The 71,196-nt window shown below is 38.8% G+C and overlaps 5 protein-coding genes, 2 long non-coding RNA genes, 2 other non-coding genes and 2 pseudogenes across 10 annotated transcripts; 7 read left to right on the forward strand and 4 right to left on the reverse strand.

The window, feature by feature from the left end:
• Positions 1-2,226: 2,226 nt before the first annotated feature.
• LOC144649455 (gamma-interferon-inducible lysosomal thiol reductase pseudogene) lies at positions 2,227-3,149 on the forward strand (annotated as a pseudogene).
• Positions 3,150-13,462: 10,313 nt separating this feature from the next.
• On the forward strand, positions 13,463-14,323 carry LOC144649458 (gamma-interferon-inducible lysosomal thiol reductase-like). The gene has a single exon (XM_078508947.1). It carries the CDS (start codon positions 13,592-13,594, stop codon positions 14,222-14,224), a length of 633 nt encoding a protein of 210 aa, XP_078365073.1. The 5' UTR covers positions 13,463-13,591; the 3' UTR covers positions 14,225-14,323.
• A 1,375-nt stretch (positions 14,324-15,698) lies between these two features.
• Trnae-cuc (transfer RNA glutamic acid (anticodon CUC)) lies at positions 15,699-15,770 on the forward strand. Its single transcript has one exon. It is a non-coding gene; the product is annotated as a tRNA-Glu (tRNA).
• Positions 15,771-16,874: 1,104 nt separating this feature from the next.
• LOC144649428 (transmembrane prolyl 4-hydroxylase-like) lies at positions 16,875-31,334 on the forward strand. Its single transcript, XM_078508917.1, has 11 exons — positions 16,875-17,101; positions 18,743-18,821; positions 19,115-19,246; positions 19,824-19,900; positions 20,022-20,083; positions 20,189-20,223; positions 20,810-20,975; positions 28,391-28,448; positions 29,356-29,492; positions 29,983-30,073; positions 30,940-31,334. Exons 1-11 carry the CDS (start codon positions 16,886-16,888, stop codon positions 31,213-31,215), a joined length of 1,329 nt encoding a protein of 442 aa, XP_078365043.1. The 5' UTR covers positions 16,875-16,885; the 3' UTR covers positions 31,216-31,334.
• Positions 22,636-27,141, reverse strand: LOC144649465 (uncharacterized). The gene is made up of 3 exons (XR_013569902.1): positions 27,005-27,141; positions 25,712-25,804; positions 22,636-23,023 (listed from the first exon to the last, which is right to left on the reverse strand). It is a non-coding gene; the product is annotated as an uncharacterized LOC144649465 (long non-coding RNA).
• A 1,803-nt stretch (positions 31,335-33,137) lies between the features above and the next one.
• Positions 33,138-45,827, forward strand: LOC144649427 (transmembrane prolyl 4-hydroxylase-like; annotated as a pseudogene). Its single transcript, XR_013569896.1, has 11 exons — positions 33,138-33,462; positions 34,011-34,089; positions 34,562-34,693; positions 34,969-35,039; positions 35,618-35,679; positions 36,176-36,210; positions 36,589-36,754; positions 37,041-37,098; positions 42,108-42,247; positions 42,973-43,065; positions 44,940-45,827. The product of XR_013569896.1 is annotated as a transmembrane prolyl 4-hydroxylase-like (transcript).
• On the forward strand, positions 39,773-40,376 carry LOC144649464 (uncharacterized). The gene is made up of 2 exons (XR_013569901.1): positions 39,773-39,925; positions 40,022-40,376. It is a non-coding gene; the product is annotated as an uncharacterized LOC144649464 (long non-coding RNA).
• Positions 45,828-45,928: 101 nt separating the features above from the next.
• On the reverse strand, positions 45,929-55,631 carry LOC144649430 (transmembrane prolyl 4-hydroxylase-like). Its single transcript, XM_078508919.1, has 11 exons — positions 55,386-55,631; positions 54,216-54,294; positions 53,334-53,462; positions 52,716-52,795; positions 52,505-52,566; positions 50,582-50,616; positions 49,831-49,993; positions 49,191-49,248; positions 47,801-47,934; positions 47,271-47,361; positions 45,929-46,764 (listed from the first exon to the last, which is right to left on the reverse strand). The coding sequence occupies exons 1-11, from the start codon at positions 55,569-55,571 to the stop codon at positions 46,468-46,470; spliced, it is 1,314 nt and encodes a 437-aa protein (XP_078365045.1). The 5' UTR covers positions 55,572-55,631; the 3' UTR covers positions 45,929-46,467.
• Positions 55,632-57,907: 2,276 nt separating this feature from the next.
• LOC144649442 (RYamide receptor-like) lies at positions 57,908-59,761 on the reverse strand. Its single transcript, XM_078508932.1, has one exon. It carries the CDS (start codon positions 59,650-59,652, stop codon positions 58,621-58,623), a length of 1,032 nt encoding a protein of 343 aa, XP_078365058.1. The 5' UTR covers positions 59,653-59,761; the 3' UTR covers positions 57,908-58,620.
• Positions 58,200-58,272, reverse strand: Trnak-uuu (transfer RNA lysine (anticodon UUU)). Its single transcript has one exon. It is a non-coding gene; the product is annotated as a tRNA-Lys (tRNA).
• A 3,048-nt stretch (positions 59,762-62,809) lies between the features above and the next one.
• On the forward strand, positions 62,810-63,918 carry LOC144649437 (uncharacterized). Its single transcript, XM_078508926.1, has one exon. It carries the CDS (start codon positions 62,839-62,841, stop codon positions 63,916-63,918), a length of 1,080 nt encoding a protein of 359 aa, XP_078365052.1. The 5' UTR covers positions 62,810-62,838.
• The last annotated feature ends 7,278 nt before the right edge of the window (positions 63,919-71,196 follow it).

Here is a 71,196-nt window from a genome sequence, read left to right on the forward strand (position 1 = left end):
CAGTAGCCCTTATAGATTTCAAAATTTCTTTTGTTCGTCTCATGTCAACAACAATAATTAACCACGAACACATAGGGTGGTCTGCCTGTGCTCCGTTAAACCTTACTAAAATACGTGAACGTTTCATACATTACTGACATTACTCCTTCAAACCTGACTCAAAATTAAAATGCTTATTCCAGACTTCACAATTGAACACTTGTCTGATACATGATCTCACAGATGGTATAGGGTTTTTTATGGTTAAAACAAAACAAAATATTTCCCAATGTTTATAAGCCGTTTATAATTTTGGAGACAATTAAGAGTCCCCGTCGAGTTCGGATTATTGTGGATTTTGAGTCACAGCGAAATATTTGCTGAATAATTACAGCGTTCGCTCAGGAAACGAGCAGTATAGAAAAATTTCTTTAACAAGAAAACTCTGAGTAGTCGTTAGAAATTTCCATACACAGAAGTGCTCAGTCCCGGGGGGGGGACTCCCATATTAAAGGGACGGGGATGCTCGTCGGAAATTTTGAAAAGAACCCCTAAAAGAAACCAATCTGGGCGTGGCTCAAGCTATTTTAGACCCCTAAAAGAAACCAAAATTCTGAGAAAGAAACTTATATTGGTATATTTCTTCGTGTGTAACCCTAAAAGAGACCCTGACGGCTAAAAATAATGTCATTTTCTTGCATTTTCCCCAGAACACCCTAAGCGAGACCCAAAGTCCGAAATTTATACCCCTAAGCGAGACGACGAGCATCCCCGTCACTCTCATATTAAAGTCCCCCCCCCCCCCCGGGTGCTCAGTGTTGTTTGCAAAAAACTGATGGGAAACACATGACGGCTTGAAGCCAGCCCCGTGACAGCCCGTCACAAGTCACCAGTCACCCGTGACAGCCAGTCACCAGTCAGGCGTTTGACTGTCACATGTTTTCTTTTTACATGTCGCCAAAGGGGGTTAGGGTGGAGAAGGGGGGGAGGGTAACTGTGGACCCTTATAGACGTAGACATGGTAGTGGTGGGCTCCTCGGTCTAAGAGGGTATTCGCAAACAACCTTCGTACACATGTAGATACGTGCATGATGCGCAGATTTCCCGTTTTGCTTCATAACAGCTGATATCTTCGCTCTACATAAAACAAGGTAGACAGAATTTTGGGTAGACCCCGACGCATCTGATAACCCTTTTTCCTCTTCCACACCATCTGGAAAACTTACTTCTCCTTAATCCGGGCTCCTTAATAATTCCGGACAGGATACATGTAGTTATTTTCAAATATGTACTTAAAAAACTCAAACTAAACAATCATGATCGTCATAGTTCTAGAAGACACAGCATATGATTGGGAACAAGGCTGAGGAAAGCGCGAGGATTTTTTCTTTGGGTGAGAGGGACAAACATGTTTATGCCTACAGCCCCCTGCCCAAAATTACAAGCCGTACGACAGACGCCAACCACCCCCCCCCCTCCTCCCCTCATACATCGATCGGCGGACCGGGGGGTGCACTCCCTATAATGACCTATACGGGGAGGCTCCGCCCAAAAGGGGTACCTTTTTCACGCTTTAGGTATATAAAAGGGTAGGAATTTTACAAGTTTAGGTATGTGAAAGGGTAGGGAAATCTTTCCTTTAGATATTTAAAGGGGCCTTTTTAAAAATATTTCGAACAGACGCACTTTGTGGCTGTATCATTTTAATTTAGTAAACGCTACATAAAAATGAGAATAAGACTTTCTGTTTTAGGTATATGTCATGTCATGTAGGTATGTAAAAGGGTACCTTTTTTCAATAAAAGGTATACGAAAGGGGTGCCTTTTCTGTCAAAATGGTATTTAAAAGGGTAAGGGGTTGGACCGAGGGGCGGAGCCTCCCCGTATCAATCCTTTTCAAGTAGCCCCCCGGGCCGGCGGATAAATACCCCGGGATAAATACTTTCCCGAATTAAACAAATGTTCATTTCAAAGGTTTCATGTTAAAACACTTAGTTTAATAAGTAGCAAAGTGAGTTTAAATTTAGAGAAACTAACTTTGTTTACCAACGCAAGATTACCTGTTCCGCCGACATTACCTCGGGGCCATTACATGTAGATTTGTACTGCTTCCCCCGGAAACAAAGTTCTTGTACGGAAGAAATGTCAGCCATTTTAGGCATGTACGGTGACGTAATATGACCGCGTGAATGTCATGAGATAGTCACGCGCTCTCGCGCTCAGACAGCTTGCTTGCAACAGTATAAAGGTTGAACATTCTCTCAAGGTATAATATCAGTGATCTCTGTCGCCGCTGAAAAATGTATCAGCTTCGTTTGTTCGCCGTCCTGTTGGTCGCTCTTCCTGTGTTTACTGTCGCTGCACCGACAGCAGCGCCAAAAGTTGGCATAGCACTCTACTATGAGAGCCTGTGCGGAGGATGCAGGGATTTCATCAAGTCCCAGTTCTATCCGACATTCCAGAAGGTTGGCGAGATCATGAATGTGACTCTGGTACCGTATGGAAATGCAATAGAATCCCACAACGGAGACGAATGGCGCTTCACATGCCAGCACGGTCCCGCAGAATGTGTTGGAAATCTCATTGAAACATGCGCCATCTCGATCCTTCAGAATGTGTCCGTATACTTTCCTTTTATCCACTGCCTTGAGACATACATTGCCTCGAGCAATCCGCTCTCTGTAGCAGAACATTGCGCCAGTCAACAAGGAATTGATTTTGCCGCAATTGACAAGTGCCAGAAAGGTCCACAAGGAAATGCACTCGAGCATCAAATGGCTCTGATGACCGACGCGCTGGTTCCTCATCATAATTACGTTCCATGGATTACGCTGAATGGAAAACACACCGAAGAAATACAAGAAGACGCCACATTTAACTTGTTAGGATTGGTATGCGACACTTACCAAGGCACTAAACCTGCTGCTTGTCATGAAAACGAACCGGTGTATTCTCGCTGCTACAGGCATGCGTGACAGAAAAATGCGTTACAAAAGAACACGATTCCGCTACGATAAGCAAGTCACTGATCTTATTTTCCCCCGTTTTCATGTTATATCATAGTTGTTGTCACTATTGTTGTAATTTTAGGTCCGTCTATTTTTTGTGTGTATGATATGTTGTAATTTTAAAGGATGGCAGAAGTCGCGATTAAAATTTGGAAAAGTAAAGTTACGTAATCGTGATATTTTTTTTTTATTTCTCGGTACACTATAGATTATGTAGCCTGCGCCGCAGATAAAACTAAAACTTTACAACTATGGCGCACTGTTTGTTTTGTTTTGTACCATTGTGGCAATTTTTGCTAAAAAGTTACTATATTCGGGCCCCCACCTACCGTGACATTTCTATCATATACGTACACCATATGAAATATTCGACATTTCCTTGCCTTCCTTGATATCGTTTTACTGCCGTTGTAAAATACCTAGTTCCTTGATTATCAACTTACTGCCGTGATAAAAAAGCTATACTTCCTTAATATTGATTTATTTCCGTGTGTAATATTCTCTATTTCCTTGATATCAATTAACTGCCGTGACTAAGTTTACTGTTGTAGTGTAACGCTGGCAGGATATGCAATTCAGTGTTCGGCGCCTCTAAACTTTAAAACTGTTCACAGCCCTCTATTTTCTCGTAGTTTTCTTCGATCGTTATCTATTTCTCCTTTTGCTCACTTCGGTCGACCCCCACACCCACCCCCTTGTGCTTCGCTCGCTCTTTCGGCTTTGGCGTTCTTTTGCGTTAAAAAGTTAAGAGGCCTAACCAGTCTAAACTGGCTGAAATTCTCCAAAGCACCAAATAGCTTTTCTTTTGCATGAAGTTACGTTTGTAAATGAAATTGATATAAAAATGAGACCCCTGCCTGGATCACGGAGCCTTTACGAAAAATGAACCCCCAAAAAGTTACGACAATTTTTTCACACCCGAAATGTCCTCTGGTTATTTGTAAAATTAAAAAACGCCTTCGCATTTTCTCGTCATTGTTATACGTGCCAGGAGTCTTTTTATCTTACATTCATTTTCCCACGGTGGGCAAGCGCCCGGACGCACTGGACTGACAAAATTTGTTTGGCTCTACCAAAAATCTCGACAAATTTTGTTTCTACCAAATTTTGAATTTGGCAATCATGGACGCACTTGAAAACACCAAATTATTTGATAACCACAAAGTGTCAATCATGTTAAAACTGTACACCTTCGATAACTTTCCGTTCGCTAAAAAGAGTCTTACTTTCCGGCTGATAAGTAGGCCCAGACAGATTGTGCTCGGCAACTTTTGAGCAACTTTTGGCGTTTGGAGCAACTCTTTCCAAATTTAGCAACCTTGAGCAATTAATGCAACTTTTGGCTTTCTGAGCAACTTTTGAGCAACTTTGTATTGATATACCTAATAAGAATCACGAAAATTAACATGTGGTTGAAATTTTGAAAAGGAAACATCTATTTCTGTAAAAACATTAATACTTTGCATACTAGCAGGGAACGGGTGTTGAGGAGGTGTTGAGAGGACATCATAAGCCCACCTCGTCCCCAGTTATTTTTGGTTCACTACCACTGCCTGGTCACCCAGGCCTTCTTGGCCTGGTTGCCCAGCGTCGACGTTGACATTGCTCAAAAAGATGCAAGAGCATTTAATATATTAAGTTTTGTTCTGCAACTGTGCAAACCTTTTATAATATACATGTGCCCAAGATATACACTCCAGATTAATATATTGAACTTTCTTAAGTTCCGATTATCCAAAAGGAACAATGATTGATGATATTTAATAATATTTGTATGAAATATTGATATATTAAAGTAGCAACTTTTGAAGTTTAAGTAGCAACTTGTTTTTGGGCAACATTTTAGCAACTTTTTGGCTTTAAAAAGAGCAACTTTTCATGATTTTGCGAGCACAATCTGTCTAGGCCTACTGATAAGAGCCTTTTTCTTCGCTTTTAGTACAATTCAATAGTCTTGACTCGCCGCGCTTTCATTTTGATCAGCAGCGGTACTTGTACTCGGGCGGTTTGAAAATTGTGCCAAGCCAGGAGTACTTGCATACCGGAGGACCCCGGAGGTGTAATGAAAAGACGATTTGCGAGCCATATATATATTATAGTTGTTGTATGAAGTCGATGGTCATTATAATCTTTGCCGTCCTCCATGTTCACAGCTCAACTGTCGAGAAAAAATAAAATATTTTGGCGGAAATCTGCCTTGAAAAGCGAGATCAAATATACTTATTTGACGTTTTCTTTTAGATTAAGGCGTGTTAATTGAAAAATCTGTCAGTTTTGACGCTTGACAAAAATTTGTCCTGCTCCGAGGCAGGACGACGGCGCCTTTGAAGTTTGGTAAGGCTTGCTAAAAATCACCGGGCGCACTTGTCTCACGGAACTGATGCAGATCAAACATTTCATTACGAACGGCTTACACACATTTCTTATTTGTTAGTGAATCGAACAGTTCTTCAAGTCCACAAAAAGGGCTTACTGAGAATTGACTGCTTTCTCGTTCGATGCTATCTCTTTTTTAGGTTTACTTTCTTTGAAGAAGCCACGTGGTTCCAACGGTAGCACTTCCAACGTCCACCACTCTATGCCGTTCCAAAAAATGAAGCCGCCCTTTTGTTTTTGCAGAGGCTACACTTTGGAAGCGGGCCCTTTCTGCGCAAAACTCTCCTTGTCTAAATCTATTTGCCACGGCGAAGCAAAGTACTAAGCAGAGCGTTCGTTTTGATCAAACAAACAACGAAGTGGGAGATATACAATCAATAATTATTACAGAAAGTTGCGAAAATCTAACAAGTGGGTGCCTAGCCTTGACATAGCCAACAATTGGATAATCTAGCAAGTATGTGACATGATCGAGTTCCATTGTAAAAATATAACAAACGAAAACAAACCTGTCCGAATAGGCACTGCTAATTACATAGAAAAATTATCTAATTTTCTTTGTTGGAAAAGTAATTTCAAAAACTCGTGCTTAGGGTTTCACCAGGTTTCGAAATGCTCGAAAACAATAAAACCACTCGGCCTGCGGCCTCGTGGTTTCAAAAGTTTTCTCGCGTTTGGAAACCTAATGAAACACTCGCACTCATTTTTGAAATAGTACGTGAAAAATGGAAATGATTTATCACGGTAATACAGTTGAAGGTCGTTGAATCCCGATAACTCGAACCAACTCGAACTCCCGCTAACTCAAACCTTCAGTTTCGACTCCCTTCCAGGTCATTTTCTTACTAATTTTACCCTCGATAACTCGAACTCCCGATATCTCGAACCTTTTTCGATTTCCCTTGAAGGTTCGAGTTATCGGGATTCGACTGTAGTTCAGACGTGCCGAACGTAATTCAGGAATTAAAGTGCTACTCAGTAATCAAATTATCACCTCTTGAAATTTCATCTCTCTTGAATGTGCACGTGTTAAAGGGACTATATCACGGCCGAGTGAAGTTTATTTAATTTAGTTTTGCCAAACACTCGCTATGAATCTTAATGTTTGCAAAGGAATTACTTCTATGGATCTAAATGACAAAATCATAGCCTCCGATGAAACCAAATTTGTCTCCCGGGCGTTAAAATTGAAAGTTACAAGCAACGAGGAGATAATCTAATTGGCGCGTGTCGCGTGTCGCGGGTAAAATGTCGCGGGTACAAAAAATTGTCGCGGGTAAAATGTCGCGGGTACAAAAAATTGTCGCGGGTCCGAAAAAAGCACAGGTAGCCCAAGCTCCTAAAGGAGCCGTCAACATATAGACCACATACGACATTGCGTAATAACGTTATTATAAGGGTTTGTATGAGAATATAACGATCGTAAAAAATAATTCAAAATAGAGGAAAAGTATCCAATAAAATTCACTTAACTATCCTCTTCTGTCTATATCTTGTGTTTCTATGCCGTTTGGAGGCGATTTGAAGCCATTTCAGTGGGTTTTAGGTTCGCTGGTTTCCTATCATTTAAGGGTTTGTATGGGAACAACGATCGTAAAAAAATAATTCAAAATAAAGGGAAAATATCCGACAAAATCGACTTACCTATCCTCTTCTATGTCAATCTTGTGTTTCTATGCCGTTTGGGGGCGTTTTGAAGCGATTCCAGTGGGTTTTAGGTTCGCTGGTTTCCTCTCTATATATAATTCCTCAAGGTAGGGCACTCGAGTGCCGAAGGCCAGCAGATCGACTGAAGGAATTCAGCCATAAATTCGCCCCAAAGGCTCCGATTGCCCCACATTTTCGCCCAGAGCACCGCCGATAGTTGCTTTAACCATTTCTGTGCTTTATCTGATAAATACGCCCGCCAAGGAGCAAATTTAGCTTGCAAATGTCACAAGGCTTTTCCATCGAGAGCCGTTGAAACATGCGTTGACTGTGTGATCCGTGCACGAAGGGTTTGAAAATAGCTTAGCGACCCGCCCTTTTGGTTCAAATTACCTGCGGACCCCACGGTAGAAGGGATAATGTTCACCGCACGGTAATAACATTACATTATCCCTTCTCCTGTGGGGTCCGCAGGTAATTTGAACCAAAAGGCCGGGTCGCTAAGCTATTTTCAAACCCTTCGTGCACGGATCACACAGTCAACGCATGTTTCAACGGCTCTCGATGGAAAAGCCTTGTGACATTTGCAAGCTAAATTTGCTCCTTGGCGGGCGTATTTATCAGATGAAGCACAGAAATGGTTAAAGCAACTATCGGCGGTGCTCTGGGCGAAAATGTGGGGCAATCGGAGCCTTTGGGGCGAATTTATGGCTGAATTCCTTCAGTCGATCTGCTGGCCTTCGGCACTCGAGTGCCCTACCTTGAGGAATTATATATAGAGTGGAAACCAGCGAATCTAAAACCCACTGGAATCGCTTCAAAACGCCCCCAAACGGCATAGAAACACAAGATTTGCATAGAAGAGGATAGGTAAGTCGATTTTATCGGATATTTTTCCCTTTATTTTGAATTATTTTTTACGATCGTTATATTCCCATACAAACCCTTAAATGATAGGAAACCAGCGAACCTAAAACCCACTGAAATGGCTTCAAATCGCCTCCAAACGGCATAGAAACACAAGATATAGACAGAAGAGGATAGTTAAGTGAATTTTATTGGATATTTTTCCTCTATTTTGAATTATTTTTTTACGATCGTTATATTCCCATACAAACCCTTATAATAACGTTATTACGCAATGTCGTATGTGGTCTATATGTTGACGGCTCCTTTAGGAGCTTGGGCTACCTGTGAAAAAAGTTATATTTTTTTGTTTTACAGTTTTTCTTAAGTTCAATACCTCATTAAAGATAAAAGAATAGCGATAACAAGTGCTTGAAAGTAGGTGGACAAAAAATTGAACTTTACTTTAAATTGCTTTCTAGTTTTTGAACAGCATATACTACACCAATGTTCAAGATAATAAAATAATAATACAATAAAAATAACTTGTTGACATTGTGTATGTATCGTAATTTGGTTTCCCATCGCCACTTTTATAACTCTTTTTTGATTGTTAATTACAAATATAACGAAAATTCAACCATTCTAACCTCGTTTACGCGATTTTTCTAGTTTATTAAGCTTACCTTTGACACGGCTGTACGCAGCGCGTCGAAAAAACAAAGCTGCAAAGACACATATACATACATGCTACCGACAACCTCTAATAGACAAAAAAAGTATGGAATAAATACCCTGTGTTACATACATACATACATACATACTTTATTTAACGTGGAAAAGAAGTACACACTTAGCTGTTAGCTAGTTTACAGGTGCTCCACGATTAAAAGTTTAGTATTTACAAAAGTATTTACATCAAAACAAAGGGTATAAAGTATTACATCAGACTATTTTAAAATGGTTAAAAAAAAAAAAAAAAAAAAAAAAAAAAAGGAAAGAAACAAACAAACAAACAAACAACAACACCATCTAGCTAAATTAAGATTCCTAAAAAATATATATATATAAATATAAAAATCCTATCTAAAAGCGATAAAATATAATTATTAAACATTGAAATCAGTTTGTCTAATCTTTTTCAAAAAGTCCTTTGAGCCTGCCATGGAACGAATATCACGAGGTAGCATGTTCCAGTGCTTTGCTGCAGCATAACGCCACGACTTAAGACCATATCTGGTAGTGTTCACTTTAGGTATGGAAAGATTAAAATTACCGCGAAGATTGTACGCTGTTCTCTTTTCAGTTATAAGATTTTTGAAGCTGGATGGTGCCCTGCCTTGAATAATATTGTTCACAGTCAATAACATATCTTGAGTGCGACGATTTTCTAAGGTTGATTTTGATCCGATACGCCGCAAGAGCGCTTTGTACGACGAGGTCTTGTCGCTGTACACAAATCTCAAGGCCCTCGCATTTGTTCTTTCCAGTTTTTCTATGTTTCTTCTTCCACAGTGATACCAAACTTGACTACAATAAGAAAAATAAGGTAAAATAAAAGCTCTATACAAGGATTCCTTCGTATTACAAGGTAGAATGTTCTTTAACCTGCTTAGAGCGTTTATTTGGCTCCCCACCTTGCGACAAATGTCCGCAATGTGTGAATCAAATTTTAGTTTATCGTCTAAAGTTATGCCCAGTAATTTTATCTCCTTGGATACTGGAATTTCTTTACCCTCACATTCGATCTTGATGTCACACTGACTAGCGTTTCCTAACACCATGGCGTTATATTTTGTCGGGTTGGCGATCATACCGTTTTGTTTGAACCAAGAGCTGGCATTGAACAGATCTTGATTAATCATGTTTTCAACTGCGCGGGGACATTCGTTTGAGGCATGTAGATTGGTGTCGTCTGCAAAGCTTAGTAAGCTGCTCTCGTTTATAGCATAGGCCATATCGTTCATAAAAATATTAAAAAGAAGCGGTCCTAATATTGACCCCTGGGGTACACCACTACGAACGACATTCCACGATGAAAAACTGTTTCCCAGTTTGACTCGTTGGTAGCGATGTGAGAGATAGCTCTGAAGAAGGGACCACGATCTTTCATCCAGTCCATAAAATCTAAGCTTTTCCAACAGAAGATCGTGAGGGATACAGTCAAATGCCTTGCTAAGGTCCAGTGTAGCAGCACCAATAAAGTGGCTTTGATCAAGTTTTTCTTTCCACTCTTCGGTAAGTGTTAATAGCGCCGCAGAGCAGCCATGAAATTTCCGATACGCGAACGTATAGTCGTGGAAAATGGTATCAAAATACGTACTCATCTGTGTATGGATAATGCGTTCAAACACTTTGTCGAATGCGGGCAGCACGGTGACAGGTCTAAAGTTTGCTTTGTCCAACACGCTGTCCTTTTTGTGTAAAGGTGTAATCTGACCATTCTTCCACCCTTCGGGGACTTCTGCCTTTGCAATAATAGTATTTATAAGATCGCTTAGCGGTTCAGACACTGATGGTGCCGCTGCCTTGACTGCTCGTGGCGGAATCAAATCGTATCCCTGGGCTTTGTTTGTCTTGATGTTGTTGAGTATTTGCTTTACTTCGTGGTGATTTGTAAAACGAAAAGCAAAGTTCTTACTGGCTGTACTGTTCTTAGGTAAGCGAGAGGCATGTGACTGATGTTGGAATGGAGTGTATGAATCGATTATTAACTTATCGGTGATATTTGTAAAATAGTCGTTGAAAATCTCTGCTACTTGAGCTTGATCGATAATCGTTCTGTTGTTTTCCTTTAGAATGATCAAATCGCTTTGCGCACGTTTCTTTGTGTGTAAAAGAGGACGTAGTGACCGCCAAAAAGCCCTGTAATTTCCAGCACGTGAGCAGCACAGATGATCAAAGTGTTTAATAACAGACTTTCGCCTCATGGAGACCACGCGATTTCTTAACACTCGGTATGCTTCCCAGTCATCTGTTTTCCTTGTTTTGTTAAATTTTCTTTTTAGACTGTTTCGCTTTCGAATGGCCTTTCTTATCTCCGGTGTAATAAATTTGGATTGGCCGGAAGCCGCCTTACGCTTTCTTATTCTGATGGGTGCATGTTTGTCAAGCACATCAGTATACATCTTTTGCCAGGCCCAGCAGATGTCATTGATGTCTTCGAACACATACGCTACATTAAACGGCACACATGCAAGGTCCTTATTGAAAGCATTCGCGTCGAAGCTTTTAAAACACCTGCCTTTCGTAAAAGTGGTCTCTGGTTTGGATAATTTCTTGTTGAGAATAGTATAGACCAGTTTGTGATCACTTAGGCCTGTCTCCATTGTTCCTGATTTTAATGCAAATTTCGGAGAGTTTGTTGCTATTATGTCCAAGCAAGACTCTCTAGAAGCTGAAATTCTTGTTGGCTCCTTTATGAGATTGTCCAAGCCGTAAATGTCGCAGATATCTAAGAAGGTTCGACCTTGTTTCCCACTGTCTTGTGGTTTTAGAATATCGCAGTTTAGATCGCCCAAACATAACACATTAGCTCGGTTTGAAATCGCTGCGTCTAAAATTTCGCACATGTCGCTCGTAAACGTCTGGTTGTTTACTGACGGTGGTTTGTAAACATTAAGTAAAGACATAAGTCGCTGTCCAAGTTGAATGTCGACGAGTATTGCCTCCACTGCTTTGCTTCTGATTCTCACTTGGCATGAAGGAATGGATTTACGAACATACAATAAAATACCTCCACCGCCTTTCTTGCGATCTTTGCGATAACATTCATATCCTTTGACCGCAAACTGGGAATCTGGAAATGATGCATCTATCTTCGTTTCTTGCAGACACAAAATGTCGAACGTTTCGATCCAGTCCTGAAGTTCACAGAATTTTCCAGCGAGAGCGTTTATGTTGAAACTTCCGATAATGAAGTTCTTATTTGCATATCCGTGCAAAGTGTCGAAGAGATCGCTATTTGCATCGTTTAAATGCCCGTGATCTGAAAGTTCGCTTGAGTTAGACAAATCGAAGAATGAATCGCTAAGCTGTGGTAGAGAACAAGTCAAACATTTCCAGTCTGCTTGAAAGCTGTGAAGATTTTTAGTGTCGTCCCTTCGTAGCCCTACACACTTGCCGTGATAGCTTCTTTTGCAGCCATTACACAATATGGCCGCCTGATTCTTCCTGACAGTCTTCTCGCAAGACGAACACTTAGGCTTTTCGGTCGGGCCCGGGTTTAGCTCAATATCGTGATGAAGAGCAACATCTGAAATCCATAAGCACAAGTATCCATGTTTGGTAAAATAAATGTTACTTTTTAAAAGCATCACGTATTGGTATAGCACCGAGAAAAAATGGCTTCAATCGAATCAACTAAATTCGCTGGTGAATTCGAGAAAACAGGTTTGATGATACCGGTTCCCACTAGCGACGTATATGTAACTTTTTGCAAGGGTTTATTCCATTTCAGAAAGCAGATACATTTTAAAATCTATTACATGTTATACATGATTGGCTAACTTTTGAGATATTGTTGTTGGTGCTATAGTTAACGTCAATTTATCTTTTATAACGTTCAACTATTTTTGAAAAAAAAGAAAAGAAAAGAACGTACCCATGGAAAACTGGAAAACTAAAGTAAAGTTTAATTTACATTGAAGTACTTGTTATTGTTATTCTATTATCTTTAATGAGGTATTGAACTTAAGAAAAACTATAAAACAAAAAATATACCATTTTTCGGACCCGCGACAATTTTTTGTACCCGCGACATTTTACCCGCGACAATTTTGTCTACCCGCGACAGTTTACCCGCGACCCGCGACATTTTACCCGCGACTCGCGACACGCGCCAATTAGATTATCTCAGCAACGAGACATCCTTTGAAAACTGTTCGGCCCAAAAATATTTCAAAAACTCATATCGCAATCCCTGCGCAATCCGTTTCAATCTTCTTCACTTTTGGCCATCCCTATACCTTCTTTTGTATTTGCTGTGTTATCGAAATAATCCTTCACTGATTTAAGTGGTTACAGTCGAATCCCGATAACTGGAACCTTCAAGGGAAATCGAAAAAGGTTCGAATCATCGGGTGATCGAGTTATCGTGGGTAAAATTAGTAAGAAAATGACCTGGAGGGGAATCGAAAAAGGTTTGAGTTAGCGGGAGTTCGAGTTACTGAGGGTTCGAGTTATCGGGATTCAACTGTATTTTTATATTTCACTAAACTTTATAGTCATTTTCCCATGCCTAAATTTGGCAAAAATTCATGACACAGCCCCTTTAAGCTTAAAGTTAGTTCTGAGAATTTGGTTTTAGATCAAGACAATATTGTCTTGTAGATGAGTTTCTTTATTCTTGTCAACGGCCTGCTTGGTGGTGTATTGATAATGTAGAGAGAAATGAAATTGTTGATCGACATATAGATTCTTCATCATCTACTGTTTCTGCTGATTGATGTTATTCTTCTGTGCAACCAAAAATTAAAGCAAATAGCTTTTTTAATACTCTGGGCGGTAAGTAAATAGCTACATGTTGTTCATTGCTTTACGAAAGCCATAACGGAAGGACAGGTGGTAGAGAGTAACTTGTTAAAGGATGTGTTATCTGGAGATATTTTACACCTATTCTGTTTTGTCATGAGATAGTCGCGCGGTCTCCATCTCGCGCTAGCAGCGCGGGTGCAAGAGTATAAAGCTTGAAAATTCTCAAAAGGTCACACCAGTGATCTCTGTCGCCGCTGAAAATGGGATTTGTCCAGCTCGGTTCGCTCGCCGTCTTGTTGGTCGCTCTACCTGTGTTTACTGTCGCAGCACCTAAAGTTGGCATGGCACTCTACTATGAGAGCCTATGTGGAGGATGCAGAGATTTCATCAAGTCCCAGCTCTATCCCACGTTCCAAAAGGTTAGCGAGATCATGAATGTAACGCTGGTACCGTATGGAAATGCACACGAAACACGCCACGGAGACGAATGGCGCTTCGCATGCCCGCACGGTGCCACAGAATGCGTCGGAAATCTCATTCAAACATGCGCCATCTCGATCCTTCAGGATGTGTCCGTATACTTACCTTTTATCCACTGCTTTGAGACGTACATTGCCTCGAGCGATCCGCTCCATGAAGCAAAATATTGCGCCGGTCTGCAGGGAATTGATTTTGCCGCTATTGACAAATGCCAGAAAGGTCCACAAGGACATGCACTCCAGCATCAAATGGCTTTGAAGACCAACGCGCTAGTCCCTAGACATAGTTACGTTCCATGGATTACGCTGAATGGTCAGCACACCGAAGATATTCAGAAAAAGGCCACGTTGAACTTGTTAGGATTGGTTTGTGACACTTACCAAGGCACTAAACCTGCCGGCTGCTTGGTGTGAAAACGAACGGGTGTATTCTCGCTGCTACAAGCTAAGCCTGAGACGGAAGAATGCGTTACCAAGAACATGATTTCGCGCCAATGATCAAGTCAATGATCTTATTTTCCATGTTTTCTTGTTATATCATAGTTGTTATCAAATTATTGTTGTAATATTAAGTCCGTCTTTTTTCGCTTTATTTGTATGGCATGTTGTTATATATCAAAGGGTGTTATATGTCGCGATTAAAATTTGGAAAAGTAATGTTACGTAATCTTGGTATTGATTTATTTCTAGGTACACTACTGTCGCCTATGGCGCGCAGATTGTTTAATATGCTTCCCTTGGACATTTTCTTCCCTGAAAAAATACCGCCTCTCCGTTATTTTCATAACATTTTCTGCTTTTAATAAAAAATGTAACTATATCAGGAGCCCACCTATCGCGATGTAATATTTAGCATTTACCGTTATGAAAGTTCGACAGTAAGTTCCTTGATATCGTTTACTGCTGTTGTGAAATATTCTCTATTTCCTTGATAACGATTAACTACCGTGATGAAAATTCTCTACTTCCTTGATATCAATTGACTACCGTTATGAAATTTTCTGGCCCAAGTTCCTTGAAATTTATTTACTTCTGTGATAAAAAAAATCTACTAGTTTCTTGATATCGAATTACTACAGTGACAAAAATATTCTCTAGTTCCTTAATAATGATTTACTTCCGTGTGAAATATCCTCTATTTCCTTTATATATCAACTTTCGTGAGTAATTTACTTTACCTTCGCTCTTTTACTCGACCCCCACCCCCTCGTTTCTTTCATGTTCTTTTGCGCTGAAAAGTTGAGAGGGCTGAACTGGTGGCACCAAAAGTGAAATATTAGGGACGGTCATGGGACGGACCATTACTTTTTTGGGAGTGGGGGGGGGGGGGTGAAAAATATTGAAAACATTGTTTGCAGGGCCTGGAAAACAAAATAAATTGTTGCAAACACGATATGTATAACAAAAAATAGTAAGAATTTCGAAAAAAATGTTTGCAGAGGTGCATAAACTGAAAAAAAAGTTTGCAGAGGAAAATTTTTCACCCCGCTCCCCCCCCCCCCCCTCCAAGAAAATATATAATGGTCCGTCCCTTAGCTTGTCTTTTGAATGTAGTCACGTTTGAAAATAAAATTGTAACATTTTTTTTGACAGCACCGAGACAATGAAGAAACGCGATAGCCATTGTGTAACGATCGATCGAAGCGGCGTCGCATGGTGAATTTATTTCAACGAAAAATACATCGCACGATCGCGGCGCAAAATGCATCACAACATGAAATCTATCATCCCATTTGGCTTCACAACTGATTCATGGAGGCAACAGCCAGGTTTTATATACCTTTTTATTTTTCGTTGGTAGATTACCGGTCATAGCAGCACACAAATAAGCATGCATATGTGGGCTCCCTATCATTAGTTTAAAAACTCGGTGGACAAATATGCGACATCCCACGTGGTCTAGTGGTTAGGATTCGGCGCTCTCACCGCCGCGGCCCGGGTTCGATTCCCAACGTGGGAAAAAGAATTTGTTTTTGTTTTTATTCTTTTGCTATTTTGTTTGTTTAAAAGTTTAGTTCACTCCCGATTGAATCAAAGTTTTCCCATGTGACGGATACCACCACAACTTTCTGAAAAGCGATAAGACCCCATAATCTAACCGAATATTTAGCCAGCCAAGTAGCCTGGCCTGCTTTCCAAGGAAATGATTTATCACGGCTGAATACAGTAGAGGAATTCAGGTGCGGGGGCATTGGGACGAACTGAACAAGCAAAAGACTGCATTTCATTTCTTTCGTCTTTTAATTAGTCCCAGGCTTCCTTTTCTTCGTGCAACGAATCCTGTCTTGGCGTAGTCCGGTTACAAAGTCCAGGCTTTGAGGAAATTATCAAATGTATGTAATTGTTCGCTCATTCATTTTATCGGGTTGCTTGAACGGCCGATTCATCATCTTTTTTACAAGAAAAATTATTGTTAATTGTTCTTTTGAGCGATTGTTCTTTCAAAAATCAATAAATTGTTCAACGATCATCAGTAGAATTGCTCTTAATTTTATTCGTAAATACCATTAGAACTTTTAATTACTGTTTGCTGGTTCAGTCTTTGTTTTTAAACTGTCTGACAGGTTCCAAATACGGACGAGCTATGTAAAAGAATAAAGATACTGTGTTGGGTAGTACTTAGTGTGCTGAAACCGATCGACTCGGTATTTTAAGTAGTTTATTGTATCCTTTTTCCTTCCTAAAACAGCGGTTAGCGCTGATATCAGCCTCAGATAGAGTAAGCAAAAACATGACCTTGCTCGCCATGTGGAAAAAACGTCGAGTGTTTATTATATTGATCTGTTGTAACCTGTCGATTTAGGCAGCTTTAAGAAAAACAAAACTAACAATTCCACCTTAGCTTGTTACAATTCTGGAAACACCGAGCTACTAAATGCAAAGGAATAGATTTTGCATCGTGTCTTGACAGAGATTTTTTTTATTCTTTAAAATTTCGAAAAAAAATTTGTAATGCTCGTGGACTAAAAACCAAACTCATGAGGATTTTTAATCATTTATTAAAGTGACTTGGTGGGCTAGCCTGGTACCATACGTAGATCATTTAAAACTTTATCGACCTCGGTGTAAACAGCGATGGCTCCCATAGATTTTGTAAAGTTTTTGTATTTCTTATCCTTAGTTAGCTTTAAATTTGTATGTTGTAATTTATATTCCGATCCACTGCCGTCTGATAAAGAAAGTTGTGCGGCCAACGACAGAACTTGTAAATCAGAAAACTTTCATAATACGATCGACGACGGACCGACGTTTGTCGGTAGAGACGGACTAACACGGTTGGATGGGATTAAGGTAAGAAACTCCACTTTAAAGCACTGTTAACAGACAAATATTGTTCTCTAGGTAAAAATAACGATGTGAAGACTATATTTTTATTGTAAGAAATTATAGTTAAACAAACTTTTGCGACGGTAACATAGTTCAACGCGGACATAACTATTTTAAGGCGTCTTTGTCGTCAGTCCTCAGTATGAAATCATTTATTCTCCTAACGATTGCAATACTTTTAGTATAAAATTACTTATGAGAATTTGGCGGCACATCAATACAATATTGTCTTGTAGATGAGTTTCTTTATTCTTGTCACCTGCCTGCTTGGTGGTGTATTGATACTGTATGGAGACATGAAATGTTGATCGACATCTTATAGTTTCTACCTCCTGGCTCTCTTGTTTCTGCGAAATTAATAAAATGTTTTACTTTTGTGTGACCAAAAATCAACGTGAAAAGCTTTTAGTACTTTAGGCGGTATTTATCAGCTCAGCGTTGCCCATATGCTTGACGAAGGCCAAAACGGAAGGACAGGTGGTGAAGAATAAACTGTTAAAGGATGTGTTGGAGATAATTTTAAAAATATCCTGTTCTAGCTTCTCAGATTACGGGGAACAGACGTAAAAACACGTGAATAACCAAGAATAACAAAAAGAAGCCACATATATGATTTATTTCGTTTAATAATCATCTCATAAAAATGAACACACCTTTGCTTTATGACTGCACTTCCGGTGTAGAAGATAAATTACCAGAAGTCTATCAAGGAAGTCAAGTGAAGGGACTGGACTAAGGAAACGGAAAAGTGGACAATAGGCAGAAAATTGTTCGTTGATTATAACGCGACTGTTTCTTTATTTGTCACATGTTTCACCATAATAATGATACTTAGCCTTGTAAATAATATAGTTACATCACAGAAATTTCATGAAAATCATTTTAGAAAACCTTTACATAAATTCCCTTTAAGATCATCTACACAGCACCTTCTGGCGACCCCCAAAGCAACATTAAAAACATATGGAGAGAGAGCGTTTGCCGTGGCAGCCCCAAGGCTGTGGAACACAATCCCACTTGAACTTAGATTAAGTCCTTCTATTGACATTTTTAAGAGACATTTAAAAACGTACCTTTTTAAACAGGCTTTTTAATTATTATTATTTTTTAGGTACATTTGAACTTATATTTGTAAATATCCGTTTTTAAAATTTTTAGAGCTTTTAACTTTTTAACATCATTTTATTAATATTTTTTATTGTAAAGCGCCATGAGCAATTAGTGGATTTTGGCGCTATAAAAATACTTTTTATTATTATTTATTATTGTAGCTAATATTTGTAAGTTCAAACTGTTTTCGTAGGCTCTTTCGAAAAAATTTTATTTGCAGCCTACATTTATCAAAAGACGTTAAAATAACTTGATCAGTGGTGGATATGACAAATGTTCGATCCATACTGACGTTTACCAATATGATTATACTGCTCAGGAAATGAAAATGAACCAGCCTATTAGTTTCGTTTTCGATATTCGTGGTAAATAATATAATAATCTGACTATAAAGAATAAATATAGAAATAGTCAATAATGAAAAAACAATCGCGTTATAATCCGTGGTTCTTTTTTACATGTAAATTATTGTTTAATTTTCTGTCGCCTTTGCAGGTTGGCCATGTCGAAGAAATAGATTTAGGTGACTGTTGGAGAGAACGAATCACAAGAGCAATGAAACCTCTTTTATTTGGTAAGAATAGATCCAGCTCAGGAATCACTTTTTCATGTATACTGTATTGACTTCTCTTTCAACCTCGTCCCCAGGGCGCTTTTCCAATCATGCAGGGATCGGAACAAGTAATATAACTCACAACGGAACACGTCTGAGACAAGACTAGCCTTATCGACATCAGGGATACGGATCTCTTTCCCTGTATGCAAAAACAATCTCCACGTATAAAGAAACCTCTCTTCATGCAAACGACTTTCCTTTTGTCAACCTCAACGAACTAACAAACGGCGCTACTGGTTTTTCTCTTACAGAAATACCTCACTTTTTGACGAATGAAGAATGTGACTACATAATAAAAGTAGCTGAAAACCATGGCCTTGTATCAAGTATCGCTCGTGGAGGACTAACAACGGAAAAAGACTTAGAAATACCAAAAGTTGAAAGTAGGTGGCTAACGAAAGTTTAATCTATGCCAGTTATAATTTCATAGAGCAGCTTTCCAATCAATACTTGCAGTGTAAATATGTAACTGTTGTTAAGCATAACTTGATAGGAAACATGTATGCAGTTATGACTAGTACATTCTTATCAGTCTGATACTTATTTGGCAGATAAATAACATCTTCTTTAACTTTGGTTAACAATTATCCGACTGTGGGCTTAGATATTATTGTGGAAGTCCATTTTTAAAGGTTTTTGCGACATGCTGCTGGTCAATTGAAAACCATGTTAGTCCAGTTGCTGGAAGAGACGATGGACTAAAAAGTTTGAAAAACTAACATACTATCTCAAAAGCCCATCAAAACTTATAAGGTTTTCACTGCATTTACATAATTTCTCTTGCATTTCAATTTGTTCTTCTTAATCAGTTCAAATATTTGTTTCCCGGCTCTGTGAAGTGAATGAATGACTTGCAACATTTCCCTTAATGCTCATACCAAATTTCAGTGCTTGTTTGAAACGCCATTAGAAACATTCGCATTGTTCCTGAACAGTATTTATTTCTGGTGATTATTTCAGGCGGGAAAGGTGAGGGTGCCGGAGGAATCTTTGAAGCCTGGGATATGAACATGGATCAAAAGATCACAGTAGACGAGGTAAGATTTAAAATATCTAACTATTAGATTTAGCCGTTGAAGTTCTGTAATAGATTAAAATAACAATTTTCTTGTTCCTGTACTGATCAGTACAACTATTCTTTATCTTATTCCTGGACAGGTAATCGAGTTCGCCAAGAGATATATTTACGCCGTATTCAGTGAAGAGGATTTATTGGAAATGTGAGCCATGCCTTTTTAGTAATGAGTACAAAAAACTGGAGTTCAAGAGTTGATCTTTTTTATCAGTAGACTTGTTTAAATTTCTTATTTATATATTTTCAACAGACTCCACATGGTAAATGTCACTGAGTTAGACGATGGTAAGTCAGTGAGTAAGTTATTCATTAAAAACTCAGTATTGGCACTCAGATAAGCGCTTATAACAGGTTGTCGGTATAACCTTTACTTATTTTAGAAATGAACGGGACAGCCGAACTGTATCAATGATCAGCAAGCCAAAACTGAATACTCTACATGTGACCGTAATGACAATAAAGCATCGTCCACACGAGTAATTTTTATGTCACAATTTTCATATGTCAAATATATTTGATCGTGTAGATGACACAACAATTAATTATTTGACAACAGTTTAAAGTACATTTTCAACTTTTATTTGTCAATACAATACAATATAATACAATACAATTTTAATGTCCATACGTGGGACGAGGTCTCCCTCAATGTCCGAGCCAGAGGCTCGAAGCCAACACGCCAGCTTCTTAGCACAAATATTTGTCGCATCAAAATTGGCCAATTTTCCCCGTCTACAAGAACAAATGAAAATTGTCACATTTAAATTGGTCGTGTAGACGATTGTTAACGAACAAAAATAGTTACCTTTTTCCCTCTGCCTGTGAATTCCGAACTGGCCAAAGACCCTGAAGTGTCCGAAACTTTTTTCAGGTTTTATCACGCGTGACGAGTTTGAGCAAATGAATACCCGTGGTGCTGATACCATGATGTTTCATGCGAGTAAGACTCATCCAAAGTACAGGCCTCGCTACAGTTATCAGACCTTTGTGAACCAGAGATACCTCAAGGATCCTATCTTGGACAGAATTTTAGAAAGGTAAAGTATATTGAATATTGATTGTTTGTTTGCTTGTTTGGCAAGTTGTCTGTTTTTTAATTGTTGTTGTTGTTTGTGTTTTGTTTGCTCTTCTCACCTGAATTAAGGAATGAGGCAGAGTAAAAAATGCCAAAAAATAAAGAAAAAAATTGACAAAATGGCAGAGTATGTATTTCTTTAGATATTTTTGAATAAGTTTGCGTAACACCGGCTGCTGGAAATTTCAGAGTGGGTCACGTGATCAAACCGTTATTAACATTGGAATTTTGGCGCCATTTTGGTTCTCCCTCTTTGGCTCGAGTTTACGAGAATTTATGTGGCATAGAATAACACGAAAAACATAAAGATAAGTCCTTTAATAATCAATGGGTTTCAAATTAATCGGGTAATTGAGGAAAACACCGTCCAAACCAGATAATTTTATCGATCTATTTTGATGTGAAGAATTTAAGTCGATTAAGATTGATTTCTAGCCTCATTGTGAAAGAAAGTTTAAATCCCCGTTTAGATTCTAGTTACTGTTCCTAAGATCTTGTTTACATGGTAAAAAATAGCTCCCGAAAGCAACGGAAAGATCCCGTATTCCTTCGACTTAATATTCAACTAGCTGGTCTGAGTTGTCCGCCATGTTTGAAACGCGCGGCTCGGTTTTGAGGGACTAAAATCTAGTCATTTCACTCGCTGCCATAGCAACATACTCTTTTCCAAAATGGCGGACGAACTTGTTGTGGAGTGTACTGCATAAAAGATGTAAGTTTTTTGTTTGTGTAGCCTGTATGTAACGCAAAAGACCTTTGCAGTTTTTCTATATTAAAGCATATTTTCTGAAATTCATGTGCTTTTGTCTCTCTGCACTATTATTTGTCTCAGAAGTGAACGAGATGAAAGGTTTCGAGTCACCGCGCATTATCAGTCATATTTTATATGTTAACTGTTTTAGGAAGACTGCGCGCCTTCTTTTTTGAGGGTTTTTGACATTAGAACAATAATTTTGTGTAAACGAGATATCAGATTTCTGTTCTAAATTATTCTCGCAGTTTTGGCGCAATTAGATTAGCGGCCGGTTAGTTGTGGGGCAAGTATAAATTTGTTGAGTTCAAGAAATCTCAGCCCTTATAGTCTGTCAAACATTATCTTCGTTTGTTCGAATATTGAGGAATCCCTGAATCAGGTATTTTGGGTAAAGCATCGCTGCTTTTATGGCGGGATTTTTCAACTGTAGCTTTGCACGCGTAGCAGCAAGGAACAGTGTGTACGATGAGAATGGTAAAGTCTTGAGGGACAAAAGCACTCGCCTACAGAAGTTTTTGAGTACATTTGCGGACAACAAAGACGCATTTGCTGTAAATCAAAACGTATTCAACAAGAGACTACCGGTGCTTCTTCAAAACTTTGACAAATGGCGGGGTGAAGACAAGTCAAAATATTTGGAGCACTTCAGTTCTAATGCATGGAAGTCCCTTTCAGCCGCCAAGAAAGGAATGCATTCTATCTCTAATTGCAAAGCATGCCCAATGAATCATCTGCTTTTTCATTCACTATTTCCCCTGAGATCAAACCGACTTAAAGGGGATAACCCAGTGTCTGCATGTCAAAAGGAATCATCAAATTTGAGAAAGGCTAAAAAGGTGGCAAAAGCATCAAAAACTACAGTCCTGGATACTGCTAAGAACATTTATTTCAACATCAATGGGCCATTCAAGAACCTGTACAACATTGACCTTGCTGAAGCCTTGACAAAAGTTCCTGAAATTGGGATTACACAGTCAAAATCCAAGGTTCAAAAACAAAAAGAAAGGAGAGAAACTGCAAGGCGTATTAAAAATAAGACTGAGGAACAGTGGTCCAAGGTTGACTGTGACACAATGTTGGGCACAAGGCAATCTTTTAAGCAGAGGGACTTGCAAAGAAAATCTCTCTTCTTTGAGTCCACTGAAGAGGCCAGGATCCGCACCAAGAAGAGAAAGGCACTTGAGCAGGCTGGTCTACGGAAGAAGAAACGTCACTCCCCAGATCCAACTTCAGTCAGCTTTGACAAAGCAGGCCTTCTGCAAGAAGTAAATTCAATGAAAGAAGGTGAAAAGGTGAGGACAAACAATGTTTTCTCTCAGGCATTACTGTAAACATCACTAAGTTTTAATTGATGATTATATTATTTATAAATAGTTATGCTATAATGAAATGTTATGGTCCTCATTACAAGTTGGCCTTGAAGTTCTGAGATACTATTTACACATGTAAGTTTAAAAAATCATTTTATTTTTATTTCTTTTCTTTCTTTCAGATTAATTTTACAGAACTGTCCAAAAAATATGGTGCAGCAGAGAAAACTAAGGTGGGAAACATGGTGGTCAAAGAATTTCTTCTTCAAAAAGGGGTGGATCTGACAAAGTTTACAACAGCAAGAAAAACCACAGAGTCAAATACAAGGAGACGCCTTAATAAAATGCTTGGTGGACAGATCACAACACCTCTCCCTCGCACCAATGCTGCCATACGGGAAACCCTCCGTGCAAAAATTGCCAATGGCGAGTATCGTTTGGGGGAGATAATCACTCCACGACGCTACAAAAAGTTGATGCTGCATCCTGATGGCACATTAAAAGAGGAGTATTTTACAGTGAGTGGAAGGAAAATACCCTTGCTGGAAATACGTAAAGTGCTTTTGGAAGAGCATGAGAAGGAAGGTCTTGTCAGAGACCATTCAGACTCCCACTACAGTGGAATGACAATGGAGCAAATAAAAGATCGCCTAAGAGAGCTTGGAGAGGACACAACAAATGCATCAACAAGAGAAGAAGTGCTGGAGCTGCTTAAATCTAAAGAAAGAACGAGGCATCTCATGATATGGTCTGACCATTCCAGCATTATGAACCATGGCCACATCCTGCTTACAGCAAATGTCATTTATGACCCTGCCTTCTACTTTACATCAGCAGAGCTCAATGGAAAAGATGTACAGGAAATGGTGGAGAAACCTCACATCTACATTCTGGCTAGATGCAGGGATACAATTGAGGATCAACTGGCATACAGTGAAACACGAATGGAGGATATAAGGCAGCTTGATATCCAGCTTCTGTCCAAACAAAATGCCCATATACAAGATATATGCCGATTCTTCCATGGTGACCACCCCTCACAAGAGGTCGAGACTGGTGAGCAGAACGGAGGCCATTATGGTTGTTGTGGGTGCATTGGGTCATCTCTAAGCTACACTGACCATGTGGCATCCCTCAGAGCACCAAATGTAACACTGGAAGAAAGAAGACAGAAAGTTTTGGCAGGCCCAGCTGGACGAGACAGGAGGAATGGTGGTGTGCATCCCTATAAGAATATGACCAAGGATGACATGATTAGGGAGTGCAGAGGACGCCAACTACCATCAGAAGGATTGCTGAAGCCTGCCTTGGAAGCACATTTGAAAGAAGAACTCAAGGGCATTCAACGAGTTCCTGCTCTCAGTTTCCCTGATCAGGGTTCCTCCATGAAACACCTTAACCTGGGCAAGTATGAAGTGGTGCCAGTAGAACCACTTCATGATCTCAAGGAACATATAAACAATGTACTAAAAGAGTTGCCAAAGCATCTAACTGATGAAGAGAACAAACTGTTTGATGAGGCAGTAGAAGCAGTTCTTTCTACAAAAGAAAAACTTCGAGGTTCAGATTACCGCCTTTGTTGTGTTGTTTTAGCACTGCACCTTGGAAACAATTGCCGTTTGACAATCAGAAGACTATTATACACTCTTGCAGAACTCTGTGAACTGTTGTATGCTCCTGCAGAGAAGCGCACACCAAGATTTATTTTACGTTTACACAACATAACATTTAGTCACGTGATTGCAATCCGCAAAGTCTTTCAAATCCCTCAAGTTTTGACCTACAGGAAACTGTTTGGAATATACTACCACAGTATCACATGTCATGCTCCTCTCACATCCCGTATAATTTCACTTAGCTCTGTAGACACAGAAGAAGAGGAAAGAGAATTCAGTACCATTAATTCCATCAGTAAATCAACGTCTAATGGACATCCTGAGCACATAATTCCGAACAGCATAATTAGAGTTCAAGCAGAAAGAAAATTCAGGTCCAAAAAAAGTCCCCTTGTTGACCAACTGTCCAAGATTGGAAAGTTTGCTAAGAACCTCCCAGACTTCCCTGACACCTCCATTCCTGATGAGCTTCTGGAATCTGAAATCTACCAGGCCCATCTTGAGCAGATAAGTGATTTTCTTCTGTGTGGAAGGGGGGTTTGGTGGCATGCAGATGAAGACAGCAAGGAGATTATTTTTCATGACAGCAAAGGCCAGCCTGAATTTCGTGACCAAGGGCCTCCAACTCATCACTTTCGTTCATCATCTCTCCAAAGTGAAAGGGTTTATCTTAAAGAGAAATGGAATGAGTGTCTTGCACGAGGAGATCTCAGTTTGCCGATCAGGAAAGTCAAAGTTTACAACTCTGCTGGCAATGTTGAATACACAGAACGCCACAGAGTATTCCTTCAAAATCAGCCATTGCCAGTGCTAGAAGGTAATCAAAATTCTGATGACCAGCTTTATACAGCCAACAGGGAAAATGGAAACAGTCTGCCTTTGCAGTTGGAGCATGATGAAACTGATGACCCAGAAGACTTCATATGTACTGATATGATCAATACTTCGAATGCAGATGGGTCAGAGTTAAGCGATGAAGAGAGTGAAGAATGTGTTGAACAACTAACTGTGGACTCACCAAATGATGAACAGCGCACCACTCATCTCAATGCCACTAACTGTTCAGATGATACTGCCAACAACATCCAACTGACAACAATTCAAAAGCATCCTGAAATCCAAAATTTGACAAGAAAACAAAATGAAAATGGCCCTGAAATTTTACAAACTAAACTTGCCCTTGCTGTATCAAAAATATTAGGAGTTACCTTGTTAGTCAAAACCCTAGATAAAGACAGAAAAACCCTGCAACAACACCCAAACAGCACATACTACAATGACAAGTACCAAGATACTTTGGCCTCTATCCAGACACAAGTGTTAGGAGCTCACCAGAATGCATCAAAAGAGTTGGAAAAGTGGGAGAGAGAATTTGCTGTGAAGCATGGCTTTCCACCAACTTTTGAACATTACCAATCTGAGCCCACTGTGAAATCAACATACAAGAAGAGGAAATCGAGCAGGGACCTCTTGAGGCATTGGAAAATAACTGTCCACCTACAATGAACTTTAACTTTTAACTATATTCATTATATCTATATGCAACTGTTATTTTTTGTAAAAAATCTTAATATTTTAGATTTTCATTTGTTCAGGTTAGAATGAGCAAACAGCAAGTATATATTGTACAAAGATGGCCTTTTCCTATTGTATTTTTTGAAACAATTTGTAATGTTTTCTTGCACTCGTAAATTTAAATTTTTTTGTAAGCTTTATGTATATAACACTTCTGCAAAATTCAAGTTCACTGAATTCATACATTGTACATATATATTTAAACATATTTAGTCCCTCATTGAAGGGTACGAACCTTATTATATTCCCTTTATAAGCTTATTAAATTTCATTATGATCAACATGTAAACTCTCCTCATTAAGGTCAATATATTTCTTATGCTGTTGGTTCGGAGAATGAACCAAGATGTTGGTTTAAACCTTGTTGAATAGCGCATGAAAAGCGCAACTCTCAGCCTTGAAATTTTACGTAAGCAAACAGGAGCGTTTAGAAAAAACTAAATTATAAAGGTTGATTTCGGATAATTCGGTACTATTTCGCTGCTACAATGGGAACCCCAATTTCACAAATCAGAACAATTCCGCATTCGAGGACACGCAAACCGCCTATTGATCAGGATTTTGGCATATGGGCCGTAACAGTGAAGTGATAACCAAAAGGAAGGAACGGTATTTGGCTCGAAAATATTGGGCAATATTTAAAAAAATCAGGAATCCATTTAAAATTATTTAAAATTTCGAGACGCCAAGCCTCGAGGGTCGATTTGTTTCTACAGCTACTATTAAAACAACTTACCTGGATTTATTCGGCAAATATATGAAGTTATCCTTGTTTCCTCTTAGTTAGAAGTGCGAAATGTTCTTTCCAAGCGATATTTCCCCCGACAGATGGTAAAATACACGACTTGCGACGCGACGCGACTCAACCTTGTTTACAAGATTGAAACGTGAGAACCGAAAGTTAATAAAGTTTTTTATTAGTTAATGGCTAACGTGCTAACGATGCTGGGGGCCTGAATCTCTCTTTGGAATCATTCCTTAAGTCACGCGAGTTTGACAAGATTTACTTTTTTGTACTTCTTTATGTTAGATATTCACAATACGTCCGGACAGTATCTTAAGGGGAAACCCTTAACCACATAATGATTGCTATGAATGACTTCTAATCGTCGTATCTTGGCCTCCCTTCACATCCTCGTTTGATTTTCTTCTCAATGCACTCTTCCCGTGATGTTAATTTAAACCAAGCAAAAAGTAAACTGTGTGAGTTTTTAGGATTTTTGTGTTTTTGTGTTCTGGTCACATGATTTACCAAATATGGTCATGACTACCGAAAATGAAGCAACCTCCAATAGAACAAACATGGCCAAAAACATAACCCAGGATACTAATGGATCCCAAGATATGATTGTTAGAAGTCATCCATAACAGCCAGGGTCTACACCGTTAAGTTTTTTTTTCTAAAATGGGAGTTGACCTGATTTCACAGTCTTGCCCACGACAATTCTGATGCACTTATCATCGAAAGTGCAAATGATGTGCACGAGTCTTCGCGATTCACCCCTTTAATTCTCGCGTACTCTCTCGTTTGATTCGTTCTTAGGTCAGAACTTTATCACAATAACGAAAACAAATCTACTCAGTTTTACTCTAAATGCTTGATTTTAGTTTGCACATGATTGGCATAAAGACGGCAGGTACTTCTGCTTTGATCATTGGTCCTCAGTGAACAACCAATCAAAGCAAACACAATTCACAGTTAGAGCAGTTTTCAATTGAGTGTCGTAAAACCAAAACCAAAGTAATCACTCTGGCCAATCACAAAGGACACAGACAATCCAGTGAACCAATCAAACCTCAAAGCAAATACATGTAACTGGCACGAAGCGCGGGAAAACGTGCGCGAGCGAGTCACGATTGGTTTTGGTTTTACTTCTGATTGGCTGAGATAGTCCCGCGAGATTTTTAAGCCAATCACTAAGCGTAGTAATGCAAAACCAAAGCAAACGCAATTTACTTTCAACACTCAAGTGAAAACCGCTCTACAAATTAAACTATTCGATTCCCTCGTTGTCTCAGATCAGATCTGTAACGTGCATACCTTATCATAGTGTAAGTGCAGTTAAAAACAAGCAAGAACATATTTTGATTTACTTTATCTACATTTAATTTATATGTTTAGAGTAATTAAATTAACAAAGCTACCAAGAGAAATCATATATGGAAGTGAGAGACTTCAGGTGAGAATAAAAAAGTGTAATGCAAGTGTAATAGCTCTAGCTAGTGTCACTGCTGTATTGCCTTTGATATCAGACCGGATAGATTTTTTTTTCTGAGAGGAGACATCAACTTATATAATTCCTCTCAGAGTCGTCGCCCATTTTAATTTCATTTTATAGCCTGTGCATGTAGCTTAGACAGCAAATTACCATATTATGTGCAAGGTTTTTTCTTTCTATACACGGCATTATAAATGGCGAAATTAAAACCAATCTGGAAACATGACTAGCTTGTTTAAAATGTAGAATTTGCATTTGATAACGTACTCTATATCAACTTACCCAAACGTGATTCACTATACCCACGCCTCCTTACGAGTATTGTGAATTTTATAGGCTAACTAACATATTGCTGTGAGAGGAAACCTGTAGCATAACTTTTAAAAAGACTGTTCACAGTCTCTTATTTTTTCCGTTAAGTCGTAGAGATTGATCGTTGAGTTCGATGGGCCGCCATCTTGGTTCCTGAACGCTATGGAAAACTGGGGAGAGTCCAAAAAGCCCGTGGGTAGGGGCACGGGATGTTTATAGCGTGGGGTTACAGACTCCTTATTTTTTTCTGCCCCCCACCCCTACCCTCGGGCTTTTTGGATTATCCCTAGTTTTCGCTGGGGAGAGTCCAAAAAGCCCGTGGGTATGGGCACGGGGTGTTTATAGCGTGGGGTTACAGACTCCCTATTTTTTCCGCCCCCGCACCCCTACCCACGGGCTTTTTGGACTCTCCCAAGTTTTCGCTCGCGTTCAGGGACCAAGATGGTGGCCCGTCGAACTGAACGATCTATCTCTACGACTTTACGGAAAAATTGGGGACTGTGACAATGGTTCATTATTATCCATATCTTATTTGTTAATTCATGTATTTCTTTAGGTTGTTTATTATGACCAAAACGGTCATTATCACGCTCACTTCGATTCTGAGACTCACGAGAAAACCGAAGTCGCTTGCTGTCATCAACAAACGGAAGAGCTGATGATGAGCTTTCAGCATCCGTGTAGGCTTTGCAGGTTAGGCAATAAGATGGTAGCACTTTTTGTCCACAAGTTAACTATTAAACGGCTTAGTTCACTAAGTGCCTCTCCGTAGCTCAGTAACGGCTTAAGTGCCCAACCAGTATCTGGAAGGTGATGGGTTCGAATTCTGTCGGGCACTGAGATTTTTTCTTTGACCCACGCCCGTGACAAATGACAATTTAATTTTTTACTTCCTCGAATTTCGTCAAAAATACTCCGCTGTGCATTGTATTTTTAACTCTCCTTCTCGTTGTTTGGATATCCCGATGAAACACTGTCACTCGTGTTTAATATATTACTTCAATTATGTCGGACATTTTATGTACTTTATTGTCAAATAAAGAAACTTATGAAACACAATTTTGGAAACCAGGGCATAACGCGTCTTTACGTCTATTACTATAGCTACTCACGGCTTTTTATAATTGAATGTCCATGTCCACGCTGCATATGTACAAACACGTGTGTGTGTCTCGATCCTTAGATACGTCACCATATTGTATTATCTTAATGATGTGGAGGCTGGAGGTGAAACAGCTTTTCCTGTTGCAGACAACGAAACATTGGACATGGAGGTAAGTAAGGCAGTTCATTCTGTAGACAGCATATTGAATATAAGGTCCTGATGAAAAGAATGTGAACTGGATAAGTGAAAAATAGTAAAACATTCTCACCGCATACAATTGCCCTGACACGGGAAGCTAAGTTATGGGAGGAGACCCGCGACTGCCAGAGCAATTGGCGTGTCAGATGTAGAATAAAGCAGTGAACGACCACCACCAGGGGAGGTGGGAGGGGCGAAACTTTTATGGTGACTCATCACAACCGAACTCCGTTAAACTGACCACGAGGTGACTGAAACTGTGATATTTTAAGCAGAAGGCCGCAAAGCATCATGCTAATAGCGCGCAGGCACAGAACGCTGAAATCTAAAAATGTTAAACCTTCCCGCGTGACGGGCTAATTATGTATGCAGTGAGAATAGTTGCTTAATTCACTCTCCATTTATGCACGTTTGCTTGACTTATTTTTGAAAGAGGGTGTGGTTGTATGACGGTTAGTGCGCTTGACTCCGTATCAAGCTGTCCGGGCTAGAGCGCAGGCCGGGGTCACTTTTTTGCGTTTTTGGGAAAGGCTCAATAATCTTCATTCTTTTATTGCCTCTCTTCAATGGGTACAGGGGAATTAAATCCTGTGGGTAGACACTGACCTGGACTGTTTGCCATCCCGGGGATGTAGTTGAAATTATTCCTAGTCGCTTGTTTTGCTGCAGAAATTTTAACCGGCCTGATGGGCCACTAGGCTCGAATCCATACTTAACCTTTTTTACCAGACTATTTCTAAAAGACGTCAAGTTAACAGTGACACTAGTTCATGCAGCTTTTACGTCGAGTTAACATATATTTTTAACACTTTTTTTATATATTTATATTTTTAACAGTATTTGAAAGACAGTCGCGGAGATTTGGACTATTTCAACCTCAGCCACAATTGCCATGCAGGTAATTTAGTGATCAAGCCTCGCAAGGGAACTGCTGTCATGTGGTATAATCATTTCATGGACGAAGAGAGCAGCTGGCTTGGAAAAATGGATGAGTACAGTTTACACGGAGGATGTGACATACTGAAAGGAGAAAAATGGATTGCGAATAACTGGATTACGGCGCCATATAGGGATGGAGCGCATATTCCAAGCTTTTGGCTCGGTTTTAAGTAAGACTTTTAATGCCGTTTTAAGGACTAAATTGAGAAGTCACGGGCAAAACTTAAAAAATATGAATGACTGATTAGATGTATCCACAGTCGTCCACTTTTTTACTTCTGAACCTTCAAAAATAAAAGTTTGTCTCTGGGCGTCTCATTGGACCCCAGCTTCCTTTTTTTCCCTTTATTTTCTTTTTTAGTGGCTTAAAAATAGCTGTTATGAAAATTTAGATAACTTGAATGTAACTTCTACAACCTTGACAACATGAAATGTATACGACTTGATCACATGAAACGCATTGTTACCTAGAGTGGCATTGTTTTGTGCCAAGATTGTCATGGTTATTTATAATTACCTGCTTAGAAAGAACCTTAACCTGCCGACCGGATTTCTCAGAGTAGCACACTTTACAAATTAAAAATAAAAATAAAGAAAAAAACAGCTTAGCTTATGTACTTTTGCAATTCCTAATGGCTTGTGGGTTACGATCAAAGCCATGCTGCAAGGTCACTATGATTAAATGGTCCAAAAACCTCTCGGCTAATATATCATATCATAGAGAGAGACCATGATACAAGAGACTGATTCGAGATTTGCTTCCAATGATAACGAAACCCTTCCATTTATTACGACAATTTTTCCATAAAGCGCATCCTAAATGATCGTCAGCTCGTTACAGTGTAGCCCACGTAAGGTTGAAGATGGCCAGCCTTGTTCCAAGGGCTTTTCTGGGAACGACGTTGGAAGATGGCGGTCCACCTTCATGCGTAAAGGTACTCGTACTGTCTTCTTCCCCTTTCAGTCAGAAAGTGCCAGTTATGGCAAATCTTTGATAGAGCACTCGAAGAATTTTCGAATTACTTCAACCAATCAAAAACTAGTGCGAGTGTTCACGAGTACTCCGAAAGCAATCGCGTGTACAAATACGTCATATTGCTTAGCAACTTCTGGGACAAAAACCGCGGGCTCAGTCACTTCTCGGAGAAGTGATGTTGCCATCAACTGACACTTGTTCGCCCGACTGCTTTGGCTTTGGTTGAATTCGCGCGCGTAGGGAGACTCGGGAAAGAGAAATATAAGGCGCATGGTTGACGACGGTAAATGGAAGAAGCGAAGCCTGACTCCAGATTTGTCCTCCTTCCCACCGCTCCTCGCGCCCCTCCATTCTTCAATACCCTGAGGAGCCTCTGTTGTCGTAGGCTAACTATTCAACTATTAACATCCACATTTAATTACTTTAATGGTGTGTTCGCATCTTTTATACCTAAACAACATGTATTTAGTGTTAATGGGTCAGTTTCTTTATTCCCCGTTTCCCCGATAGGGAAGCCGTTTTAGAACATAATAGCAAGTTTCGAAATATTAACATTTAACTTGACCCCGAGGCTTTGGGGAGAAACGGAGCCTCGGAACCAAGTTCGAAACCTTCCTATTATGACAAAACGGGTACCAGCGGATGTTCTTTGAGATCATGGAGAGCAGACTGAACCTGCAGTTCTCTTCTTGAAGTTGCTAAGCAACGAAACACAACATGACGTTACAAATTTGATTGGCCTTGCATTGATGTCAACGGAGATTTGACAAAAAACGTCACTCCCCCCCCCCAACAACTCCCACCCCTTAATATCCCCGTATCCTGTTAATCAAATGTAAAACGTTTTACCACGAGGTCGAACTACTTTTCTGGTGCCTTTGAACTATTTTCTGGTGCCATTCGCTCCTTCTTTTGTTCCAATAATTTATTGCACTATCAGGTGTGATTTCCACCTGTTTTCTTTGCTCAGTTGAATTTATAACCGACGTCAGTTTAGTTCAACATTCCCTCAATCTTGTAGAAGCACAGCGTTTTGTACAGAAAACATCCAATCTTTTCATAGGGATGCTGGTTTTTATAAAAAGAAAAACATTTCTTTGGGTAAAGATAAAACACCGAGAACTCGATTAATTAATATTTATTACATAAGTGCAATTCACTGGTACTATGAAAGCACAGGAGGCAAAATAAAAATGATTATTTTGTCTTGAAAGCTATGAACAATGACTGTATTTAGTCTCCTAGTGACTTTCTATTTTCCAAGCCTTATTTTTGTTTTGTATGCCAATTGCGAAAAACAAGTTGAACTCAAGAAACAGGGCTACAATGTGTGTAGGTTTGTACGGGACGGTGAAAGTTGCGACTACCAAAAGTTCGATTCTCACGGAGATGAACCTTGTGTTATCGGCAGAAAGGCTGGATTGACGAGAATAAATGGCGTTAAGGTAGGACAATGAAAATAGTTAAATATTTTGAACTCGTAAATACATAACGAGAGGCTTTCAATTTGTATGATGTATTGCCGTTTGATAATCTACGAACCCTTTGGATTTCTCATACTAAATCATAGTCAAGGAGAAATCTGTACGTTTGGCTATTAAAGTACCAAAATTATTATATTTCCCAAGACACCTTCTAAATTTATAGGGGCATGAAGGTTTTTTGTATAAAAGTTTTAAAGGATGGTAAACACTTAGTTTATTTGCTTGAGCGAAGATCAGGAGGTCTCAAACTCGTTCCAGGCCTTCGGAGGATGGGGACTTGCTGCTTGCAAGCTTAGCTTGTCTTACAGGAACAGGGATCGCGGGACAATCGACAAGTGGTCATTGAGGTTATTAACGGGATTAGAGCCCACGACTCTTGTAAGATGCTTTACCCGAACTGAGCTATGAAGACTGAGGCAAATCAATAGGGTACAATCTACGACTGCTTCATCTACTAACCTTTATGTCTTCACGTTTCTTTAATTTAAAATGGCGTTCTACATTTTTAGGTTGGACATGTGGAAGAAATAGATCTTGGAGATGGAATTAAAAAACGTATAACAAGAGCCATGAAGCCTCTTTTGTTTGGTAAGCTTACTAAAATATTCGAGTATTAATATTGTTTAGCCTTTCAGTTGCCCAGTGTCTTTACGGTATATTTTTTACAGTTCTGCAAAGAAGCTACAGCAACCAGTTTTCACTTGTACTAAACTTTCTCTCGTGTCACGCTTTCGTTTGTGACACGCTTTTGCGGGTTCATCCCTTCTCGCGAACAAAAACTTGAACCTTTGGCACCCTGAGTAATTACGCTTCTGAAACCATGGTATTATTTCGTGCCATCTAAAAGAACCTGCAATAAACGTAATATCCGTGACATAGATATCAATTACAGGAATGACGTTTCTATTGTCGCAGGGCTGGGCCCATCGGTACTCTTTGTGGCCCTAGTATCCACCAGAGTATCTCCATTTTGGCGGTCTCATTCCCCTCCTTGCTGCCATCTAAGATTTGAACGTGAAGGTCAAACTTAGGTAACAGTTTTTTTTTATTTTTGGATTAGAAATCCCAAATTTTCTTTCTGACGAGGAATGTGATCACCTTATTCGGCTGGCGGAAAGCAAACAATTCATCGCCAGTGTGGCTCGTGGAGGACTTCAGTCTATGAGTGAATTTGAGGTTCCTGACATCAGAAGTAAGAACAAATTGCTTGCCTTTTTTGTTGGTTTAATGATGATGATGATGATGATGATGATGACGACGACGACGACGACGACGACGACGACGACGACGACGACGACGACGCCGACGCCGACGATGATGATGATGACGATGATGATGATGATGATGGCGATGATGATGATGATGATGATGATGATGATGATGATGATGATGAAGATGATGATGATGACTTTAGTAATACTGTAAAAGGGTTGGTTATAAATAATCAATGTTGCCTCTTTTTTTCAGGTGGACCTATGCAGGATGATTATTTTCATTATTGGGATGTCGACAAGAATGGAAAATTGACTTTGGAAGAGGTATGATCACATTCTTTTCTACTAAAAGCTTCATTTAGACAGAATATATTCCTACTAGTCTTTTTACCTTATGGTTCGAAATACTGTATCGAGAAGATGAAGTCTCATAACCTGCTGAAGTGTTAGATTTCACTCACTCGCTCACTCAAGCCCTTAGCCCCAAGTGGAGCATAGGCCACTGACGATTTCAGTTCTTCATCGGCTTTTGACCTGGGCTAGCCTTCCCAGTGTCGTCCAAGTGTGGCCCCAATTCCTCATTCCTCTGTTAGATTTCACTCCGGTAAAATGTCACCCCTCGCATTCCTTAGACTATGATTGGTCAAAAAAAAAATCTGCAATTTTTTAAAAAAAAGTCGAAAAGAGCTCAAAAATAAAAAGAAAATAATATTATAATAGCGAAAAACTTAAAGGCAAACAACGCAAAAATTGCAATAGCTAGTTTTAAACTTTTGGTCTTTAAAATGTACTGTGGACAAAATGCAAGTGGCTGTGTTTCCAGCTGTCTGGTGGTCATGTTGTAGTGTTTTTAATTGTACAAAATAAATTTCAATTATACTTAGATCTTTATATTTTGACAGGTGATGGGTTATGCTAAGAAGTACCAATACCTGATTCTAACAAAGAAAGACACATTGGAAATGTAAGATTGCAAGTGTATGTAACTGATTTAGTCCAAAGGTTTAAAAATACAGAACAAAAAAAATAATAGAATGAAAGTGAAAAAGCTTATTCGAGGTTAAGTCTGCGTTCAAACCTAGTGGTCGATACGGCCGGTGCTTATCTCCCATTCAGTCTGTAGCGTGAAACGATAAGGAGTACTTCTACTCCAAACTGGAGCCATGGCACAGTTACCCATATATCATCAACCCCCAGCATTTATTTTGCCGGTATCTATTTATTTACTAGAATGGAGAGAGGCACCGTGAGAACAAAATATTGAGTAAAGTTCTTCACTCAGTCGCTCGTCTATACCGTAACAACAATAAATTTAGACATCCTTTTTCCGCATTTCCGAAGACATACATTACGTTTTCGTTTACTTCAAATGATTACACTAATTCGTTATTCGTTCCCCTTGCTATTTCCCGCTCATGCAATGTTAATCAATCTTTGCATACTTTTCTTTATTTTTTCAGGCTTCACAGTGTGAATGTGACGGAATTAGACGATGGTATATGACATTCTTGCAAATATATAGATCATTTTAACTGTAAATTGAATCATTTTTGTTTCTATTGCACTGGGAAAGGATTGGTATACAAGCAAACTAAGATACGATCGGTAGCCGGAAAGATCAGTAACGTATGCGTAATTAACAGTGCTTAGAAAGTGGGGAGGTTTGGAGCAGTGTTAGTTGCTATTTTTCCCCTCAAATGTTCCAGAAAGTGAAACGGAAAACTATTTATTTTTAGTGCAACCTCAGCAATGAATGCCGTGTTGCTATGACAACTATAATATATGTGAACACCTTCCCCAACACTGATAAATTTGTTAACATTTTCGTAATAAGACTTAGCAGCTAAAACCCATAACTATTTTTTTTTCCAAGGATATGCCACCCTTGATGAGTTCAAAACAATGAATTCCTTAGGATTAATGGACTTGCTGACAGCAACCGCTTTGTCACACCCGCTACACAGATCCCGATTCAGTGATCAGACCTGGATTAACCAGAGAGCCTTGGAAGATCCAGTTTTAGACCAAGTAACAGAAAGGTATAGTTTACAGGTTAATTCCGGTTAGGCAAAACGCAGTCCATGTTAGTACTGTTTCTCGTAGATCATTGAATGACAAGCAAAAATCCGGGGAGGGGGAAGATGGTCGCGCGAAAATTGGGACGAGGTGTCAGTTTTGGGGTGGCCATTTTGTTCCGCTGTCAGGTCTTCGTTTCTTGCAGGACGCTCTTGTTTTTAGGCTGAAAATCAATCTTATTAGTTAAGTCGAAGAGTTATAAACTTACGCGTGCTTTAACTGACCATTTTATTCTTTTTAATTTTTCAGAGTTGTTGAACTTACCAGGCTTCCTCGGGAAATCATCTACGGAAGTGAAAGAATTCAGGTAATTGACCATTCCACGGCCCAGTCGAAACTTTGCCTGCAAAATGGGTAGAAATACTTCGGGAGAACTTATATTGTGTACATATAGACGAAACTGGCATAGGATGTCTTGGATGACTAGCAAACTGTGTCGAATAAAAATACTTTGTTTTGATTTATCGGGTTTGATTTACCGTGAAAATTTCAGCTATTGTAGGCTGTGTTCACACTTAGTGCCCAAGCACTGGTACCTTAGCACTTCACCGCGCGCGGTCAAACGTTTCAGGCAGCTTTTCTTTCTATTTCAGGGAGTTTCGTTCATTATGAAGTGTTAGTATGAGCAAGGGTAGATAAAATAGCACCTGAGTGTTAACATATTCCCATTTCCTCGGGTAAACGAGTGTTTTTACTTTTTAAATTTTCCGCATTCGAACCAAAGTGCTTTGACAAAATGGCGCCGACAAGTCCAGGTATCGCTATTTTCAAACAAGTAGAACTTTTTTAGTAAAGCTCCAAAAAACTTAGTAAATCGTCAGGATACCGGTAATGTATTGAAATTTGAACTGTGAAAATTAAAACCTTATCTTTGAAGTACTTTTCTTGTTTTTTGCATATTTCTGACGTTTGACCGCGGTCGACCTTAGCACCGGCAAATAAAAGCGCCGTATTCAGACACAGAAAACCAAAGTATCCGAGTACCGCTAGGTAGTACAAGGTCTCGACCTTGTCGGCTCGTGCCCGAATTTCTAGCGTGGGTACTTGAAAAAATGGCTTGTTCACATTTGTGCCCAGCGAGAATCGTACTCGGGCACCGTGCCCAGGCACCAAGAGTGAACACAGCCTTAGGCAACGTAAACACTACGGTTAGGGACTGGTCAAAAAGTACAGGGGGGGGGGGGGGGGTGGGCCGGAGCAGAAAGGGGGTGGGTCATTAGTTTATGAGCCCTCGAAAAGGGGTGGGTTATGTGATTTTGATCTACACGTAAGGGGTGGGTCATCTTATTTATTCACTAACTTTAAAAGTTAGTATTCATCAGTATATAAAATTGATAAATTTCTCCATGTGAGCAGTTTTAAATGAATTTCTAGCGATTTCAAAAGGCCCGAATATAAAAATTTCTTGGGGGAGCATGCCCCCTGACCCCCCTAGATGGCTTGTGATCATAACATCAGTTTTGCCTGTCTCTCTTCAACGTGCATACATTCATGCTGGGCTTTAGGCCTAACAGTAAAACCTTTAGCCAAACACTTCAGATATGAATGATGGACAGTGGTTGTAGTTTCTGTACGTTATTAATTTATGTATAAAAATATAAACTCTTCAATAATTGATTATGAATTAAGGAGGCTCGATGTAGTTTTTTTAGCGCTATAGGGTGGTCGTTTTTGAAATTGAAAATTATGTAGGAAGCCAATGTTCGGTTTTTCCCAAAATACACCATAATGATCAAATATGACCAAAGTTTTATTTTTTACTGGTCATTAAGTCACAAAGGTTACCATAGCAACGATTGACGTTTTCTTTTGTTTTCAAACTAGCTTGATTTTCTCGAAATCTAGATTGACTCTTGGTAGTAATTTTTTGATATGTTGAAGTTTATTAAGAGGCTGTGTCTGTAATACTGGTCTGCCCGATCTGGCTTGTTAAATAGATTTCGCTCTTTTCTAGTGTGTTGCAAGACTTTCATGTACTTATACTAAAAACACAATTCACTTGACCGGATCACTAATTTTTTTCGAGTTTTTAGGATTTTCGGTTCACCCGAACGAGCACTTGTAACGACCACAGTCAAGGCTTAAATTTACCACAACTTTGAAAATTAATTAAAAAAGAACTAACAACTTCTGTGCCAAACAAACACCACAGCCTGTTAAATTATGTCTTTTTAATTTATCACACCAACTTACACGAACATTGAGCTCGAATCAAGCTAGCAGCAAAACATTAACGACACCCCTATCACACACCTTGATGAAACACTTGAAAACGGCTCAGATTCAAACTTTATTTCTGAAAAAGTGAGGCGGTCTACTTCAATCAAACCAACGCAGCCGAAAAGTAGATGTAATAGAAAATGTTCCTATCGAAAAAAACCTTCTGGTATCGTCTTAATGAAATATTTACAGCTGTGTAAACTTGCCCAATTTCGAAGATCTTCATGTTTGCAGCCATTTTGAGGGACTCGTCAGGACGAGGAGTTTCATCAACTGGCCTCGCAGACATACCTCACACCATCAGAAATAAACAAAGATTAGATATAAATGCATTGCAGTTCAACTGACGAGAATAAATCGTGTTTAAAAATGGAAGCTCGACTTACATTTTGACTGTTACGGACGTACGGTTGTTACTATTGGAATTTCGCTCGATGATTCCACTAGAAATAACAATATTTGACATACAAACTTCGACTTGATGTAGCCTATGAATCAGCTCAAGGCAGTAACTTCGTGCTTTTCCTTCCTTACTGGCGTACAGCAAAGATTTTCCATCGCAAAACGTTGAACGCCGAAGAAACTGCCGAAGAAACGGCCTGTCGGTCACTACTTCATGTATGAGGCACTATAGGGTACACATACGGTACACAACGGTACTCCATACATGAAGTATATACCGACCAATCGATAAACATGTCAGTTTGGTGTTCTTTACCTGATGCTTGCTGTTTTGTCGTGAAAACAACTTCGCTGTACGCCGGTAAAGAAGGGAAAGCACGAGGTTACTACATTTAACTGATTCAAACGCTACATTCAGTCAAAGTCTGCGTGTCAAATATTGTTATTTGTTGTGGAATCATCAAGCGAAATTCGAACAAGAATGACCTTACGCCCGTAGAAATCGTTGAAATGTAAGTCGAGCTTCCATTTTTAAACACGATTTATTCTCTTTCAGTTGAACTGCAATGTATTTATATCTAATCTTTGTTTATTTCTGATGGTGTTAGGTATGTCTGCGAGGCCAGTTGATGAAACTCCTCGTCCTGACGAGTCCCTCAAAATGGCTGCAAACATGAAGATCTTCGAAATTGGGCAAGTTTACACAGCTGTAAATATTTCATTAAGACGATACCAGAAGGTTTTTTTCGATAGGAACATTTTCTATTACATCTACTTTTCGGCTGCGTTGGTTTGATTGAAGTAGACCGCCTCACTTTTTCAAAAATAAAGTTTGAATCTGAGCCGTTTTCAAGTGTTTCATCAAGGTGTGTGATAGGGGTGTCGTTAATGTTTTGCTGCTAGCTTGATTCGAGCTCAATGTTCGTGAAAGTTGGTGTGATAAATTAAACAGACATAATTTAACAGGCTGTGGTGTTTGTTTGGTACAGAAGTTGTTAGTTCTTTTTTAATTAATTTTCAAAGTTGTGGTAAATTTAAACCTTGACTGTGGTCGTTTTAAGTGTTCGTTCGGGTGAACCGAAAATCCTTAAAAACTCGAAAAAAATTAATGATCCGGTCAAGTGAATTGTGTTTTTAGTGTAAGTACATGAAAGTCTTGCAACACACTAGAAAAGAGCGAAATCTATTTAACAAGCCAGATCGGGCAGACCAGTATTACAGACACAGCCTCTTAAATTGACTAACTGTTGACGAAATTTTAGAAAAACCTGTAAGAGCGTTTAAGAGTAAATCAAGAATGGAGTTTTTTGTAACTTCTCGTAGTTTCCTACAATTGGCAGTCGATATATTTTAAAAAACCAAAGCAAAAACTCTCTCGCTTTTAGTTAATGGTCTTTGATGGTGTAAGTATTTATATTTCATTTTGAATGAATGCGTTTAAATATTACGAAACAATTAAAAAGCGCCTATTTCACATTAACACGGGATTTTTCTGAAAACTTCATTCTTGATTTACTTAAAAAAGCTCTTACAGATTTTTCTAACATTTCGTCAACAGTAAGTCAATCTACTAAACTTTAACATAGCAAAAAATTAATACCAAGAGTCAATCTAGATTTCGAGAAAATTAGGCGTGTTTGAAAACAAAAGAAAACGTCAGTGATTGCTATGGTAACCTTTGTGACTAAGTGACAATTAAAAAAATAAACTTTGGTCATACTTGATCATTATGGTGTATTTTGGCAAAAATCGAGGATTGGCTTCCATGTTAATTTTCATTTTAAAAACAACCACAACTAAAAAAACTACATCGAGCCCCCTTAATATTACATACTGTTTCAGTTTTTGCATATGTTTGTGTCTAAATTTCCCCATGGATTTTACACACAAATAAAAAAGGCTGAATAAGAAAATTCATCTTTCTTTGGTGTGTTAAAGGGGCTGTGTCACGGCTGATTTAAGTTTATTTTGTTAAGTTTTGTCAAATACTCGCTATGAAACTTAATGTTTGCAAAGAAATTACTTCTATGATTCTAAATAACAAAACCATAGCTTCGTTGCAGCCACATATGTCTCCTGAGTGTTATAATTTAAAGTTACAAGCAGACGAGATTAACTTTGAAAACTGATCCGCCGGACCATATTTCAAAAACCCATATCGCAATCCGTTTCAATCTTCGCCACTTTAGGCCATCCGTTCCTTCTTTTGTATTTGCTGTGTTATTGAAATGTTCCTTCACTGTTTTAAGAGATTATTTTTTATATTTCTTCGAATTTGATGGTCATTTCTCATGCCTAAATTTAGCTAAAATCCGTGACACAGTCCCTTTAAGAAATGGAAAAATACGTACATGGAACAGCAGTGTCCATCAGGGAAAATGTCTCTGTAGGGAATTTCACTCTTAAAGCTGAAGTCAAATAAAAAACCTCCAACCCCTAACAGATAATAAAGAAATGATTGGTCCCTTGATTTTTTAGCAAAGGGGGTGGGTCATGTAATTTTCAGCCCCCCTATCAGGGGTGGGTCAGACAGTTTTGAGCCAGAAGGAAGGGTTGGGTCACAAATTTTCGAGCCACTACTTTTCCAATTGCTCCCCCCCCCCCCCCCCCTGGTACTTGACCAGTCCCTTACTTTAATTTTTTGGCGATGGATTATCTTGTAGTGAAAAAAAAACCATGTTTGTCTATCACCAGGTTGTCCGTTATGGAAAACATGGTCACTACCACGCCCACTTTGATTCTGAAACTGAGACGAGAACGGACAAAAAGTGCTGCCACCTTTATGAAGATGTGGTAGGAGCTTTTCTAGAAGGCGAGGGCTGTAGACTTTGTAGGTAAGAGTCTTTTCAAGCTGACTCAGTGATATATGTAGACGCTGCATGCGCTATCAACACTTGAGGGTCTAAATGCGGTAGTGGCTATTACAGTTAACGGTTAATATTTTGGCTTTTTTTACAAGTAACGGTTTATTTCTTTCCGTAACAGTTAACCGAAGTATTAATCGTGTGTGTAGAATTTTCGAAAATTTAAGGTGGCTCTGAACCCCATGTACAGATTTTTTTACACTTTGCCAAAAGTTTTATCTTAACATGCTGATCATTATTCCATCATCAAAAAATGGGGTCACCGTGCCCGTTTTGGAGTTCAATAAGGGTGTTTTTTTTAACAGATTCTACTCACGGTTGCTGTGGTTACTAGTGACGTAACTAAAATGACCACAACTTGTTCAACAATGATTGGACATTTGTTTGATATTATCTGAATTGGTAAATATTTGTACTATTGAAAAAAACCTCTCCAACACTGCACTTCACTGCACCGAATTATTTAATCTGTTTTGTTTAATTTAATTTCTGTTTTTTAATTCGTAGTTATTCTTAATTATAGCTTAATTCATTTTTATACACTTCCAAGAAGTTTCTATTTTCTATTTTTGTATTTTTATTTCGTGGCGCACCTGAAAACTAGCTTTTTAGCTAAGTGTTGCTGACCACGTTAAATAAAGATTGTATTTGTATTGTATTGTTGTATTGTATTTGTTGTCTTTGCATTTAATTAGATATGTTACAGTCCTTTATTATACCTGAATGATGTCGAGGAAGGAGGAGAGACTGCATTCCCAATGGCAGACAACACCTCTCGTAACCTGGAGGTAAGATGCTTTATATCCAAGTGTAGGGGAATAGGAAAGAGAGAATCCCCGGGGGGTACCCAAAAAAGTTTAACACGGGGAGGTTACGCCCCGAGGTCTAGCCCCTTACCCTTTTATATACCATTTTGACAGAAATTGTACCAAAATGTATCCCTTTTATATACCTAAAAAACATAGCATAGACTTAGTACGGGATGTTTTCTTGTCATTTTCATGTAGCACTTAATAAATTAAAATAATACAGCCATAAATTGCGTCTGTTCGAAATGTTTTAATAAAAGGCTCTTTTAGAAACCTAAATAACAGATTTCCATAACCTTTCGTATACCTAAACTTGTGAAATCCCTACCCTTTTATATACCTGAAGCCTGAAAAATGGTACCCCTTTCGGGCGGAGCCTCCCCGTATAGGCCATTATAGGGAGTACCCCCCCCCCCCCCGGGGGGAACGAATGTGAACAAAATCATTATATACTGTATACCATTTGTGGTCTGTGGGATCCCATGGTCATATCTGAGCCTTGGACTAACAGCTGTGGTTATCGGCATGCAGCGATGTTGCCTGACCATGATAATGACACGCTCTGTAACTGTCATAAGCGAATCCTTTCGCAGCCAGAAACAGCAGTCAATAATAAACACTAAGTAAACCATTTACTTCACTCAGACTTGAAATACATGTACGACGAATGGAAATTGACATGATGAATAGATGAGTAGAAAAGTAATCGATGAGATGAGTTGAGAAAGAATTGAGTTGAGGTTTAAACTGAAAAATAAACAAAACCTGTGAAATATACAAATTGACAAGCAGCGATGAAAACAAGCGAAACCCACAAACTTACATTGTTCTGGCGCTGTGGCCGCCAAAGAGTTACTCTGATAAACAGTCTGGACTGCAGAAATCTCAGGCTCGTTAGAAAAATTAACGGTGAACAGTAAGCTAGCTACGAACGACGTTGAAAATTTAAATATAAACTATACAAAAATGCTAATGATGAATAACATCCAAAACTCCTATGGGAGATTCTTATGGGAATTAATAGCCAAAAAACAAAGTGCACCGGGTGTTAAATCCAACACGCCTTGCTAAGGCTTCAGTTTTTTTATCGGACAATCGAACGATCCGGGAGACTAGTGATTGGTAGTGTCGACAAGGATTTGCAAAAGGATCACTTAATCTTTTCGTTTTCACGTCTTTCGTTTTACTTTTTTTTTTACTGGTGGTTTAATTTCTTCTGAAATCAGAATTAATGTTTGATTTAATTTGAAAATTCTTTTTTTAACACTTTTTGTGTGAATTTACCGTTACCTACTTACGGTGCTCGGTTAGACTGTAAATCTATACCGATACAGATCACGTTATAAGGAAATATCCTTCATTTTTGCCCATTATATGAAAGTATAATCGGCTAAAATGAACGATTGTCATTTCTGTCGCCCTAATGGACAGACCATCTATTTTTGGAGGGGTTGGATCAAATTGTTTTCATGACAAACAATTTTCTTTTTTTTTTTTTTTTGGGGGGGGGGGGTCCGTGTCAGTTCAAACAATTTTTTCCAGCTGCATCTTCCTACAGACAATGTTTTTCGATGTCTGCAAACAAATTATTCGAGCTCTTTTGCTTTTGAGAACAATTTTTTCAGGACTTTTGATCCCCCTCCTCCAAAAAATTGTGGTCCCGTTCATCGGTATGTTTCCTGTGTCTCTTCCAAGAACTGTGAACCTAGACAAATAAACTCTGACAGTATGCGATTGTAGTGCCAAATAGTTGTTAGCCTGCAAAAACAGCCGCCTCGCCAAACCGGCCGGGAGCGAAGAGAGGCGGCTGTATTCGCAGGCTAAATAGTTATCCCCTTTTTTCTTTTCATTAGTTCCTGACTTCAAGCCGCGGGGATCTGGACTATTTCAACCTCAGCCACAACTGCCACCAGGGTCTGGTGATCAAACCACGAAAAGGAACAGCTATCATGTGGTACAATCACTATTTAGATGAAGAAAGTGGCTGGATGGGTCCAAGGGACGATTATAGTTTACATGGAGGATGTGATATACTGAAAGGAGAAAAATGGATTGCCAATCTGTGGATAACTGCGCCTTACAAAGATGGCGCCCATCTTCCGAGTTCGTGGCTTGGAAAGTTTGATATTATTTAGGACTCAAAAATAACGAACTACCCGTTTAGACTATAAAATTCTTGTGAAACCCCTTTTGTCACATGTAAAGGAAACGAAAAAGCTTTTTCTATAGAGCAACCAGAATTGCTGTAATTAGACCTTTTCAATTGCATAAGACAAAGCCGTACGTATTTTTTTCAGTTCAGTGCTAGCATCCTTTTGTAATCATTATCCATATAGCTAGCCGAAACACTTAACGCGACGTTTCTAAACAATGGTTTGTAATTGGTAACTGGAATGTATCCTAAAATTTCAAAGGTTAGGTTGAAGAACAAGGAGGTAATTCAAATTTTAGGATAGCGAGTGGTGGCCGTAGTGTTTGATTCAGAAGCCTTCCTAGCCGGCGGTTGTGCAATGGCGAAAATTAACTTCAGTTGTGTAAATGTTTGTCCATTATTTTAGATTGCGCTTTTTTGGAGTTTTGCGAGACTGTATTTCCAAAATTATTTTATGCTTTTTACGAGGTGGAAGTATAAAATGTTATTGATTAAACTCTAATCACAACAAGAAATAGGTTTTTTGTTTTATTGTATAAAATAAATCATCTCGTTGTGTACGAGGAAAAATGATCGTTGCGACTTGTACTACACTTAAAAGTACGAAAAGCATACGTCAGCAGTCGATTCCTTTACAATTGCGCAAGGCAAATGACAGAAACTACGAGCGCGCGCGCCTGGGAAAAGAAAAAATCCCCCCTCCTTCGTTCGCTCCGCGCGCTTGGAAAAGAATCGACTGCTACACGGGTTTAAGTGTGGACCAACTATAAAAGCTAGTCGCTTTACGTCATCGGATTCTGTCTCTGGCGGCAAATCTAATACTGATGTCAGTATAACTAATATCAGTTTATAACGTCGCAGTAAGCGTTTTTCGAAGCGCATTCTTTTTTTGAATTCACAGTTATTTTTCCGCTTCATAAAATAGCAAATGCATTAAGAACTCCGATATAATTCGTGCGATTTGAAGCAACTCTTTCTAGGATTCTTTTTTATCATGTAATAAATTGACGTTATTCATCATGGGCGAGTCCGGAGTTAACAAGGCAGGAAGGGGGTGGAAGAAAGCTAATTATAAGAGTTTCTTTTCCAGATGATCTGATCTTGAGATTAGCAAGTTAAACTGTTTCCTAAGCAATCAGCCTTTCTCTTCTGTATTAGCTTATCGACTCCGTATCGTCGTATGGTGGATATTTGACATTGAGGTCTGCAGCACTATTCTTTACGAGTAATCAGTCTTCAGTGAAGTAATTTTCAGGGCCTTGTATGTACTGGCTCGGGACATGCGCGCGGTCCTTATATGGAGCAGTGATCCAGTTGTTTGCAATCCATTTAAACCCTTTCTTGACTGCACATCCTCCGTGAATTGAATATTCGTCCATCTTTCCCATCCAGCCACTGTCAGGGTCCATAAAGTGGTTGTACCACATGATCGCAGTTCCTTTCTTGGGACTGACAACGAGATTCGACTTGTGACAGAACTCACTTAGGTTGTAAAAGTCTTGTATGGATCGTAAGTTCGCGAAATTCTGCATAACATAAAAATCACGTAAGTTAACCCAAACCCTAATAAACAATGATAATATTTTTCTTTTGATGTCAATGAGATACGCGAAAAAATCAAAGACGTGGATGACAGTAATTGTAATACGGAATAGATTAAGCTCGAGCCTCAGTGCGTGCTTCATGATCAGTTCTGTCTCAGTCCTCATTTATCAGGATTTCGTTGGCCTACGAGTACTTGAAAACTATTTCGTAGATTCTAGCGTAAAATTTATCAATTGTGACAATAAACGGTAAAAACAAGAAGGGATTGGATTGGTAAGAGCCCACAATTTCTCGGCTCGCGGCTTCACTGCTCATCTCTCGGATTTTTCTTTTTTTTTTTTTTTTTTTGCTTTCCTCTGGAGCCGTAGAAAAGTTCAGGATCACGAACAAACTAATCATACTTTTGAACTTGATATGCCATAAGCTGTGTTGAGAAATTGAGGAGTGATTAATAATTATTGAACTCCTCAGCGGGAGAAATACTTACCTCTTTCACAAAAGTCGCATTGTCCGCCATGGGGAAAGCCGTTTGTCCACCCTCAGGAGGTTCATTTAAGAAATAGAGGAATGTAACATATCTAAAAAAATAGTCCATTAAACAAAAACAATAAAAATGGTTATTTCATGACCACTTGACTTTCTTACGAGGAGTAAGCAGTGATAAGGATCAACTTCAAATATAGTACTTTTGTTTGGCACAAAAACAACCACTGCAAATAAATATCAATGTAGTGGACCAGTCGTTTCGATCCTTTAGTTGATTGGTTGTTTAATTTTTTGTATGTTTGTTAGTTGATTTGCTTATTTCTTTGTTCATTTAACTGTTGTCATGCATTTGTTTGATAAAATTCTACCCTGGATAACAAGTCAAACTGCTTGTTACTCATATATGCACTCTGTATTAAGTGATTTGCCAATACTTTGTGATCAGTATCTATTTTCTTCTTTAATACAGTGTGCATCAAGCATAGGCGTCTTAAATACAGTGTGCATCAGGCAGGTGATGAGAATGCATACCTACATAACTTGCATTTATTTTTATTGTCTGTTCCAGCATTTGGAACCTGATGACAGCATGGGAACTCGGGATGCTCGTGAGTTTCGCTATCCAAGTGAGCGTGGTAATGACCATCTACTCCATAACGGACAACCTGTCAAATACAATCATGTAACTGTAATTGATCTGAACTGGGACAGACAACGCCATCCGTGACACCACAAGTTCATATGGTTCTGAGTTATCCCTATCCACCAGATGCTAAGGCATCGAATCCGCTTACTTGCCGAGGACATCGGTTCACATATTAGTGAAAGCTCTGAATTTTTTAATCTTCTTTCATACTTTGTGCAATTAGAAATATAACTTTTGTAGTGAGGACCATTTTTTAAATCTGTAAATTCTCCATAAGAAAAAGGATGGCGACTGGCGAAAACCCTAAAAAGCTCATAACAACACACAGATAAGTTCTACGTAACCTTCAACAGCTTCAAGCCCAGGGCCCCAATGGATTTTTTTCCAGGGCCCCAATAGATACCAGCCTCGTTGCTGAATGAACCGCCCTGGCTCAATGAAGTTTCCTCACCTTACCTTACCTGTCAAGCCTAGCTGATACACAATACCGTAGAATTCCGGTTATAAGCCCTGGGCTTATACAACTTCGTAAGGGGTTTTGGGTGGGCTTATAAGCGGAGGGGCTTATATCCGGGAGGGCTTATAAGCGGAATGAAAAAAACGTTTCAAAACGAGCCACGAGAGTGTTGATGGAAATACGTTTTTAAGTTAAAAACACATAATAAAGCAACATTTAGCTCTATTCAGTACTGTCATCTGGTAGAGGGGGGCTTATATCCGGGGGGGCTTATAACCGGATGTATTTTTTTGTTTCCAGGATGATGGGCCTATAACCGGGGGGGCTTATAAGCGGGGGGGCTTATAACCGGAATTCTACGGTATGTTGTTAGTACAGGGATTAATTTCGTGGAAATATGGTATTTTATGAACCTATTGACTGCTTCGGATTTGTAAGGTATTGTGGTAAAATGTTTAGCCGCCAACTTTTTCCTAAGAAGGATTCTTTTTGCAGTTTTTAATTCAATCTGCAGTTGATGTAAAATTCATGAACATCACCCACCGTCGACGACCATTTCAGTTAATTAGTATGTGTAACACTGTATGTTTTTTTGTGATTGGGTGCCGGTAGTAGGCAATACTGCTGATACACCAAATCCCCCTGGGTTACTACCCTGTTGAAGAAAATTTGGGAGTGTGTTCCCACTTGGCAAAGAAAATTATGACCCCTGTGCAATTTGAACCCACGACCTCAGGATTAGATCTATCGACGCTCTACCGACTTTGCTACGAGGCAAGACGGGAGCCGGTTTGGGTAAACCAAAATAGTCGCCTTACCTGTATGTACTCACTCCCATGAATAATCTCATCAGGAAGCTTTGTAATGGCTTGTACTCTGCAACGTAAAACGATATTGAACGCATGATAATCCGTAAGCAATGCGTGTGTTAGGTTTTACTAATAGTTTATAAGTGACTTAACGGTGCATCTCCTAGCTATTTGACTGATAAGCTTCACTATCGCTTTCACTTAGGTTCTCTTTCTCTGCGGTATTGGGTACCCCCCAATGTCCCCCTCCTCTTTGTCACCAATGAACATTTAGATCAGCCAAGGTATTTGACAAAGACATATGGCGAGGTGGCTTTTACTGCATGCGCTCCAAAGCTGTTGACTAAACTTCCACTTACATGGCAAAAGGCAAACTCAAAACAGCGCTTCAAAAGGGGCCTTAAGGACTTACCTTTTTTAAAAGTTTTATAGATAGCTGTCCATTGTCTTGTAAATATTTTTACATCTTTAATACTTAATGTATAGATTTTACCACGGCTTATTGTAACATAACAAACCTTTCAGTTGACATTTAATGGAAATCGATGCTAGAAAAACAACTATAAAGCTCTCCATTTGCATATAACCTTGCAAAACCCGTAAATTTTCTTCTTTATTGTTATCTAAACTGAGCATTTATTTGTTCTACCTCAAACGAATGTCTTGAAGAATTCCGTCCTCATGCTCCTGTGTTAGCCATGTTTGTTCACTGAACCTTTCTCTATGACGTGGATGGCTCCGGCCCATTTCATACATGTATCCGTCAATCAGAAGCGTGTTCATATCCAGAAACTCCTCACGGGTAATGACACCTAGAAAAAGAATGTTTAATCAGTTAGTGGGATGTAGAAGAATGAGGAAATACGTAGTATGCCCAGGACGCCACCAATTTATTTAGAGTAAAGAGGAAACCATCAAGTGTCAAACGTCCCAGAAGTAAAATTTTATTAACCCACGAAAAAGTCATAGATTCCTTCATTTACGAGTAAGGGAAGTTCATTCGTTCGTTTGTTCGTTCGTTCGTTCGTTCCTTCGCTTCTTCGTTCTTTCGTTCATTCATTCGTGAGTGAGTGACGAAAGTCATTCATTCATTCACGAGGGATGGTTATGTTTGTGGAAAATTGATTTTTGATATAATCCTAGTAACGGGTCATTATATTTAGTCAAAGCTTACATCCCGGCCCTTAATCAATATGACCCAGTAGTTAGGCCCTCGTTATTGAATTTAAGAAAAGTTAGCCAATGAGAATTCTGCAAATTAATTAAGGATCTCCCGTTCTCAATCAAACTCACAAAACTGGCTGTTTATCGATCTTTCTCGATTTGTCATGAGCTGTTATCCTTACCAGTGAAAACTAAACCAGGACCTCAAAAAACAACCCAGTGATTCTCGTACTTACCGTCGTCTAACTCATGTAGTTGCAGGTCATCAAATCTGTAAACAACAACATAAATATATGTTATTTGCCGGCTGGGAGGTCCGTATAGTGAAAAACTGTGACCGAGGTCTTGAAAATGCTGCCCTCGGCCTGCGGCCTCGGGCAGCATTTTCAAGGCCGAGGTCACAGTTTTTCACTATACGGACCGACCCTAAGCCGGTAAATAACTTATTTATTTTTTTCTTCATTTCATATCACATCGTAAACACAAGACAAAAACTCACGAAAGCGTTACCGTGGCCCGTGGGCAGATATAGGAGAATCTTGCCCGCGCTAAGAACCAATCAGATTGCAGGATTCGTTACCGTGCCCTCTGATAAAAAAAATAATGTCTTTTAATTAACTTTATTTGTAACATTTCCCTTTCAAATGTTTTCAAGTCCGTTTTTGGGTCGTTTTTGTTTCTTATCGTTCCTCATTATAAGCTGCATGTATTTAAAACTCAAATTAGAAGTTGATTTTTTTTCCTAGAAAACTTAGCAAGTATTTTAAATTGTACAAGAGCAAAAGTATAGTACATGTTTAATGATCTTAATTTGTCATGCATGATTTTATATTTATACCGTGAATTGGCCGGCATGGATGGCGCCGTGGTGAGAGCGCTTGCCTCCCAGCAAAATGTGGCCCGGATTCGATTCTGTCCAGGTGCCATATCGGATGTGTGTTGTGTTTGTTCTTTGTTCTCGCCTTTGCTCCGAGGGTTTTTCTCCTGGTACTCCGGTTTCTCTCTTCACAAAAACCCATAATTTTCAAATTCCAATTTTACCTGGATAGAGGACACGCATTTTGCATTTTTTTAACTTCCATTCAAACTTGACATTTTGACGGTTTGTGGCTGCAGGTACTAGCGACGCCCTCGAAACAAGTTATCAATTCGAGTAAATTAGGCCTAGTTCAGACGTCGTTCTTCTGCCGCGCCGAATTTAATTTATGTTCGACAAAAGCACGGCAGAAGCACGGTGTCTGAATCAAATTTTTGAATTAAGTTCGGCAAAGCAATTTAGTTCGACAAGCCATGTCGTGCTACATGACTCTGGCACGGAGCGGTTCAAACGTCGTGCTTTTGCCGCGCCAAACAAAATTCATAAATTATATTAATGTATTTTTGCGGGATAACGTTCCCGCGGGGAGTTACGAGGAGACCCGAGGAGAATTCTCCTTTACGGAGTATGCGCATTGAATGTTATTCTTACCAGACTACAACCTCGTTCTCAGGGTCTACTCTGCATTTAAGATGGTGGCTGTAGGAGTCGCCATTTTGAAAACTCGTCGCCGAGAAGACCCTGGGGACGAGGTTGGCGGCCAGCAAAGAAATACAAACAAGATGTTTTTCTGCTGAAGAGCATGGCGAAGATATATTCCACAATTGTTCAAACCTGTGTCGTGGTAGACGTCGACAGGCTCGAACAGCAGTGGAGTTCTCGGAAGTTCAATAACATGAGGTTAGTTGGGAAAAAAATGCAATTACAACATTCGCCGTGCTTGCACAAGGAAAAGTATTTTCTGTGGCCTTTTTCTACGTTTTTTTTTTCTTGAGTCTTGCAATGATTTTAAAAGTAGGATTTTTCCCTGCAATTTGGAAAACGGCGCCATTTTTGTTGGATCACCGCTGACTAACTGTTACGTAGCTTCAGTAAATCCTGAATTTGGTACGACTCTAATACGACGTCTGAATGAGAGTCTGCCGTGCTATAGTCGAACCTTATTGCAATTAAGTTGACACAGCAGAAGCACGACGTTTGAACTAGGCCTTATATACCTGTCAAAACTCTTAGCTCCCGCCATCAGATAGCGAAAGTGCTGCAAACCACGAACTAGAGACCATAGTAACGTCGTATTTGCAATAGTAATTCACAATACACAATAAACAGACTGTATACTTACATCTTTTTCACTTCTGCGTCGGTGAGATAAAGGTATCGGTATACCTTTGCAAACATTTTTATCTGGAGAAAAATTTGTGATTATTAACTTTTGTCAACTCTGATCTTTGCAGACTTGCTTTTTGGGCTGTTCGTGTGTAGTCTACTGTAGTAAATAATCAATTACAAAAATAATTATTTCTCATTTTGTAGTAACTACATTTTTTTCTCACCTCATCAACTGTTATTTTTCCATCTTGATCAGAATCCCAATTCTTATACAATCCTCTCGGTCCATCCGCCTTCCCATACACTGCAGTGAAATCGTTTAGGTATATTTTACAAAAAAAAACACACAACGTAGTTCAAGTAATTATAAGAAATATATTTTAAAGAAGGATACATAACTTTTGTATCTAGCCCACAAAAGTCACGGTCAAGTTGCTTTCTGTACTTTGTTAATGACACTCAAGACTGCACGGACGTCGGCAAAATTTAATTAACTACGCGTAACCAGAGTGCTTACTGAAGAGGTAGTAATTTCCTTTTCCAAGAAATCAAGCAACTATTTCCATGTGAATGTGACCACATGTATAGAGGGACAAAATCACACAAAGACGCTCAAACTGCTTGTGACACCTTCCTTAGGGCTGGAAACGGATGGGGGCCGGAATTAAAACTAAAACGGTTTTGAGTGGACATTTGCGTATAAGGATCCAGCATGTTATTGTTCAATACCGTTTTTCTAGTTTAAAAGCAAGTAGCTTCTCAGTTATTTTAAATGTCCTGAAAGATCTCAGAAACATCTTTAAACTGAAGTAACACGTTATTACATCTGTAGCTTTACTCACGTTTTGGGTCATACTTCCATGTGTCACTCTCAGTAAGACCTCCTTTGGCGACGCTTTTAAACAATTCGTTTTCACTGGCCAGTTGTTTGATATGGTCGCATTCTTCTTCAGACAAGAAATTCGGAATTTCTAAGAAAGGATGAAGAATTTAGTAGTGAAAGAGAATGCAGTATATATTTTATGCCAGTAAATACCAATACATGTTTTAAAATGCTTTTTAAAAGCCACTTAGCTAGCCGTGTTCTACTGAAAATTCGCAGGTCTGATTGGTTCTTCCACTGTCTTCTATTTAACAATTAGACTACGAGCCTGAGTTTTCTATTTTAACAATAGAGTGTTTCTGTCGAGGAACTATCGGCTGATAGTTGCCCCGCGGAAATTTGATGTTCTTAAAACAAATATTTGAACGAGAAGCGAAGCTTCGAGGGCTAATATGCTAGTTTTAAGAACATCAAATTTCCAAGGGGCAACTATCAGACCGATAGTTCCGAGACAAAAACACTCTATTGTCTTTATTGTTCACCACTAAATTTTCTTCCGCGCGCACATACAAAAACAAGCATCGTGAATTATTTTTACTTTTGAGGATAAAAAACTCAATTGAAAGCCGAAATTTAACAAACGAAACAAAACCAGACGAGAAACCCACTAAATGCAGGCAGCTTGTTTACAAAAAACAGTCACGGGCGGGCACTATCGATCCGGGCATTTTTCACGGGAGGGCACTATGGGCTGATAGTGCCCTCCGGCGGACGGGCACTATCGCGTCACGTGTTCAATTTAAACCAATCAGAATCGGAGAAAATTTATTGGTGAACTATAAGAGCGAATAGTCAACGAGGCGCAGCCGAGTTGACTATCGCTCATAGGTTGTAAACTTACCAAACAATAACGGTTTCAAAGCTCTAGTGATTAATACTTTCTTCTCGAGTCCAAGATCTACTTCTTGTCTGTGTCCAACCTGAAGAATGACCGATAAATATTTTAGTTCACTATGTTATGAACAAAACATGAATTTGATTGGCTCTCCGAATTTGTTGACTTCATGTAATCAACTGACTGTGTAATTACTGGAATTTAACGATAGTGTGAGTGTTGTCACGTTCAAAATCAGAAAAGGAAAATGGTCTTAGATCACTGATGCAAAAATTCAATAGATCTACGATCTTCTAACAGTCAGTTGTTTGAAAATACGTATTGTGCAAGTCAATTGCTCAAGACAGATTTGTAACAAGACCGCGCGGAAAGTGTGTACGAGAGTCATTATTCAACTAAATCCCATAGCCTCTGAAGTAATAATCAAACTCCTCGTGTTTTCAGTCTTATATGTAAAAAGTCTGATCAACTATTTTACCTAAAAAAGATATCGATTTACAATTTCAAACGCCGACATTTATGTTGTCACGGTATGCAATGATGAATTTTGGATAATAACTGATTACTCGCACCGGCGTACTGATTTTTCTTGTGTTATCTGGTACCTGCATTCAACTTCAGGTAATTCAAATGGCTGGATCTCGCAGTGAAATGAAAAGAAAAACCAAAGCGCTCTAACATTTTATTCATTTAAGTCAGTTTTATATAGCTAAATCAGAACTTGAAGTAATAATGTTTTTGTTTTATCCAGGTATCTTAAGAACGATCAGCGGATCGTTACGTAAACTAAAATATGCTACGCTTTCATTTTATACACTATGCATTGGTCGAGCCATGATGCTGTCAAATTTTGTTTTTAAAATAAAGAGTCATTTAAAAACTAAATAATAAGCGAACGGGCTTCAAAATAAGACTAGCTTATTTGTAGCTAGATATACGGTAACTGCGCGTCTATTTAAAAGAAGTGTTTGCATCGGACCTAAGACTTTTAGAATTTATATGGACATTATGGTCTCTCTGGAACCGAATGAACCATTTGTAAGGAATGGTTATAATGTATTTCGAGCCTGTTGTCTCAGTGATTACAGTGAGTGAAACAAAAATCACTGGACTAAAACAATGTTGATTTATAAAAGGAGAGAGAAAGAAAGAAATCTTTTTTTAACAGTTACTTACTTTAACTCCATCAAGACGCGTTAAAATTCCCTTCTCGCGCGGAATGAAACACGGTCTTTCACTGGTTACGCACGTGTCGTCTTTACATTGTTGTTTAGAGCTGCCATCAACATTTGAATCGGTGTACAAATGACACTGGACACATACGAGGAAAGCTCCGAGAAAGAAAATAGCTTCCACTCTCATTATGTTACAACGTTTTCAACGAATGTCCTGTAAAGGATCATATTGATGATCGTCTCGAAAGCCTCTTTTGACGTCATAAATAATTGATTAAACATGGCCGGAAGCGTACCTGTTGCTCGGGTTGTGGGTTCATTGAGGGTTCCATGTTATCTTGCAAATTACCATGTCCATTATACGAGGGTCTGAATGGGGTTTAGTGTTTAGTGTTATTTGCCCATAATTTTTAGTGTTTGCTGTTAAATTGGTCAATTTTTTTAATGTTTACTGTTTCTAAAGAAAATACAGTCGAAGCTCTCCTAACGGACACTCTCGTAAGCGGACAGCTCTACTTACGGCCGCCTGGTTTGAAACCCCGTTTTTAACTCCCATACAAACTCTGTATTTTTACATTCTCGTAAGCGGACATTCCCGTAAGCGGCCGCGGACACTTTCAGAGATAACGAGTTAGACTTTTTCTTTGTTTTTGAGCTCCCGTAAGCGGACACCCCAAAGAAAATCCTATAAACAACCTCTGTATCTTGTTCTTACCAATCAACTTTACATCGCCGTTCGTCACAATGAGTCACAATGATTTTACAGTAATTACAGTAACATATTTCAGTGTTTGTTTTGTCGTCATCCACGTCCGGTTACATTTCGAAACACCACTTACACTTACGGCAAGCTCCTGTAAGCGGCCATTTATCCCTTACACCTCTAGTGGCCGCTTACAAGAAGCATTCTCGTAAGCGGCCAGCTCCAGTTACGGACACTTTTTTCGCGTCCCGAGGGTGTCCGCTTACGAGAGCTTCGACTGTACTGTTAAGTGTTTGGAGGATTTTTCGTGAAAAAGCCTTAGTCTTTTAGCATTGTAAATTCTTATTTGCTCTTCGAAAATCGGTAATATAATCACTGCTGAACATTAAGCCTGTGCTGTGAGTTCTCCTCAAAAATCTTCGGTAGTCTTCGGACGTCTTCGGTAGTTTCCAGAAATCTTCGACAGTCTTCGGGAATCTTCGGTAGTTTTCAGAAATCTTCCGAAATGATCGGAAATTGTCGAAAAATGGCCCAAAACTTCTTGATATTCTAAATAAAATATTATTGGCCTTTTTGGAGCTGTTTTTATTTCTTTGGGGATTAAATTTACTGTTACAGTGAATTTTTTACTGTTAGTGTTAAAATGCCTAAAATTTAACTGTTTTATGTTACAGAGCCAATAAATTAAGTGTTTATTGTTATCGAGGTACCCCCATTCAGGCCCTCTTATACGATTCTCGTGCTAGACGTTTATCATTATAGTCATGTAAGAAAACCTTACATTTTATGTTTTTATTTTTACATGCAATTTAAATCTTGCGTCCGTCCGTCTGATGATATAGTAGACGTTTGTTTCAATCTTTTAGTGTTGTACATAATAACATTTTTAATTGAGGTATTGAGTAACTGGCTAAGCAGAGCTTGTGTTCAGTTCGCTCATAGAGCAGTTTTCAATCGAGTGTCGTAAAACCAAAACCAAAACCAAAACCAAAGTAATTACTCTAACCAATCACAAACGACACAAACAATCGAGTGAACCAATCAAAACTCGAAGCAAATACATGTAGCCGGCACGAAGCGCGGGAAAACGTGCGCGAGCGAGTCGCGATTGGTTTTGGTTTTACTCCTGATTGGCCGAGAAAGTGGCGCGAAATTTTTAAACCAATCACTAAGCGTAGTGAACGCAAAACCAAAGCAAACGCAAAGTACTTTCGACACTCAAGTGAAAACCGCTCTAAACATAACTAAAGATGATAACACAAAAATGTAAGTGAAAAGAAAAAGTGAAAATTGTGAAAACAATGCTTATAAACTAAAAATGTTTCTCCGAAATATATACTACTTATTAACCGAGAGTGAGGTCATTACAGGGGAATCTCAGACCGAGGCCGTGATGTATTGACCGAGCGACAGCGAGGTCATTACATCAAGGTCGAGGTCTGAGATTCCCCTGTAATGGCCGAACGGACGAGGTTAATAAGTTATTTATTATATGGCCTTAAAGCACTATTCAAAAAAGAGTATAATCAAGGGAAAAACACTGGAGGTAAAACTCGCTCTCGCTCTCTGTGGCTCTCTTCGTCGCTCATACTAAAGAAGTATCGGTATGCTTATATTTTTCTTTCAGTTATTGAAAAGATAGTTATATTTTGTCGGGATTTTTTGTTGTTTTTGCCCCCTCGCTAGTAGCTTTTACTCACAACTCAAAAAACCGTCGAGCCGAGAAAAAGTTTCATAATGCCCGGTCATTACAAGAAAATAATGCCCGCTCAGCAGCCAATCAGAGCGCGCGTACTATTGTAGACATATAATAACGGCTCCATAATGTGTTGCATTTTGTATTTAGCAATACAACTTGTATTTAGTAATTTTCCTTAAAATTGCATTCCTTCGATGTTGTAAAATGTCAAGTACTAACTTTCAAAGGTTGTTTATTACTTCGATTAACATACTGAAATAATTATAAAGGATTCCATTCACACTTTTATTTTATCATCCCTAATTGACTAACTTCAAGAACTAAAATATTGTATTTTCGAAGAAATATAATATAAGTAGTTTGTTTACCTAAAACAAAGTTTACATTCAATGTCTTATACAAAAAAATTTATTCGCCCGATATGGGACTTGAACCCATGACCCTCAGATTAAAAGTCTGATGCTCTACCGACTGAGCTAACCGGGCTCACATGCTCCTGTTGTGCTAATTAAGTGAGATCTTTTATTTCAACAGGTCCACATTCCTGTACTGCATGCACCTTCTATCCCTGGCTTAAAAAACAAACAATATGTTCACTTATAAAATCATAGACAGCTATCGCAATGCTAGAAACGAATATCTATAAAGTTAATTGGTTATTCTTTCAGCTGCTGCAGCTGGCTCTAATAGGCAAGATCCTTTGCTTTAACAAAGTAGCCATGACGGACAGTTTACTTAGTCGAATTTCATAAATAATTTAGTTTCATTTATTTTATGATTTTTCAGACAGCTTCTGCAGCACTGATCGAATATTTTTAACGCTTTACAGTCAAACTACAAACTGGTGTCGACTGGTCCAGGGCCAACTGCAGAGTACGTCGAGTTGCTACTTTGCTGTATCTCTGATAAAACAAAGACTCTTCTTTGCCCTTTAAACCTTGTTATGCCAACTGTGCACAATTCTGACAATGCTTTACGAAAATCAGCGCTCAGTAAGCAGAGGACGATGGGATTGAAGCAGCTGTAAGACACTTGTAACATCCGGGATATACTTTCAACCGTTTCATTGTAACGCCATTCCTCATAAGCAGGATAAAGATCGTCAACAACGGTAGCCATGTTGAACGGCAAGAAACAAGCAACAAAGACAAGAATGATTGTGACAAGAAGGCGCATTGTTTTGATGTTTCTCTTGGCACGTGACCTGACCATGTCACGTGAGGCGTAAGCGTCTCCAATAACAGCGAGATCGTGCTTGAGTTTGCGCATTACTCGGATATACGACCAAGACACAACAATCAGAGGCATAACTAAAGTACAGATAATGCGCATGATTTTAGTCAAAGTCGTAATGGTAATTTTTCCACCAACTGGGTCACATAGAAGAATTCCTTTCTCGGTTGTCAATCCGAACGTAAAGGATCTTGGGAGACCAAAAACTAAGCTTGCTAAAATCCAGATAAAAGCGATGACCCACAATACCTTTTTGCGTGTTAGTTTCGGTGCCAGTGGCTTCACCACAACTAGGTATCTTTCATAACTTAGCGTTATCATTGTGCAAACAGAAACACCAGTGAAAACAAGAAATAATGGGCGAGAAAAACGACAAGCTAACTCGCCAAATGGCCATGAAAAACACTCGCTAAACACAACAAGAGGCACTGAAAAAAAAAATACGCACATATCAGAAACAGCGAGGTTGACCACTAAGTAGTTAAACGGTGTGTTAAGATTAGATTCTCTGCAAACTGTGCAAATTACGAATAAATTTCCAAAGACTCCCAAACAGAAAGTGACAGCAAAGAAAACGAAGCCAAAGATGGCTAACGGCGCCGAAACACACACCAACAGCTGGCCACCTTCCATTGTTAAATTTTCCTCGGACGGCTTGCTTGAGTTCTAAATCATGTCAATTGTCATGTAGCTGACTTTGGTAGAGTTGTTATACAAATGCTTCAATTAGGAGCACTAACTTGAAAAGATCGAGATAACAATCAGAGTTTGATTCTTTTTCAGATTGGCTCACTTAGCTCGTGGCGGTGTATATTTTTGTTGTTTTTTTAATGTAATTTCCTGCAACTGAAAAAAAAAGGGTAGTAAATTTGACAAGAATAAAAGAAAAACATTAAATTCTTGTTGTGCACCCTCTTTGACTGTTATATCTCATATCACTGAATATCTCATATCAATAAATCTGACTATCAATAAGTCTATCTACAAAACTAGTCGACCAATTTTAAGAGTAAAACAACTGGGCTCACCGGGCTTTACTTGTCCCAGCTAGAAAATATCAACGTTGATGTTCTGTAATTAAAATCATTTTTTATTTGTTTTCTTGGAAGATATTTAGTTGCAAATTTCACTTCTGTTGGTGAAATATACTTATTCACTCGCATTGTCTGTTATTGTCAATTCAGTATTTTGATTATCGTGATCAGTTTGTTGGCATGAGAATAGCTAAAGGAACTGTAATTGTACTTGTAAAATTCATTAACTATTCATGAGGGTGCAAACCAATCCCAACACAGTATTCAGATCACATGTACACATCTGTAAACCCCAATACAAAATCAGACAATAGAATTAACTTTGGATACAAACTCCTGCTCAGCTAATTAGTATTCATTAACTTTTGATACAGATCTCTACTGATTCGCATAACAGATACAGATCTCCCGCTCATATTTTATCTACTACATATAACTTCAGTCGAAGACGAAAATCGACCCTTCAAAAGAGAATGCTTTGCGTTCAAAAAAATAATTGTACACGTTTGTATGTAATGTTAGATATAGCAATTTATCCTTATGATATGTATCATGATTTATTACACTGAGTTGTTTCCCGGCAGACCTTCCTGATCCGGCCGAATCCCGATGACAGAAGTGACATACATATTGACTAACCTTTTCTGTTAGGTAATACACTTTTTTCCATAAGAATATACTTTACAAGAATACCGAGGCTGAAATTTGCGAAATTTTAAAATATTTTACGAATATAATTTCATGTGTCGAAAATTTGTAAATACAAATTTGTAAATACAATACAATTATAGGTTTTAAACCAAAATCGTATAATGTTCTTCCTTTCTCTAAACGGCAAAGCTAGCCAAAAAAAAAAAAACAACGACGAAAGCAGCACTAGCCGTATGTTTGATGCTTAGAACATTTCTGCAAGAAGTTATACACCAAACTCTCTTAACTGGTACCCCAATTTAACATTATATAATGGGCATGCAATACGCTATAATCTAAGAATATTTACAAGAGTATTTTCTTCCTAGCTTATATATAACGTAATATATCACTGACCTGTTATCATCCCTGTCGCACCAAAACTGAACACTGAACAGATTATCGATTGCAAGAGAAGCAAAAAAAGAGGATCCTGTCTTGTCGAATGACAATCGAATCACAATCACTTATGACAATCACTTATTGCGTTCTCGATCGAAAAAAGCCAGATGTTCCTGCTGATAAAAAAAAATGAAATCGGCAGGTTAATTTTTATTCAAATGAAAATAAGATATGGTGATATGCGATTCCTTGATTAGGTGTCAGTGGGAGCTGAAATGTATCTATCTGATTTATATGAGAAAAGAATATTTTAATATTCAGTGAAAACAGCAGCGGTATAATTACAAAAATAGTATAAAAAGCGTTATGAAAGATTAGCTAAATAGCGCTATAGAAATGATTATTATGATTATTATTATAAAAATATCTTATTGTCAGTTTTACCAGACTAAAAGCAAGTCTCCAATTTATTGATTCCACATTGTAGTCATTGTAGTCAGGTTTGTTGTCCCATTTCAGAACATGTGATATTACCCTGGAAAATTATGTTTCAAATTTAAAAGAAAAACACTTGGAAATGAAAGAATAATTCTGAGATGGACAAAGGAAAAATTATCTGAGAAAAACGTCACATAATTTTTAATGGGCAATTTGCATACAAAGCTAAAAAGGTCTATTTTTGTAAAATTATAATCGAGTTCTTAGCATGCAATTACGAACGGTCGGTTTTATAGCAGCCGCTGTGAACCGCAAAAAAATAATATGTATAATCATATGAGTAACTGGACTAAAAACAAGTGAGATAACCATTTAGTTTTCTTTTCATGAAGCGCCTGATAATCTCCAGTAGAATGATTCTACTCAACGCGTGAAAATGTAAGCCTGTGTGTAGCAGTGCTTACTAATTAGTGTTTCCGCAAACGAATTTTAAATTACCAACTATAGTGGAATAATAAGAACTAATACGAAGTAGTAGCGTGTACTATCCCACTATTTATTTCACGGCTTAAGTAAAACCACTCTTTTATATGAAGCTTCCTTCGATAAGTCGAATGATCAATTAAATCATCGATCGTTGCTGGTATTCAATCACGCAATATTAACATCACCTTCTTCGTCTACCCTGAAGCTATGAGCAGAACTTTTTCAGTATGAGCAGAACTTAGTTCCCAGTTCCAGAACTTAGTTTCGATTTTTAATTCCTTATTACAGTTCACTTTTATCTTGTTGAGCAACAAACTAACTAAGAACTTTGTCATGATTTTGAAGAAAGGTAGCGCATCGAAATTTCTTGCAGTATCCATCTAAAAATGGTTTCCAAGCAGTCGTAATATTTACATTGCATTTATGAAAATGCTTCCAAAATTCTGACGGAACTTGACAGGACGCCGAAGCTTTGAGCATAACTTAATTCCTTTTCGTAAATTGCTTGGTATGGTAGATTTGGATACAAATTCTTTATTTTAATTCACTTTTTTTCTTATTGAGCTGGGAATTAACTGAAGTTAGAACTTTGCCACGATTTCGAAGAAAAATAGTCGAAAAAAAGTTGTGAAAATGCTACCAAAATTCTGACAGGACGACGAAGCTATAAGCATAACTTGATTTCTCTTCGTTTCCAAGCAATCGGAGATATTCCGGGCAGCTATGTTTGAACCAAACCATAAATTTTTTTAAAATTTAGCGAAGCTTCAGTTGTTTTACAAAACATTCCCACGCGGGGTACCGAGAAGTTTCTAAACATTGCACTGAAATGAAGTTAAGGGGTGTCTTTTTATTCGTGATGGCCTTAAGTTCCGTTATCATTGTGGGTATGGTTTTTTATGTGTCAGAAAACGTTCACAACATCAACAAGTTTATTCAACGGGTCGGCGTTAAATTTTACACCAACCACAACTTGGAACTTCGCGAATACGCAGCACAAAGAAGCACAGAAATCACACGTGTGAAGCCCTTCATTTATCTGACAGAAACCGAGCGATGCCTTCCACCAAACTTGGCAACTTCGTCTCAAATCGGTGATGCCAAAACCTGCGACTGTGATGTCATTGTGCTAAGTTTCCGATCCAAATGTCGTCGAAACGACAATCAATCACACATAAGCTATTTGTTTGATCCGAATACCGGCTGGGCATCAGGAAGGAATGTGCTGTTTTTTGAAGCTATGGATAGGAGACCGGGTTACCATTATTACATATTTATAAACGACGATACGAAACTCAGGTACAACAAATTCACACCTGCCGACATGCGAACTAAGATGTCGCCTTTCCGAGCTGTGGAAAAGTGGTTGTTAGATTACGAGCCGGCTGTGGGAGTGTTGCATTACTTGTATCACAATGGAGCAGATGTTGTGCAAAAAAGAAGAAAAGAATTGTGTGGTATAAATGAGACATCTCTAGTTCTTCCTACTGTGTTTTTTGATGCAGTCTTCAACGCTTTTCATCATAAAGCTATTGAACACATCCTTCCTTACCCGACGCAATATGAGCACCAGAGTTGGCTCGACATCAATATACACACTGTTACTACCGTCGAGGTAAAATTTCCCGGCCAAGCACTTCTGTTTGCTCCCGTTACAGCAGGTAATCCAATTCATCGTCCATACCAAAGAAACCAAACAGATTCCAAGAAGATACGACATGAATATATTGAACAGATCATAGAAGAAGCTCCTCCAGAGCTACGAAAACATGAAGTATTCGAAGAGTTGCGTAAACACGAGCTGGGTCTAAAGAGATATCTCACTACGCTTTCACACACGTTTTGCTTGAACGTAACTCGTCGTCAGCCTGTCATTCCATACAGGCATTTACTAAATACATTACAGTAAACAAACACATATAATAACAAGTAGATTAAAGGGACTATGTCACGGATTTTACCAGATTTTTTGAACATTCAAACTTTATATTTGTGTCGCAGGAAACCTAAAATTACTAGTTCATATTTATTAACAATTGCTACATTAGAGCACTAAAACTGTTAACAAACGTCTTTAGCTGCGGATGTCTCGGATGCAAACGGATTGAATTTGAAAACGTTTTCAAGTTGTTTCCGTGCGTCTTCGAAATATCGATATTTATAACCGTAGCTTGATTTCTATCCGCAAATTAATTAAGGTTATATATTCCTTTAGATGTTCAAAGATAATGTTTATTTATATTTTAAATAAAACATGTTCTTATATAAAAGAAACATGAGGCCAGAATAATAATTAAAGCAAGTTAACTCGTATTAAAGTATTGTGGGTGTGCATACATATATTAGTAATAGTATTTATTTCTTTGAAATTAATTTTCTAGTAGTAATAAAAACATTGTGTGTCAATTATATATCCAGTTATGCATACTGTATAGTATTTTTGAAACGAATTTTGAGAACATTTTCAGGCTGATTTCTCATTAACCCTATTCAGACCGGGCGTTTTTTGACCTTCTCATCCAACCCTACCAAATTATTACCTGAAAGTTTTAGAAAAAGTCAGAACGTTTGGCAGCGTTTGGTTGAATCTTGAAAAAGCGTTTGAAGTCAGCGCGGGCCTCAAAAGCCAAAGGCAAACACACCGGAATGGTTGACGATTTCCCTTTTTAAACCATCCGGTGTTCTTAAAACACTTTTTTAAGAGAAAAACTACGTCTAGATTCCCTCAGAAGTACATTATCTAAAACAAATAGATTATGTACTTCTGATTCCCTCTATTTAAAGTAGTTTTTATAGATAGATAGATATTTTATACATACTCTTTTTTACTTTAATTTGTTTTATTTTACACAGGGCCCCCGTTGATACCAGTCCTGCGACTGAAGGGGTCACCCTGTTAAAATATCGATTATTATTATTATTATTATTATTATTTCTCTCAGAACACGCTGATGTTGTCTGAGCCTTGTGGGGGTATAATCAACTGCATTCTATTTTTCATTTTTACTCGTGAATGTAATGAAACGAGTATGGTTATGAAAGTGATATGCAAATTTTCACTCGGTCAGTCGGTCGGTCGGTCGATGGGCTGTTAACTTTAATTTATGAATAATAGTTTATGCATTAAATTATAAATTAATTTTCCTTGTTTTTTTTTTAACTTTTTGTTTAACACTTCTGAGGTTTGAACCGGCGACTCCTAACATCAACTATGTTTTTGAAGACCAAACCCCTAACCGCTTGACAACTTCGGCGTACTGATCACTTGGGCTGAAAATTAGAATATAGATTTCTTTGTGTTGTTGTTAGTACGATGACCGATACCGTAGGTTCAAAGTTTAATGGCTTGTATGTATAAAAGCTTCTTCGAATGGCTCGATTTATAGCTCTTAAGAATTTCACATGACAAATAGAAGAAAAAATCTTAAAGAAAATATGAAAATCTTCGAAGCACTGAACTGATATTCCGTGTTTTGATCGAATTTTTAGATTTTCCAGGCACGAACTGTGGACTGCGACTGTGTTGGGTATTAAAGGGTTGATTTCAGGACAATTGTATGAATAAAGTCCAATTTTAGCAGTCTCTGAATGTTTTATAGTTCCAAGCGTATTGCATGATAATCGATAGTCATGATACGTAAATAATTTATCGTAAAAAAGCTCGCCAAACTGTATAGTACTTGTACTAGATTTGCATCTCTGGTAGATTCATAAAAACAGGAGAAAGAAAAAAAAGACGTCGTATAAAATTGTAAAATAGATTGTCGTAAAAAAAAAATTCATCGTCCCTGCTGAGAATCGAACCCGGGCCGCTGGACTGGAGGGCCAACGCATTGCATAACGCGTTAGCAAGCTTGTACTTTATGGTAGAAATTAGTGTTATATAACGAAGGCTTTTGAATGGATTACCCGTGTCCGCTGTAAACACAAGGAACCAACGTGATCATATCTCCCTTTAAAGAACTTCTATACTAACATGCCGCTCACAAAAAACCGAATCATTTCATAGCTCTACACCAATACATTTAGTATTCTCATTCACGAGTGGGCTAACAAAGCGCCTTTGATTAAACCTCGTGCGCCTCTCTCTTTAGTACAGTCGAAGCTCTCGTAAGCGGACACCCTCGGGACGCAAAAAAGGGTCCGTAACTGGAGCGGTCCGCTTACAAGAATGGTTCTCGTAAGCGGCCACTAGAGGTGTAGAGGATAGATGGCCGCTTACGTCGGGAGCTTTTCCAGCTAACAATAACCGGACGGACATAGATGACGACAAAACAAACACTGAAATATGGTACTGTAATTACTGTAAAATCATTGTGACGAATGGCGATGTGACTGTTGATCGATAAAAAACAAGATAGTGGGTTTTTAGGATTTTCTTTGGGGTGTCCGCTTACGGGAGCTTAATAACGGCAAAGAAAAAGTCTAAGTCGTAATCTGTGAAAGTGTCCGCGGCCGCTTACGGGAATGTCCGCTTACGAGAATGTAAAAATACAGAGTTTGTATGGGGAGTTAAAACGGGGTTTCAGACAAGGCGGCCGTAAGTAAAGCTGTCCGCTTACGAGAGTGTCCGTTAAGAGGGCTTGGACTGTAGTTTTTAAAAATTTAGCTTTCGTTCTTATCGCTTTTAGTTGGTACCAGGGTCCGGATATGGTTATGGCCAAAACGTGCGATAATCAGCGTAATAACTGATGTGTGTCGTTACAGTGGCAGTTAAAACCCGCGATGCCAAAAGTGTAAATCGCCATAAAAAACTAAAACAGGCTTAGCTTTTCGTTCTTTGTGAGCAAAAACGTGAACGTCGACCACGATCAGATCAAAGATTAACGCTTTTCTTATCTGTTCTTGTCAAACCTTCTTCCTGCACAATCACTTGTTCTACTGATAATCCATCGAACGTCCGAACTTTTAATTGAGTCGACTCAAAGAAAATGTCATGATCAAGCCTGGACCGATGTTAGGCGCAGCGAAATTCTCTACTGTCTATTTAACAATTAGACCGTCCTTGAATAGCCAATCGGCAGTTTGCGAGCTTTCCTAATTGTCGGTCACTGGGTTATGCTAATGACCAGTATGAGAGTTGGTCGAAGTCTGAGAGCGATAATTTGTCTGGTTAAGTTAGTCCTAGTTTTTGACAATTTTGCAGACAATATTAATTTTCAAAATCTGTTTACCCAGATCCTATATCTCCGCATGAATATTTAAATTATAAGAAGTTTGAATATTTAATCAGTTTCTGACAACTTTAAGCTTGATTCATTCATAGCGGGCCAGAACATGTTTTCACATCACACGAAACAGGCTGGTCTAAACTTGCGGGCAAAATAAAAAGATTACAAAAAAATTCTACCATTTTAAAGTAAAGTAAATCATGCAAGAAATGAAAATTCATCTGTCAAACCATATTTTTCTCATATCAGTTATTTAATCGCCTGGGCCAGCTGAACCTTAGTGTGTTGATCTTTTGTGTTGATACAGTACAAGCCTTCCATAACCCTCATTGGATAATGTCTTTTTCTTTTACCTCGCATTTAATTAGCTTTGAAATCTTCTTAGTTTTCAATCTTACATTTTGGCAGCGTTTAGGCCCAAAACTCGGCCAGCAATAAGACTATACTCGTGTTTTATTCTACGCCGCGTAATTTGGTCACTGATCAGTATAGCATTTATAAACCTGAAGGATCTTTGAACATCATTATGATGTGACCACGGCCACCTTCTCGAGAAATATACAGTAGACTGCCGACACAAAAGGTAAATACCGACACCCTGTTTCAACAGTAACGAAGTAACAATATTTTTTTGTGAGCGCGCGTACTATATATTATTATTTTTGCCGTATCGAAGTCATGATCTGGAAACTCGTTTAGTTATGGCACCCTTACGAGTTTCCAGGTCAAGTGTTGCAGTCTAATTTAGGAAAAGCCTCCGTTCGTTCGCAAATTTATTAGTAGACCGATTATTAGAACCTTTTTTCGTATTAATTTGATGATTCTGTGTTCTGTAAACACAATTTTGGCTTGATATTTAAGTACATTTTTTTAATCTGTGCTGTTTTCTTTAAATGTTCTTTTAACATTTTTGTTACCTCTAGTAATTCTTTTGATGTATTTTATCCTTGTCTTATGAAACATTTGTCATCAGTTATAGCTAAATGAACATATCCCGAAGTCTTAAACTAATTGGACATTGCATTGCAGAGATAATGCAAGTTGAAAAATGCTTTTTTAGGCCTTCATAATCGTAGAGTGCTCGGAAAAACTGTCGGAAAATTGTCGGAAATAAAAACTTGTGACGTAATAATTGGTGTTTTTGTAGACGACCGCAGACCGATTCCGCAGACCGCGGAAATGTGTTTAGCGACATTTCAAGCAGTTATTTCGTTCTATTTCGTTCTGTTGGGCCGTTTTGTTTGTTGGTTGCATATCATGTGAGACATACTACTTGGCTTCACACTAGAAGCCAGGGGCGTAGCCAGCTTTTTAAAGAGTTGTAGGCCTGGTCAATCGGCCCTAAGGCCGCTTTTCGAGGGGATTGGGGCAGAGGAGCTCGACCGAGGATTTCTTTTCATCAACTCTCGAAAAACAGGGGTTTGAATAACATTTTTCATAAGCGACTTCCGATGGTGTACTAGGCGACGGTAACCACAAAAGGGGCCCTAAGGCCCACTTTTCCTAAAGGCTCTGGGGCATGCCGTCCCGCAGAAAAATAGAAGAAGAAGAAGAAGAAGCTCGAAAATGCGATTTCCTGCATTCCGGGAATCAAAAGAAGTGCTGTTAATGATTATTTTATTGAACACAGAACAGGTTTCCTAAACAAACTATTTCTTTAGATGCAAATCTTATAAGCGGAATCTTAACAGACGGCAGTAAGAGGCCATATAGGCGGCGATAGACTGCCGATAGCCAGCTTTAATAAATTCCCGAAGAAAGCTTTCTCCTTTACTTTCTGCTGATGGTATATTTCACAGCACCTAAATTATAAAGAATTGTGCCAGTGTTCACTCATTCCAAAATAAACGCACTTGTCTTTTACGGCACATGCCATTGTGCGTTTGTCTGTCACCTGGCCAGTCTAGAAGGCTCCCGAGTTTGCACTTGCTAGATGGGCCAAATGGCGGATCCAGACCTACAGAAAATGGGTGCCCAGATCATTCAGACCCTAGAAAAAGGTTGGCCGCTGTCGAAAATAATCGGATCTAGGGGGAGGGTCCCTACCGCCACTGGAGCCTTGATCTCATCGCGAAAGAGTACTTGTGATATGTATAATGCTAAGATACGTTACAAATTGCTTTCAATTTATCTTGAAAGAGTTTCAGCTTGAAGTTTTTCTATCGCACATTTTCAAAATACAAGCTCGAGTGGGTTGAAAAATTTGTAGGCCCGGGCCTACGGGCCTATAGGCTAGCTACGCCCCTGGAAGCTAAGTTAGTTTCAAGTCAGCACTTGAATAAAGTGCACTTAAAAATCTTAAGTCGTATTTTACAAAATCTGGCTTCACACTTGATGACTAAAGGCTGGTTCTCATATGATCGCCCCGATCGTCTCTGTCGCTTCTGTCGCTAGCAGAAGTCTGAGGTGATTGGAGCAAGCAAACTTAGTGAAGCGACAGAAGCGACAGAGACGATCGGGACGATCATATGAGAACCAGGCTTAAGTATATTACTTGAGGTACAAGCTGTCAATCATCTTTCGCGGGGTAAAATCAGTCACGCATAATTATCACAAACACGATTGCACGCTTTCCTTTGGACGATTCTTTGCCTGGATTGTTTGAAGGAGTCGGCGGGATAAAGTGTATTTGTTGCGGCGCGAAGAAGTGGCCAGGTTGAAATAGTGGCAGCACGTGTGGCTGGTTTTGAAGAACCGCATTTCGTAGTAGAAATGAAAAACGATGGTTAAAGCCGTCTTTGAAAAAAAGGAAGTTAAAATAGGATTATAAGTTTATTATAAGTTTAACCATATGCATCGACTTTTCTTTTCTTTCTTTGTTAACTTACATAAAAGACTCTTGCTCCTCCGAACACCAGCCGTCCATTTTGAATTTCTTCTGATTTCAGCTGGCAAGTTGTTTTTCAGAATCGTGACAACGCTGCACGCGCGCGCTTTCAGTTGGCTTCCATTTCCTATTGGTCAAGTGCGTTCTCAAGTGTGGTGTAGACCATACTTGGCGGCGTACTTCGGCTTCTTTGAACTACGAAAGTTTCCATGGTCACCAAGAAAAGTTCAAGTAAGTACGTTTTACCCCTTCACACTCAAAGTAGGTTAAAAGTGCACTTAGACTATACTTTAAGCTCTAGTGTGAAGCCAAGTAATGACATAGGTAGAATGCACGCTGGTATGAAACAAATCATAAATCTCTAGATCTATTGTTCTTTCTCATTCGCATTTAACGTTAATGAGCAGAATTATCTTCACGTGCGTTAACTTTGCACGTGCGTTAACTCTGCACGGGCGTTTTGAATCTTCGTAAAATTGAAAACCGTTCCCTGCAGAACAACAACGTGAGATCACTGAGATGTCCAAATTCTGCGTATTTTGTCTATTTTGGACAACGTCGGCCACGACGGCTGATTTTTGGTTTTACTATTTGGGGTTGAACGCTCTCTTTGAATATTCAGCGGGAGTAGCTCTTAAAGGGATAAATAAGCAGAATACATCCGGAAATTTGCGAGAATTGAAATTAAAATATAAATTTATTTTCAATTGATTAGACGTTGCAGTCTGCGGAATTGGTCTGCGGTCATTTTCAAAAACACCAATTATGACGTCAAAAACTCGTTCCACTCCTTCCTATTTCAGTGCGCAGTCATTCAAAAACGTTTTCGTGAAGCCTTCGGAAATCTTCGTATTTTTGCTGTAATTTGCTTGGAAAGCAAAAAAAAAATTTAATTTCACTTAATAATGGATATTTTTAGTGTTTGGTTGGTTAAAATGACATTTTGAAATTTCTGTTCATTTGTCCTGATTTGACCTTTAAACTTTTGCAATTTTCCCTTGCATAGGTAGAGGAAATTAGTATTTATGAATCAAAATTGAATCATTATATCTATTATCCATTGTTACAGCAGTTATATAATTAAAACGCTTTTGAACAGTACACAAACCTCGATTGAAGTGTACTTTATTTTGACATTTCAATTATTGACGCCAAAACGTTTATGTAAATTTTAAAATTTTTGAGTAGT

This window comes from Oculina patagonica, chromosome 4, assembly GCF_052425735.1.
Source record: "Oculina patagonica isolate OP01 chromosome 4, crgOcupat, whole genome shotgun sequence".
NCBI classification, from domain to species: domain Eukaryota; kingdom Metazoa; phylum Cnidaria; class Anthozoa; order Scleractinia; family Oculinidae; genus Oculina; species Oculina patagonica.

Bases quoted from the DNA above. Each gene is read 5' to 3' on its own strand.
- LOC144649458 (XM_078508947.1), top strand. From the start codon at position 13,592: ATGGGATTTGTCCAGCTCGGTTCGCTCGCCGTCTTGTTGGTCGCTCTA.
- LOC144649428 (XM_078508917.1), top strand. From the start codon at position 16,886: ATGGCTCCCATAGATTTTGTAAAGTTTTTGTATTTCTTATCCTTAGTT. The intron at 18,822-19,114 runs GTAAGAATAGAT...TTTCTCTTACAG, and splicing joins AATGAAACCTCTTTTATTTG to AAATACCTCACTTTTTGACG. The intron at 30,074-30,939 runs GTAAGTAAGGCA...TATTTTTAACAG, and splicing joins ACGAAACATTGGACATGGAG to TATTTGAAAGACAGTCGCGG.
- LOC144649430 (XM_078508919.1), bottom strand. From the start codon at position 55,571: ATGAGAGTGGAAGCTATTTTCTTTCTCGGAGCTTTCCTCGTATGTGTC. The intron at 49,994-50,581 runs GTAAGTACGAGA...TTCTTTTTCTAG, and splicing joins ACTACATGAGTTAGACGACG to GTGTCATTACCCGTGAGGAG. The intron at 49,249-49,830 runs GTAGAACAAATA...TTTACGTTGCAG, and splicing joins CTTCAAGACATTCGTTTGAG to AGTACAAGCCATTACAAAGC.
- LOC144649442 (XM_078508932.1), bottom strand. From the start codon at position 59,652: ATGGAAGGTGGCCAGCTGTTGGTGTGTGTTTCGGCGCCGTTAGCCATC.
- LOC144649437 (XM_078508926.1), top strand. From the start codon at position 62,839: ATGAAGTTAAGGGGTGTCTTTTTATTCGTGATGGCCTTAAGTTCCGTT.